The sequence below is a fragment of the Lactuca sativa genome, chromosome 4 (assembly GCF_002870075.4).
Source record: "Lactuca sativa cultivar Salinas chromosome 4, Lsat_Salinas_v11, whole genome shotgun sequence".
NCBI lineage: Eukaryota > Viridiplantae > Streptophyta > Magnoliopsida > Asterales > Asteraceae > Lactuca > Lactuca sativa.
In genome coordinates, this window is record NC_056626.2 from 156523325 (window position 1) to 156595413 (window position 72089).

General features: G+C 37.6%; 3 protein-coding genes across 3 annotated transcripts; 1 reads left to right on the forward strand and 2 right to left on the reverse strand.

Moving 5' to 3' along the window:
• Positions 1–18627: 18627 nt before the first annotated feature.
• On the forward strand, positions 18628–23130 carry LOC111915316 (protein STRUBBELIG-RECEPTOR FAMILY 7). Its single transcript, XM_023910982.3, has 14 exons — positions 18628–19227; positions 19629–19761; positions 19858–19929; positions 20019–20084; positions 20171–20242; positions 20327–20398; positions 20495–20566; positions 20642–20707; positions 20818–20880; positions 20957–21267; positions 21354–21915; positions 22161–22430; positions 22513–22669; positions 22781–23130. Exons 1-14 carry the CDS (start codon positions 19146–19148, stop codon positions 22919–22921), a joined length of 2139 nt encoding a protein of 712 aa, XP_023766750.1. The 5' UTR covers positions 18628–19145; the 3' UTR covers positions 22922–23130.
• A 1480-nt stretch (positions 23131–24610) lies between these two features.
• Positions 24611–27706, reverse strand: LOC111915317 (26S proteasome regulatory subunit 7 homolog A). Its single transcript, XM_023910983.3, has 10 exons — positions 27507–27706; positions 26606–26687; positions 26429–26520; positions 26254–26331; positions 26116–26177; positions 25884–26028; positions 25567–25785; positions 25302–25483; positions 25041–25216; positions 24611–24962 (listed from the first exon to the last, which is right to left on the reverse strand). Exons 1-10 carry the CDS (start codon positions 27591–27593, stop codon positions 24805–24807), a joined length of 1281 nt encoding a protein of 426 aa, XP_023766751.2. The 5' UTR covers positions 27594–27706; the 3' UTR covers positions 24611–24804.
• Positions 27707–28857: 1151 nt separating this feature from the next.
• LOC111915318 (O-fucosyltransferase 36) lies at positions 28858–31430 on the reverse strand. The gene is made up of 3 exons (XM_023910984.3): positions 29647–31430; positions 29305–29554; positions 28858–29218 (listed from the first exon to the last, which is right to left on the reverse strand). Exons 1-3 carry the CDS (start codon positions 30909–30911, stop codon positions 29042–29044), a joined length of 1692 nt encoding a protein of 563 aa, XP_023766752.1. The 5' UTR covers positions 30912–31430; the 3' UTR covers positions 28858–29041.
• Positions 31431–72089: the final 40659 nt, after the last annotated feature.

Here is a 72089-nt window from a genome sequence, read left to right on the forward strand (position 1 = left end):
CTAGGGTTACACCATGTAAACCCTAATGTGTCATGACTCTTCATTTCCATGACCCATGGGTTTGTAACTCCCATGGAGCATCCATGGAGTATCCTATGGGTAGAGCCCAACTTGATAATCCATGGAGCCTCTTAGCCCACTATACAAGATATGGATGATTTACATAATCAACCCATATATTTAATTAGTTATCCTTTGATCACTTAATTAATTCCAAATTAATTCTTTGATCAACTAATCAAATAATATTATTAATATATTAGAACTTATAATATATTAATAATCTCCAAGTGTTATTTCTCTCATTTAGTCTATCTAATTGCATGGTGCCATGCAACCCAAATGGACCATGCCGGGTCGGGTCAAGTACAAGCCCGAAATAGTTATGGACTTAGACACCTTATCCAACAATAACTCCACTAGCTCTACTCGTACTCAAAATATATCACCGAACTCTGCAGCTCTACCCAAATCCATCTCTACATAGTATTCCTGTTGGATACTCTTACTCAACACATACTCGAAAGTGCATCACAGATAACAACAACTCCTAGGCTAAGGCATCACAAATCAGGCCACTCTAGTCCTAAAATATGAAATACCTAGCCTATCTCTAGCATGCATAATATCTCATAACACAAAAGTAATGGTATTTTGGGAAATCACCGTTCGGGCTCTCGCTGATTGTACACACTGCTCCTTCCGCTTTCTCTTAGAAACTCTTACTTGTTTTAGAAAAATCATTTATTTTGAAAATTTTCCTCTTTTCCTCAGTTTGAGTCCAGATATACCCGAAGGTACATCCGAATCCCTCAAACCAAGGCTCTGATACCAACTTGTAACGATGTGAAAATTTAAAACAATTTTTCATTTTTAAAATGCATACTCTTCATAACATATCTTATAAAAATCTCTTTTATTTAGTTACAAAGTGAAAGACCCCAACTTTCGTATTTCTGAAAGACCCAAACTTTCATACTATTCCAACATTATTCTTAAGTTACTTCCTCAAAACATGCTACATGCATATTTATAAAACAATATTTTATATTGATAAAGTAATTACAAAAGATTGGATACCAACCGACTAAGTTTTATTACATTTTATATCTACCCAGGAATCTACTATTCATATACATACTTGAACATCTAAAATATAGAGAAATAGTATTAACTATTCTAAATCATTCAGCAATATAAAACTATATTGGATACTCATCACCTGCAATTGTTAAACATTGATAGGGATAAGCGATAACGCTTAGTGAATTCAATAAATAGATACAATATAATCTTATGCCTTATATATGACAGAAGCAAAAGGGAACTAGAACAACAATAGCATATCGTATCATATGTCAGGCTTTCAATATCAACTCAAGATTTGATTCAAAGATTTACGATCAATGAGACATAACGATTTCAATACTTGATATGCATCAATAAAGCTTTGTCCCAAATGGCACAGAAGACATATAATTTCTGATTAACATTTTGGTAGATTTCAGGCTTATACCCTGTCTAACCATTTGCCAATACCATAGAGGTCATTCTCTTACAGAGTCATGCTCTACATGGTCAGAGGCTACATAACATTCCTATATAACCTTCTGCTAATACCATAGAATAGAAGTCATTCTCTTACGAGACATGTTCTACATGGCCAGAGGCTACATACCAGTACCACCGTGAATCTAAGTCCTTTCACTAATCACATGGTCAAAGGTATAACTTTGCTATTAAAAATAGCGAATAAAAATAACACGGGAAAATAACTCAGAATAGTAACACTAAAAAGCACATAGCAAATATAACACATAACATACAATTGTTCCTATATATTGAACTCACCTTAAAATAATCGGGGGTTAAAATAGTAATTTGAGCAGCATATCGACTCCAAATATGGCTTTATTTGTTGAAAACCGGGAGAATTAGCTAAAAACCGGACTCTAAAAAGGTAGAGCTTCAAAACCAAAAAGATAAATTTTTCGGGCTTCACGGCACTTCGGGGCGTGTTTCGGGTGTTAAAATTGACACCGGGGCTTCGGGGGATGTCAAAATAGTCAAAATATGGAAAATGGGTGAAAAGTGCCAATTTTCTAAATTTTCTCGGAAGATCTCGCAACTCTCCCTTTTATAGGGCCGAGGTTCGGACCGGAGAGGTAGGTGGCAGCAGCAACAAAGACCATGCAATGCAAAGGCGAGGCTCGGATGCGAGGGTCGGAACAGCTGGCACGAGGTTCGGACGAGGTTGCACACGTGTCACTCCTCGGACGCGCCACGGCTTCGGAAGCAAGGAGTCACCGCGACACGCGTCGGACGCCTACTAGACCGAGATCGGACCCGGGAAGAACGCGACACATGGCTGCTGACTCACCGAAATTAGCCTTATCCTTGCGAGATTCCTCGGAAAATGAGCCCAAATCTTCTAAAATCCATAACTTTCGCATACGAGCTCTGTTTTTGACGTTCTTTATATGCACGTGTAACTAAAATTATGCTATACAACTTTCGTTTAGACTTTGTCGGCTAATTTTGACTGTAATTTTAATATTATTATTTTTAACAGACCGGGACAGGAAAATCTGTTAAAAATTCATAATTTCTTCATCCGACATCCGTTTTTGTCAGACTTTTTACCATTGTACTACTATTGACGAGATATTCAATTCTCGTTTAGGTTGTGTCGGCTAAAAATCACTCGATCTAAAATTCGAGTTTTTAGTTGTCTACTGCTAAGCTGAAACTTCGAAAAATCATAACTTCCTCATACGAAGTATGATTTTGGCGTTCTTTTTATCGAACTTCTCAGTTTAATGAATACTATGACTTTCATTTAGATTACTAAGGCTAAAAAGTAGTTTATCAAAAACTCACTTTTTACGTCATTCGATGCCGTGTCGGTGTTGTCGTGGATCTTCAATTGGTCATAACTTCTTCGTTGTAACTCGGATTTCGACGAGGTTTTCGCCTAAACTGTAACACCCCGAGATTTCAGGTGCATTTCTTTCACCCTTATTCTTTATCAATTGGTCATGTTTAGTCCTTGAATGGAGGGAACCTAGCAAGTGAGTACGCTGGGCGTACCAGAGGGGTACGCTGCGCGTACTCATGTGCTTAGTTTGGACGCGGAGTCGCCAAGGTACGCTGGGCGTACCCAGAGTTACGCCGGGCGTACCCGGCCCAGGTGCAAAAACCCTAATCCATCTTGTGCACTATTTAAAGGGTGATAAGGCTCATTTCTCAGCCTCCATATATCAGTGAGTGAAACCCTAAGAGAGAGCCTCCCATCGTCCTTAGTGTGTGTGAGTGTTGTTGGAGCTAATTGTGCTTTGGTGAGTTAGTGAAGAAGAAGGAAAGGAGCTCTTGGAAGCTAAAGCTTGAAGTGCCAATTTGGATCTGAGATCTGCAGAGAAAGGAGCTACACTTAGAGGAATAAAGTTCAAAACTTTCCTCTTCTTTTGGTTGTTGTTGCATGTGCCATTTCTAGGGTTAAAAATCCCAAAAGTGGAGACTTTATGAATGTAAGGTGCTCCATGGTCCGAGATCTATCCCTTTTCAGTGGTATTAGTGATTTAGAACCATAAAGTTTCCATCTTGGTTGATAGTTTGAGGTCATGCTTGAGTAATAAGCCTTCTAGAGTTAGAGGATGGAATATTATGGGAGTTGGTGGCTTGTTCAGCCATGCAAAGGCTTAAAGTCATCAACTTTATGGATTAAGAGGCTTAGATGTGGTCAGATCTAGAAATTGGACGTTGGTCTTAACTGTTTAAGACCTCAAGAGCTAAGGGGCTGAAGCTGGGGAGTACGCCGGGCATAATCCCAGTACGCGCCGCGTACTGGGTGGCGTTCCCCGATTCTGAGAGGCAGCCGGGTACGCTCAACGTACACATCTGGTACGTGCAGCGTAACCCGGAAAGTTGACTTTTGGTTGACTTTTAGGGTATGGTCTCTTGTGGGGCCTTTTAAGTTATGAGAGGGGTAAAATGGTCTTTTACCCTTCTGAGAGTGTCATAAGAGGACATAGTCTAGCCTTTGAGAGTTATATTAAATAGGGTATTTATTTCATATGATTAGGCGGAGGCTAGGCCAGCGTTTACCGAGTCAGAGATTTACCGAGATACCAGAGGTGAGTCTTCTCACTATACTTTACCTAGAGTGGTAACAGGGTTATATGTCAGTATATTTTAGAGCTATGTGCTAGTGTATCTGCATGCTATTTATGTATGATAATTGTTGTGATATGTGATATGCATGATTTAGAGTTTACAGAGCTAGGACCAGTGGGTCCATAGAGTTAGGACCTTTTGGTCCACAGAGTTAGGGCCAGAGGGCCCACAGAGAGTTGGGACTAGAGGGTCCCACTGAGATGCATTGACCAGAGGGTCAAACAGAGTTATAGCCTCGAGTGGCTGAAATGTGTTAGAGTGGTATTTTGAGGAACTCACTAAGCTTTATGCTTACAGCGTTACGTGTTATGTGTTTCAAGTACCAGTGATGACCGCGGGAAGGCGCCAGCATGATTCGTACACACACAAGGGATTTTATGTATTTCGATCTTGGGGGATGTTTTGTGAAACAAAGATATGATACAATGACATTTTATTAATAAATGTGTTTGGAAAATGTGTTTGAAAATGCGAAAAATTGTTTTAATTTTTACGGTGTTACATAAACACTTCTAACGAGATTCTCTACAACATCAAATAATAAAATTTTACTTATTTCAAATTTTATATTTTCGCTAAATTTTCATTATTTGGCTATTAATTGGAATCTCATAAGACTTCCAATATTTTATGAGTGATTCTAAACATAGTTTTACTTCATTTATAGTAAAAACTATCTGTTAGAACTCAACACTCAATTTTATTCACTTTTAATAATAACAATACACAATTTCAGAATGTGTATGTTACACAAAGCACAACTCCATTATTAATCCAGGATCCTCTTAACTCTTTCTCTGGTGTGTACAATCGAACCGGTGCCGTCCCGCGATCCAGATAAGAAAACCTGAAACACATAACACATAACACGGTAAGCACGAAGCTTAGTGAATTCCCCAAAATACCACATACAACACATATTAGCCACTCGAGGCTATAACTCTGTTTGACCCTCTAGTCAATGTATCTCAGTGGGACCCTCCAGTTCCATAACTCTGTGGACCCTCTAGTCCTAACTCTGTAAACTTTGAAACATACATAGCATAAATCACATAGAAATAATGCAGTGTATCACATCATATAAATAGCATATAAATACTCTGTCACATAACTCTAATTACCACTCTAGGTAAAGTATAGTGAGAAGACTCACCTCGGATGAAGAACAACTCCTATAATCACTGCTGCTACGCACCGGACTCTAACTCTGTGCCAAACCCACAATAATCTCAATTAGGAGCTAAGTCCAACCTCTCACTTATTGGGTCTATAGACAGACCACCTAACAGCCCATTAATGCCCTAAGCCCATTGGGCCCACCAAAGCCCAATAATAAATGGGCCCTCACATGGCCCACTTCCCAACCAAAAAGGCAAGTCCAAACCAAAGGCCCAAAGCACATACATACACTTCTCTAGTCCAAGACTCTATTACCTAAGGTCCAAACTCCTGGCCCAACACTCAAGGCCCAACATGATGCTTAGCCCCAAAACCTCCAGAAGGAGTTATGCGGGGCGTACCCCCCTGGTACGCTCAGCGTACCCAAACACTCAAGAAATTGATCGGGGACCTCAACCCAGTACGCGGGACGTACTGGAATTACGCGGAACATACCTTCAGACTTGCTTAATCCATTTTCTAGGTCTTAACCCGTTAAGACCTTAGCTCAACTCTTGGATCTGGACTTCTTAACATCTCTTAATCAATAAAGTTAACAACTTTAAGCTTTTGCATGGCTGATAAGGTCACAACACATAAAAACTCTTACTTTCTTAACCGAAAATGCTCATATGCATGGGTAGATTCACACGATCAAGGCCTTATTTTTATGGTTCTCCACCACTAGAAACACTTAAAAGGACATGTTATTAAGCTCTGGAGTGCATCAACTCATAAAGCCTCAAGCTTGGGACCAAAAACCCTAAAATGGACCCTAAAATGCACAAAACAAAAAGAGAGGGAAAGCTTGGAGCTTTATACCTTCAAATGGTGCCCTAGCCCCAAGAAAGCTCAGATCCATAGCCTGATCTTCAGCTTCACTCCCTTCCATGCTCCTTCTTAACTCCCAAAATCCCACAAGAACACAAACAAGCTCATCATGGCCATTTACAAGCTCAAGAACGGATATTAGGGTTTGAGAGGGTTTAATAACTGAGGAAGGTGGCCAGAAATTAGACCATCTCTTTATTTATATAGGGGCACTTCACTTAATTAGGGTTTCCTTCTGTGCCTAGTACGCCCAGCGTACCCCCCTTGTACGCCCAACGTACTAGGTGGCTCTTACTTAAGAAATAAGTGTATCTGTACGCTAAGCGTACGCATATGTACGCCCAGCGTACTTCGCTGCCAAAATCCTCACTTAGGGACTTATCTTGCCAACTCTCCCAAACTTCCATAGCATCTTCGAAATGACTCGAATTCCAAAATTCCCCATACCTACGGAAAGGTAATGAGATGCCCTACGCTTCTAGCAACTTGCCTCAACTCGAGACCTCCTAGCCCCCGACTCGCGGTCCATGAACCTTAATCATGGATAATCCGAAACGGATGTTACACCTCGACGGTCCTTGGTGGGAAGATTTTAAAAAATTCAAAATTTCAAATATTACACCATAATTTTCAAAACTTCAAAACTTTAAATTTTTAAATATTCAAAATTTCAAATATTATACCAAATGTTTCAAAATTTAAAAATTTTAATTTTTCAAATACGATATTTTCTTAGGATATATGAAGTTTTAAAATAGTTTTATTAGTAATTTATGGTCCCCGATTAATCCTCCGATTAATCGGCTTGACCCCAGTCGAACGCCGAACTACCGTCGAGCGATTTTTACAACCTTGGCAGCGATAAAGGAAACAACAATCCAATAGGTACTTTCATGACTCCTAGTGTACCTCAATTTCATAGTGTTGCTGAAAATGTTAATGTGAGGTATTCACATATTCACTATGTGGATCCTGAGAATTACAAGTATGTTGGTGATGATAATGTTGGTACATATCTTAATGACGTGGGTGGTCGTTGTGTCGATGTTCCCGAACAAGAAGTTAAAGTTATGAATAAGCGTGTAGTAGATAAAAGTAAAAAGAAAAAACTTATGATTCAGAAAGATCAAAATGTACATGGTTACCTGGATTATGTTGATGTTGCTGATGTAGCTTTAGATATAACCGACTTAAAAAGCAATTATGATGGAGATGAGTTGGGTGATAAAGTTAAAGTTAAGTTTCCCAATAAAAATTTTTACAGTATGCCCCCTGTACCAACATGTCCAGTTGATGTCAATGAAGATATCCCAACACAGATGGTAGATATCAATGTTCAAAAGATTGAATGTCTCACTGTATTTAAGAACAAAGAGCTTCTAAAATGGGCGATTGAGAAAAAATGTATTCGAGAAGGTTTTCAGATGAGGACAAGTAGATCGACCAAATCAAGGTATGAGGTTGTGTGTGTTGGGAGAAATTGTTCTTGGTTACTAAGAGAAAATGGAATAAAAAATTATGGCGGACTTTTCCAAGTGAAAAAATTTGTTGACATACACATATGTTCTTCAACAATTTTGCAACCTAATCATCGACAAACAAATAAATATGTTTTGGGTGAATATCTTGCTGATGTTTTGGCTGAAAATTATAGTAGAGTATATCGGGGACAAAATATTATTAATGATATGAATTCTCAATTGAATATCAATATCTCATACCATCAGGCTTGACGTGCAAATCAATATGCACTATTGTTGTTAAGGGGTACGAAAGAGGATTCTTTTACCAAACTTCCGGCTTATTTCCACAATTTGGTCAAACATAATCCAGGTACCGTGACACATATTCAAACAGATGGTGATGATCGTTTTGAGTTCTTGTACGTCGCACTTGGTTTCTCGATTAGTATTATTATATTTTATTATTATTTGTTTTGTTTTGGTGTATTTGAATAGATATATAATGTATTGTAGGTACCCGCTTTTGTTAATTTTTGTAAGCCGACCCTTGTAGTAAATGAAGCCCACCTAAAGGGCGAGTTCAAAGGTACCATGTTACTTGCAGTTACTAAGGACGGACAAAACCAAATATTACTGGTTGCATATGGTATATGCAAAAATGAGTGTACACATTCTTGGACATGGTTTTTTCAAAAACTACGTGACTGCATAGACAATATGGAGGAGCTTACAATTATATCTAATAGGTCTCCATCTATAGCGACATCTATTGCCAACATTTTTCCTCACGCCCATCACGGAATATGTGGTGTCCATTGTATTTCAACATAGTAGTTAGATACGGGAAGAGTAAGACAGTTAAAAGAATTTTTTGGGAGGCCTGTAGAGCGTATACAATTTATGGTTTTGATGCTGTCATGGACCTAATGAAAAAGACAAAAGAACCGGTATGAGAATATTAAAAGTTATAAATCCTTAAACTTGGTCTAGGGCACATTTTAGAGGGAACATATGCAATCTTATGTCGTTAACTTCTTCTACAAACACCTTAATAGGTTCTCGGTTCATAGACACCTGTTGCTTGAGTGCATGTAGTCTTTTCAACACCTCCACTAAGCTTGGTTTCCCAAATAGCATCAAAACTTCAACGTTACTAATAAATACTACTCTGTCTATCAAATACAACACAATTACCCAATAACACACAATATAGTTTGATTTTTTTTCAAAAACTAATTGAATAAATCCTAAATAAACAAAACTCACCCTTAATAAATGTTGATTAAAACACAAAATGAGTTAAGATCTTACCATATTTTCGAGATTGTTGAAGAAATCGTCCATGATAACTCTAAGGAAATCGCTAAGAGAGAGAGAGAGAGAGAGAGAGAGAGAGAGAGAGTTTCTCCAAGAAAGAGAGTGAAAAATGAAGAAAAAAACATTTTTATAGTGACTAACATGAAATCGCAGATGGGCATCACAAAATCGCAGATAGACTTTTCCACCTGTGAACGTATTAGTGCCTAAAGCACGGTTATGCTTTAGGCACTTGTACGTTCGTAGATGGGAAGGGCAAAATTATAAATGGACTTTTCCATCTGCGATTTTAGTAGCTAAATTTGTAATTTTGAACTTTTTAATTATTTTTCACAAAGTAATTAGTGTATTTTGCTAAATTTACAATTTTCTCTTAAATCTATTGCATATAGTTTATGCTACCTTTTTTGTAATTTTATTATAACGACTTTAACATATAAATCTTAATTCAATATAATGTTATACACAATAAGTCGTTTTCTAGACCAAGTATTTAAATAATGTATTAATGGTTACTAATTTTGAAAAAATGTTATTTAAATGATTATGTAAGTGGAGGTAGCTTGGGTGAAGCCGTGGCACGCACACCCCGTCATGAGATGGCACTTAGCTTGCAAATGCAGGATGAGGTTTGTGTGGGGTGCATGACATGTCCTCTTTTCAACACGTCTTCTATAACTAAACCTACGCGGCTACTCTCATACTATTTGTTAATTATCAAAATACTAAAATAGTTTAAGAAAAAAAGAATTAAATCCACAAGCTATAATAACTAGTAGATAGAAATGAAGTTGATTATAATCAAACTGCAAGTATTTCAAATCGTGAATGATGTTTATGATTGCATAAGCATGTATTAGGAGGATAAACGTGTTTTGGTAAATAGTAAACATAAGACTTTAAGAATAATTACTTATCTTTTTATTGATGAACTTTTTATTTGTTAATGAGATCCTAAAGAAACAACGAGTTTAATATACTTAAAGAGTAAAAAACACAAATATGACTAAGCATATTAAAACATTTTCTAAGAAATAATTTAAAAAACTTACATATTTTTTGGCAAATGACAAATAGTATGAGAGTAGCGGCGTAGGTTTAGTTATGATAGCTTGTGGGTTTAATTTTTTTTACATGCGCCAACCCATCTACGAAATGAGGAAAGAAATGTGTCTCCGGTGGTCCCCCATCTAAGTGTTTTTTTTATTTATTATTTTTATTTATTTTTTATTTATTTTTTTTAACACTCTAATTTTGCATATACCGATAAACAAAAAATAAAATGGAAGACGGATACAATCTGCATGTTACAATAAGTTTTTCTGCCTTTTAACTTAAATACCTACGAAAATGTCGTTTTCTAACATTTCTGTATATACCGTCTTTAAAAATATCAGATATGTAACATACTCATTTCTATAGAAGTGGACCAAAAAAAAAAATACAAACTCTAACTAAATTTCGAAATGACCTCCTCATAATTGGAACATATCCATATTAAACCTACTAAATTTTCCAACAATTCTCAGTACGAATAAAAATAGGTAAATCTAACTACCAACTACATAATACAACTTGCAGTTGTGAAAAAACATCAAATCTACTTGATTCTAATGTTAATGGGTATGGGTCCGTCAATGGGTGTTGAGATCTTTTGTGGCATGTCATACCGACGTTATAACACCATGAACACCGCCTCACCCTCATGTTATGGTAAGGGGTGTTTGGCGTTATAACATATTGAAACAAGATTATTCTTTTTTTTCTTCTCTCTCTCTCTCTCTCTTATTGGTTGCACATTCTCTCTCTCTCTCTCTCTCTCTCTCTCTCTCTCTCTCTCTCTCTCTCTCCGTAACACCCGTAATTTAGAAGGTTAGTTATGGAAATAAAACCTTATTTCTAAAGGTCAACTCGTCGAGTTTAAGGCTTAAACTTGACATGTTGGAAATATGTGGCACACACGTTTTGGAAGATCAGCTCGACGAGTTGGGGAGGCCCAACTAGACGAGTTGGCCCTGGAAGAGAAAACCCTAATATTTCGGTTATAACACCCTATTTAAAGGACTTAACTTCTAAGGCTGACCTCCTTACCAGCCTCCCTTGTCCAGAAGAAACCCTAGATCGTTTTTCCACTTGTTCCTTGAGTTTTGTGAGTTTTAGAGTGATTGTTATGAGATCTTTGAAGGAAGCATTGAAGAGAGAAACATCAAGCTTGGAGGAGTAATCTTGGATCCAGAAACCCTACATCAAAGGCTACATCTCGGAGGTATAAAGTCATAACCTTGACATGTAGCTTAATAGATCTCATCTCTTGTAGTTTTGGCTTGGTTTTGGGTCTTTGGCCGAGTTATCCAAGAAAAAGAGGATTCCAGGGGTTGTTAGGGCAGATATGACTCCGAAATGACCTCTTTGAAGCTTAAAGTTGCAAGCTTTATTGGTCCCTATGACCCATGCTTTCCATATGTTCATTATGAAGCCTAAAATGGACCTTAGAGAGCATTTCAATCATGTATGGTCGTAAATTTAGAAACTTTACGTGGTTTGTCCACCCTTAGACACCAGATCTGTGTTTTGGGACGTCGAGGTGAGAGTTTAAGGGCTTAATGGGTCAAGACCTTTCTTAAAGGACTTAGGGTTTGAGTTTGTAGCCTTATGGATGATCCTTGGGAGTAAAGTTGGAAACTTTATCCTCCTAGACATCTCTATGGATAGGGATCTGAGGTTTGGAGCCTTTGGATTCAAGAAAAAGGGCTTAATGCATTAAGTGGGTTGACAGATCGAAGAACTCGACGAGTTCATGGGTGGACTCAGTGAGTTGGGTTGGGGTTGCCCCAAGTTTGTTAAAAGGCAAAGGAAATCGACGAGTTGTAGGAAAACTCGACGAGTTGGATCGCAATATCGTGATTTTGACTTGGGAGTGGACTCGACGAGTTGAAGGAACAACTCGGCGAGTTGGGCACCTGGACCGTTAACTTTGGCATTGACTTTGACATTTGACCGATGCATTTAACTAAGTTTGTCTCAATGGGTGTTGGAGTAACCTAAAGTGTATTGGAGGAGAATATGGGCTTAGGATAAGACCAATAAAATAGTTTCATGTTAGAGTAACCCAAAAATCAAAATCATAAAGTGTGAGGAGTTGTACGATCACGCCTTCGCCTTCCCACGATCATCCAAAGTACCTGAAACCAAAACTGAAACTGTAAGCCCGAAGATTAGTGAGTTTCCCCAAAATACCCATACACACAACAATATACATATAATCACAAACAACATACTATGGGTCCAGTCAACCATCGGGTTGGAATACCCCAGGCCCTCAACCATCAAGTTAGAATGCCAACATACTATGGGTCCAGTCATCCTCGGGATGGAATACCCTAGGCCCTCAACCATCAGGTTGGAATGCCAACATACTATGAGTCCAACCATCCTCGAGATGGAATACTCACGGCCCACAACCATCGAGTTGGAATGCCAAGGTCTATTGGCTTTCGCACAAAGCAGATAAGCCTCAACCACCAATCAAACATGTGCACATATATCAGATAATAACATATGAGTCTATAGACAGACAAACCGATCTAGCCGATCATAACAGCATAATAACATCCTATCTACCAGGATACCGATCTAACAGATCATACTAGCATAACATCATCCTGTCTACCAGGATACTTATCTAAAAGATCGTAACAATATAACACCATCCTATCTACCAGGATACTGATCTAACAGATCATACTAGCATAACATATTAGGATAACAATCCAAAAGGGCCGACCTTGGTGCCTTAGACCCTTGAGTATAGTGAGGAAAATTCACCTCACAAATGCCGAACTGTAGTGATAAGGTCAAACTCTCGAATCATAGCCACGAACTCCACCACCTATATTCACCATAGGACCAGTTCCATAAATTCCCTATTTACTAAAATACCCCTAGAAGTCAAAATGGCCAAAGTCAAAGTCAACGGTCAAGGTCAACAGTCCATGTTGACCCGACTCGTCGAGTCTTTCCGGAACTCGAGAAACCGTGAAAACCCTAGTTGAATCGCCGAGTTTCCAACACAACTCGTCGAGTCCATGTGCGTCTAAAAGTCGGGAAAACCCTAACTGACTCGTCGAGTCATCTTGCTGACTCACTGAGTTCATGTAGAAACCAACAACGACCAATCTTCATCGGACTCGTCGAGTTAACCATGCAACTCGTCGAGTCCCCTCAGTCCATTTCTCATTCCAACGTTTTTAAGCTACCCCAGAGCTCCAAATTGTAGATCTAGCTTCCTAAGGCACAAACTCCACGTAAAATTGCAAACTTTACATGCATGCAAGGTCTTAAAGGCTTAGAACACCAAAACCAAGTCTATAATGAGATTTAGGGCATGATGAGAGGTCAATACAAGGTAAAGTTGATAGCTTTATGAATTTGGGACATAGAGGAGTCTAGATCTGAAGTTACAACTTCAGATCATGGCCAATACCCGAAATAACTCCATAATAACCTAGAAATAGCCCTAAACCTAGCATGAAGAGATCTAGCTTAGAGAAAAGTCAAGGTAACGACTTGTTACCTTCAAAATGATGCCAAGATGAAGTAGAGTCAGATCCACAAGCTCTTCTTTGCTCCAAGCTCCTTAGACTTCAAGCCTTCTTCACAAACACCATTTTCCAAGCTTTTTAACACACAAAAATGGAGTAAAATTGCGATTAGGGTTTTTTGAGCTCAATGGGGACGGTAAGGGAGGCTGCTGGAGGCTAATGACCCTTTAAATAGGGTGCAAAACCTTGTAAATTAGGGTTTTATTTTCCAGCTCCTACTCGTCGAGTCAGGGTCCTCCGACTCGTCGAGTAGGTCCAATAATCCACGCGGGCTAACCCGTCTCTACACGACGAGTTGGGCAATCAACTCGTCGAGTAGGTCCATGAACATGTATATAAAGCTTTAAAACTTATACCTGGGAGTTGGGGCGTTACAATTGTTTAATTTAATTTTATTTAATTTTTTGTTTTCTTATTTTAGCTTGGTACTTTGAAAGTACAATGCGTGAATAAGAAAACAACATTAACATAACACTTTAAACAAATTATATATATGATATAAAATTATGATTGTATGTCAGACAAATAAATTGAAGTTTGTTGCTATATCTCGCATTTAGGCCCTGATTGCGCTAGATGTAAGGAATAACAATGTACTTTCATTAGTTTGTGTAATGCATCTAACTTTCATTTTTACTCTAAATTCTGCTCTTGAGGCACTGTTTATTTAGTTTAGTTTAATTCAATTTGTTGTTTTCTTATTTAAGCATTGTACTTTGAATTACCATGCTTGAATAAGAAAAAACATATCATAATATTTTATACAAATTATATATAAGAAATAAAAGTATGATTTTATGTTAGACGAATAAATAGAAGAACATTCCTCTATTGCTCCTAATGGATTGTATACAAAAAAAATAAAATTTATATGAATGATATAACTATAATGGGGTAATGTTGTCATAGTACAATGCTATAATGAGAGCAAATGAAAGTAGGATTTTGTAAAAGAAAGTTAAATCAATACATTAAAGTAGGTTTTTTACATCGGTCAACTCGGCAACCAGATGGGTATAACACTAAAGTCAGTTATTAGAAACTTCTTTCTAGAAGCATCCTCAACGATATAATTAAACTCAAGGGCATTTTATAATTTCTTCAAATAGAGGGTCAGACATACCATTAAGAATGTGGACTATATAGATATAGTCTTCATTCTTCCACTTGCAACGGTGTTTATTCTGCTCCACAATTTCATCTTCTTGTGCTTCTGATGCAGGTAATCAGAACATGAACCACCTTCAGAGTAGCCAGCGGAAAGTGCATCTTCTTTTTCCAGCAGTCGTTTCCCTATAATTTCTCCAACTTGTCGAACTTGGAAGTCATCTCTTTCACCGATTCACTTATGATTTCAAAAAACCGAAACAAATATCATATTCGATTTTAAGGGTTTGGGAGGGGAAGACGACTTCTGAAATTAATGATTAACTTGGATCAGCTTGAAGGATCGTGAGAACACTTTCCGAATATGATATTTCGACCATATGTTTGGGTTACATGAAATCCAGATTATGATGATAATCTTTCAAGGAACAATCTTAAATCAAGGGATTGACAAAAGACCACAAACTATGGATTTATAGAATTCAAATTTTTCTGATTACCAAAGATCAACATTAAATGTTGATTTTATCCATAAATAATAGATTGTGGTTTCAAAGATAATTATAGAGAATATATTCTGAAAACAATATTTCCCATAATAATTTCCTTAACAGGAGGACACAACCCCCTTGACCCCTATCATTTGGTCGAACCAAGATCAAACTCGCTTTATACAACCTTACAACAAATCCTAGCTTGTAAAAAAAATAAGATTTAAACTTGGTAATAGTTAAATTTCATTATACTAAAATGACCAACTTCATTGGTAATACTTAAATTTCATTATACTAAAATGACCTCTAACAATAAAATCACCAATACTAAGCATTTAAGTCGGATCAAAAGTAGACTAAATTCCCATTTTAAGCAAGCTAAATGGAAATTTTAAAAGCAAAAAACTCTTGCAAAGGTGATATAAAGTCATACCTCTTATCAATAGGTATGGACATATACTTACGTCTATTCATGAATCAAGCATCGTAAAGTTGAGGTAGAGATCAATATAATTTCTTTTGGCTTTTTATCCGAAGTACATTGACAAATTAGCCTAACCGAAACATGTAACATGCAAATATTCAACCCATTTTATATAAATTTGGATCTATTTGACGGTGGAAAAAATTTAAAGTTATTAATCCGAATATGTTTATCTATTACGTATATGTGTTATGTGCATATATATTATTTTAAGAGCGATTTAATAGCTGTCCAAAGAATAAGACTAGTTCCAGGATAGATGTCGCCAATGTGGCATCATTGTATTTTGACCATCAACCTTCCAAACATTTTTCTAGACTATTTTCCAATTGTTTGGTATACCTGTAAAATAAAACAATATCATCGCACCCATTAATATATGATTAAAATCCTTCATCTTCGATTAAAATTAAGGGCAAGGGTTAGTGGTTAGGTGCAAATTTATATTTTAAGAAACTTGCATGTTCTATGTGTCAACAGGGATTGGGTGTTAGGCAATAAACAACATATGTCAAGTGCACCATGACCTATTTAGTTGGGGATAAGACATTTATATATTTGCTGATTTTCAATGATACTCGTGGGTGATTAGCCGAATCTATTTTTTATGGTGTGAGTGTGATACAAAACAATATAAAGACTAATTTTAGGGTCTTGTTTTTTTTGCTTGTCCTTTTGTGGTAATTTATAATAATTGATGACTAAGTGTGATAATTGCAAGTTCTAATACAATTTATAACCTGGCATTCTGTCAATGATAATATTTCGCCGGTAATTATTTATATGATATGTTAATATATATTTTTCCAATTTAAAACTACAAATAATCCATTATTTTAAATGTTCTAGGAGTTCTAATAGCCCTCCCATGCATATAAGTTCCAATAGAACGAAAATGGGAAATGACATAATAGAGTTTTCCAAGATGTGAGAATTGTCTTGATTTTTTGTATTTTCCGGATCAATATATGCTCCACCTAAATTTGATCATTAGGGAGAAATCAAGTAGCTTGTGGAGTGAACTAGACCAAACATCAACCAAAGTCTTTTTCTTTTTTTTTTTGTACGAAGAAAAATATAGAGTCGAATACCATTAAATTTTCAATAAACTTTAAACTCTTTGGAGTAAATTTCCATGCCATTATCAATCTTAACTTCTTAACTTTCTTTCATTATTATAATTTTCTATCGTTGTCTTATAGTCTTTACCGAAAATACATGAGATTTGTGTTCTAGGAAATGACATCAAACTTTTTGCGAGAAATTATCAATAATTTTCAACATGTAACTAACACCACACCACATATTTATTAAATGTTATTAGTCTAGCGGTAATGAGTGACTCTTTCAAATAAGAGGTTATGAGTTCAATTATCATTAAGATATAAATGGTATTTAAAAGTAATTTAATTTACCGTTTAAAAAAAACATCAAATGATTTATTTTGGGGGAGCCCCTACAAATCCAAATGTATATAATCAAGAATATCATTGGTAGTGTGTTTTCCAACGTTGAACTTTACATTTTTATGCTTGGCGAAGATGCAATATTCACAAAATTTTATTTTTTATTTTCTTTGTCATCATTTACACCATATTTGTTCAACTATGTTATTCCAATTTTACTCATATAGGCTAATTGGTAGTGCCACATTAAACTACATTTGTCTTTATATCTGTTTGTATACTTGCAAATCCAATGGGACGAGATTGAGTTTAGGATATGGTTTTATAATCAGGTATGAGATTGAGATCAAAAATACCCGTCCCAAGCCTGTAACATTGTCATCCCTAGAGAAAGTCCAAAACTACCATGCAAACGTAACTGAAAAAACATTGTATAAATAGGAAACCTAAAAGCAGATGCAACACCTGCTAATATAAAACTTTTGGAAAAGTTGCTTAAACATAAAATATATTCCAATGAAAATTAGGGCATCAAAGCATATTCAACTAGTGTATGCTCTAAACCTTCTTCCTATGATATGTGTCCAAGGTGTCATCACTCGACAATGTACAAACAATCACAAGGATATTCATATTGCGCCTTTGTATTTGAGTTATAGAATGAAGACATCGCCTTAATTTTCCTTGTTAAATCGATATCAATGCCAAAAAATATACACGTTGGAAGAGGAAGCACAATATATAAGTTACCAATTACATACCAAGTTACTCACAACCACATAGATGCTAAATAAACGATAACATGTATTATCCTGTCAAACTAATGAACCTAACATGCCATTTTAATAGCAAATCGTGAAAAAAAAAATCATTTTTTTTAACACCCATGTCTCCTAAGATGTTTGTACACATAACTTCTCATTTAAGAGAATCATTCATTACCAAACTCTTTGGTATTCCATCATCTCATTAACAATTTTATTTAAAGACATTGGACTTTTTTGGGTTGACGAAGTACTTTCAAATTAATTAAAAAATGGTATCAAATATAACAATTTCTCTGTAAAAGTTATAACTTATGATATGATACATAATTCAATAGAATGCTTGATTAAACGTAAAAAATTAACTTAAATGTAAAATTATATATTTACTAAAACCAATACAACCAATTTCATATAATAGTTACAACATAATAAAAATACAACTTGAATAATACTAATAAAAAGTTATAAAGTAAAACAAAACGTCATATTATTTCATCTTCACGTATGACATTTCCTTATCAACTGTAAAGTAATTTTTTGAACTCTAAAGAAAGCAATGGAATGCGATTTGTTAATTTGTTTGGTGTCTAACAAAAAAAAGTGCAGCAACTGTCGGTGTAGGGCTAGGGATTGTCAAACTTTCAATAGGAAAAGAAGAAAAGGGCAAGGGCAGATTCGTCCTTTCCCACCTGTCACAGTCAAACAAAACACCATTTTCTTTACAGGATTCCCGTGACCAAACTCAACCTCGGTTGTAACTTGTAAATTTTCCGACTACATAAATAAATTATAAATAAACCCCTTCACCAACCAATCAAACTCACCCAAAATTTCTTTCTCTTAAAATCAAATTCACCTTCAAAATCTTTATTTACGTTCAAGATATTGGGAACCCAAATAATTTCATATTCATTCAATTCTCAAGATTCCATTCCTATTTTCATTGTGTCAGTAATTTGGAGTTTATTTATTTATATATTAATACTGCTTCTGGTGGGTGACAGTAATAATAGATTATAGATAGAATGAAAGTATGTAATTATGTATAATATATATATTATATACCGTATCTAGATCAATAAAAAGTAGAGTATATTTCAATGGCTTTGGATTCTTGAAGGCGTAGAAAAGATCGTGCCTGCCAGCTTTTCCCAAGAATGAAGAATGGGTACCATAATCTTTTACTAGAAAATTAGTATCCCATCTTTTTTCTTCATTACTTCCTTTTTTTAAATCACTCACAAGAATACCAGAAAAAAGAAAGGGGAAAAAGGATAAAATCAAGCCTTCTTGAAGCTGCGAAAAGTTTGGTTTTTTCTGAAGGGAGACAAAAACACAGATGAGATGAGGGTGTCGACACCATTGTTGTTCATCTTTCTTGTTTTGGGTTCGAGCTCCATTAATGGCGACACAGATCCAAATGACGGTTTGTATTTTTCCTACCCAACTCCAGTTAAACTTTACTTTTTTGTATATTTCGACTCTGGGTTCATATCGGTTTTGATTGTTTTCAAGACATTGTACCAAAGTGTTTGATTTATTGTAACATCAGACATTTTAATCAAATGGTATTTCTTTATATATAAGGTATTTGATTAAGTAGTTCAAGATTTCTAGATCACCATCGCAGTTTTCGCAGATGTGTGATTGCTAAAAAGAGAATATTTTTTAAAGCTTTATCATTTATGATGCTTTATTGCCACTTTGCTATATGGATGTATGATATCATTGTTCACTATGTTGTTTAGAATTTGAAATTTTTTGAAATACGAGTTTGGTTTATTTCATGTTCATCTTCTAATTTTATCTTGACTTTATTAATTGCAGCTTCTGCTCTGAGAGTTATGTATCAGAGCTTAAATTCTCCAGGACAGTTGACCAAATGGACCGCAAATGGCGGCGATCCTTGTGGAGATCATTGGAAAGGTGTTACCTGTTCAGGTTCAAGAGTCACAGAAATGTAAATGCTAAATTTCAATCCCCAAATCTGAATATTTTTTTTATATATTTTTTGTTTTGCAAATCTTTTAACTTTTTTTGAGGTTTTCTTTTTCAGAGACTTATCAGGTCTCGGGTTATCTGGTGGAATTGGATACCAGCTTACAAGTTTAACATCATTAAACAGCTTGTAAGTGCCATTTCATTTAAAAAAAAATAAATGTTAATGATTTTTTTTTAGAAAAATCTGATATATTGTGTTTTTATGTGGGATTGCAGTGATATAAGCAACAATAATCTTGGCAACCAGATACCTTATAACCTTCCTCCAAATTTGCAGAGATTGTATGCTCTTATTTACATTTTTACCCTTTCAAATTTTCATCTTTAACTTTTGTTTCAATCCTCATGGTTCCCTTCTTGTAATGCAGAAATATTGCTGGATGTGGTTTTAGTGGCAGCCTTCCATATTCTATATCACTAATGAAGCCTCTAAAATACTTGTTAGTGGGAAAAATCTATAATCTTTTTCCCTCTTATATAGTTGTGGATATATTAATAATATTTTCATTCTTATTTTTAACCAGAAATGCTGCTCACAATCAACTTAATGGTGAATTGACTGACATGTTCGGAAATCTTCCATCTTTATCTACACTGTAAAGCTTCAAGATCCCAAGTTCTATCCTTTTTTTTATTTTATATTTTCATGACTATTATTTATCTAAAGATTTTAACAATTTGTTATTCTTCAGGGATTTATCTTTCAATACTCTTACGGGTAATCTTCCTCAGAGCTTCAGCTCTTTATCTAGTGCAAACGATATGTAAGATTAAACAGTTTTTCATGTTGGATTTTGTTATGAAATTTATTATATCCTCATCTTCTTATTTTGATTCAGGTATTTGCAAAACAACCAGTTTACAGGAACTATTGATGTTCTTGCTGATCTTCCTCTTAAGAACCTGTGAGTAATGAATATTATCCTCTATTAATTAATATCATAATCTGGTTTTCGTAGAGCATTGATTTGACTTTTTTTTTTTTTTTTTTTTTTTTTTTTTTTTTTTATATCAGGAATGTTGCGAATAACAAATTCTCCGGTTGGGTTCCTAGTCGTTTGAAAAACATAAATCTACAGTAAGCATCTGATCATGAATGGCATATCTGTAATAAAATCGAATTCGAATGTTTAATTTATAAATTTGTATAACAGAAAAGACGGAAACTCATGGAACTCAGGGAATGCACCCCCACCTCCACCTGGTTCACCTGCATCTGGAAGTGGGAATCGGAATCGCCAACCGAGTGGAAACGGAAACCCGTCTACAAGCAACTCCGGTAATGGCGGAAAGAAATCCGGTGTCAGTGGTGGCGCCATAGCCGGAATCGTGATTTCCATTCTGGTCGTTGGTGCTGTTATTGCATTCTTTTTGGTAAAGAAAAGATCCCGAAAGTCACGTACTGACATTGAAAAAACCGAAAACCAGCCTTTTGCTCCTCTTGTACAGCCACAAGGAGTTCAAGGTACACCACAGACGACACTCTCCAAAGTTTTAACTAACACTTTCTACACTCTATCATCTTCTGATACTTTTTTTATCCCATTATAGAACTGAAGTCTGTTCAAGCTTCCTCAACAGCCAACACAAAAGCATTCGAAATCCCATCAACCATAAACCTAAAACCACCACCAATGGAACGCCACAAATCATTTGATGATGATGATTACACTGCAACTGCAAAACCTGTGGTTCCTAAAAAAGTAAGCATAGCTCCAACGAATGCAACATCCTATTCAATAGCAGATCTTCAAATAGCTACAGATAGCTTTAGTGCTGATAACCTTGTGGGAGAGGGGTCTACTGGACGTGTTTTTCGTGCTCAGTTTGAAGATGGAAAAGTTGTTGCTGTGAAGAAGATAAATTCATCTGCTTTACCTGGTCGTTTATCGGAAGATTTTATTGATATAGTTTCAGATGTATCAAGGTTACGTCATCCAAATGTGACAGAGCTTGTTGGGTATTGCACTGAACATGGGCAGCATCTTCTAGTATACGAGTTTCTTAAAAATGGTTCTTTGTATGATTTTCTGCATCTCTCAGATGAATACAGCAAACCGTTAACATGGAATAGCCGTGTCAAGATTGCTTTAGGGGCAGCACGAGCATTGGAGTAAGTTTTTATGTACAAAAATTTTACTAATGCCTTTCTTACTGTTGGGAAAATAGTCTTAAAGAATATACGTGGAAAACTCCAAAACCGAAGAAAAACCACGGGCATCCAGATAGACATATTCACTATATAACAAATTGTTACAATCACATTGGACTCCTTTTTCACAATCTAACAGTGTGGGATGAATTCCTAGTTTGATATTATTTAAACAAAACTCAACACTGACATGATTTTCTCCACAGATATCTACATGAAGTATGCTCGCCATCCATTGTTCATAAAAATATAAAATCAGGCAACATTTTATTGGACTCAGAGCTCAATCCTCACCTCTCAGACTGTGGTTTAGCAAGCCTTGTTCCAAATGCAGACCAGGAATTGGACAACAATGGTGGTTCTGGATACAGTGCACCAGAGGTTTCCATGTCTGGTCAGTACACCATCAAAAGTGATGTCTATGGTTTTGGTGTCACCATGTTGGAACTGCTCACTGGAAGAAAACCATTTGATAGGTAAACTTATCAATAATAATAATGATACACTTTTTTTTTGTGTGTGTGTATAATTATATATGATGGTATTTGATTTGCACAGTTCAAGGACAAGATCTGAACAGTCTTTGGTGCGATGGGCAACACCTCAGCTACATGACATTGATGCTCTTGCAAAGATGGTTGATCCTGCACTCAAAGGATTGTATCCGGTTAAATCCCTCTCTAGGTTTGCAGATGTGATTGCTTTATGTGTACAGGTAATTTATTTATTTTTTGATAAATATTTGTAACTTTTATGTCAAGTTTAAGAGATGATGCATTATATAAGATTTAGACTGATGGTGTTTGATTGTGGATTGATGTGACAGCCTGAGCCGGAGTTTAGGCCGCCAATGTCTGAAGTGGTTCAGGCGTTGGTTCGACTTGTTCAGAGGGCAAACATGAGCAAGAGGACTGTTGGTAATGATCGATCTGATAATAGCCAGGATGCTCAGGAGTTTGAGGGTTAATTGAAGATGTGCAAATGAGATTGAGATTTAATTATGGAGAGGACAATTCTTGGGGAAATGGAGTTTGCTCATTTGTCTTTGTTGTTGTATCTCTTGTGTCTACTGTGTCGGTTTCTTTTAATTATATTGTGTTGTTGGATTTCATGGGATTCTTTGTAAAATAGTGAAACGAATTGTTTATATACCACCAAGTTAACTTCATCCGTAAATTTGAGTTGTTTGTTTGTTTTGTTTCTAAACCCTGTGGTTATGTTGGATGAATATTCACATCAATAACGTGCAATATAGAAATCTTTTTGGATGTTATTCTTAATCCAAGTGTCCCGTATAGGCTTCAACCATCTATGTTCTCGTTCAATGTTTTTCTTTGAATTATATTATTTTACCGGCTATTTCTTTGTTCTTCTTGAGTTACACAATCAAGAACCTTGTCATTGATTTGGATATGCTTTAGGGTCTGGTCTCTTTATTTTTCTTGTTCATCTTCTCTTCTTCGGTCGGAAGTGGTCAACATAAACTCATTTCTTTCTTGATGTTAAAAAGACAAAAAAAAAATCACAATGGGTTAATTTCATAAAAGACCTTACATTTTATATTTTTTTTCCTAATTTTTTTTTTACCCCATAACCAAACAGAACAAATATAATGTATAAATACTAAGATAACAATGTCCAACAAACACAAACAATATGGAAACAAACAACAATAACGAGACAAGAGATTTAATATGGTTCTACAACCGAACAGAATGTGTACATCTAAAAGGTGAGATGATATCATGTATGTTACACAATCATATTGGGATTACTACACTTACAAAGTGTACAATTGATGATCAAAAGCAAGAAAAATCATCAAAAATTGTGTAGGAGAGAGAAAGAAGAACTGACCTAAAATGATTAAAATCTGATTTTTTTAAAGAAAAAAATATATCTAGAGAAAATGACGGTTTGTTATTTCAGTTGGTCATTCGGTAAAAAATCGTCACTTCAAGTGATGACCAAGTGACAATTCTTGTTTGTTTCACAAAATCCAAATCATGACCACTTCAAGTGGCCAGCAAATTGCGATTTGATGTTGTAGAGAATTTCTTCTATGATCTTCAAACCGGTTGTGTGTCAAAAATCACAACAATAGGCAAAACTAGAACAAGACTTATCAAAATGATAAAATCACTAGATTGTCATTGTCCTATAATGTTGCAAATATTTACAAGTTTTTTAGTATATAATAATTATTAATGAAATATTTTTTTTAGTACATAATAATTATTAATGAAATATCCTTGGTCAAAATTAAGCAGGCCCCTTCTTTTTCATCTCACTTCGTCGTCTCCTCCGCATCTTCTTTACCACTCGATAGTAAGCCTTTATCGTCGGAAGTGTTGTGGGCATTTGATTTTGTGTCGATTCACTAAAATCTTCCTGATATGATCCAACAATGATCTAAATAAGAACTCGAAATCTTAAATAAACCGTGTTTGTGGTAATGTCTTAGATAGCTTACCAATTTACAATTTGATTTTTGACATTGTTTAAAAGATGGAGTAAAGATCGTGATTTTTGAGGACACTTTCGTCAAGCCTTGGACATTATTAAACTTTATTTATCTTTAATCAAGAAAAAAAATAGCCATTTAGATTTCAAGCAATCAAAGGGGTATATGAATATCCATCAAGACAAGATTCACTAAGCAAACACAAATATAACATTAATCAACAGTTTGTAGTTTGTTCGTTCCCATCTCGCCTTAAAAAATGTTCAACTAACCACAACATAGGCAATATGAAAAACACAAGACACAATCCAACATCTCAACAACCTTAAAAAACATATAACAAGTTCATGTCCATGTCTTTGGTTTCCTGCAGTCAAATCAGTAAGTTAGTTGTACACCATGTACTTGGGTGTGGCACTAAACTTCTGATACCCCTTAATCACTTTATTAACCGCATCAAGAAAATCCTTCTCAGTCACTGTCTTCCTTCTTGCTCTAATTGCATACATTCCAGCCTCAGTACACACACTCCTTATATCAGCACCTAAATCACAAAACCAATCCCTCAACTTTAACTAATTAACTCAAATCACCCCCCAAAAGAAAAAAAAAAAAAAAATACCCGTAGAATTCGGGCAAAGACGAGCCAAAAGCTCAAACCGAACATCCCTTTCACAGTTCATAGTCCGTGTATGAATCTTGAAAATCTGTGTCCTACTTTCCATATCCGGAAGCCCAAACTCCACTTTCCTATCCAGTCTCCCAGGTCGCAAAAGCGCAGGGTCCAATGTGTCAGGTCTGAAAGTATTCAACCAAATATGAGGAAAAACAAACTTACAGGGTGTAAATTGTAAATATTGACTATATATATATATATATATACCTATTTGTAGCCATGAGAACTTTAATGTTACCACGAGCATCAAATCCATCGAGCTGATTCACAATTTCAAGCATGGTTCTTTGAACCTCATTGTCCCCACCTGCCCCATCATCAAATCTAGCACCACCAATTGCATCCACTTCATCAAAGAAAACAATGCAAGCCTTTTTGGATCTTGCCATCTGTCAAATCACAAGAGAGAGTTAATTAAAAAAGGGTGTGTTTGGTAACAAATTTGAAAAGTATAGGGACTGTAAATGTAAACCTGGAATAATTCGCGAACCATGCGAGCACCTTCACCAACATACTTTTGAACAAGTTCACTTCCAATTACACGAATAAAACACGCATCAGTTCTATTAGCAACTGCTCTTGCTAAAAGTGTTTTCCCAGTTCCAGGTGGGCCATAGCAGAGGACACCTTTTGGAGGGTCAATTCCAAGTTTTACAAATTTCTCGGGGTGGAGCATGGGTAACTCAACAACCTATAAATCATAAATTATTATTAAAGTAAAGATTTTTGGTTTGTATTTAATATGCATAATGGGAATGTATACTATAAACAGTTATAAACATAACATACCTCTCTCATTTTCTCAATTTGTTCTTTACATCCACCAACATCATTGTATGTGACATCTGGCTTTTCTTCCACTGTCATCATTGTTACACTGGGGTCAATCTTGGGAGGTAAAGGAATCTGAATCTGGTATTTGTTTCTGTCAACACTGCAAGAAAAATAGAGATCAAAATCAAAATATGAAAGAAAAAAAAAAGAATTAAGAAATTGGATGAATATTGAATAATGATGTTACCCAACACGCATGCCTTCTTCAATATCAGTGGGTGAAACTTTGTCTCCCAATCCAACAACAAACTGCAGATTTATAGAAACATAATGTTTGTAATTTCTGTTTGTAATATTTGTTTAAGAAGTTGTATAAAGTACACACCTTTGCGATTTGTTTGACATTGATAACGTATTTGGCATCTTCAGTGTTGGGGTTGATAATCTTTGTGCATCTTGCTACCTGGTTGCAACAAGATAATAAGGGTTATTGTTATTAAGTGAAAAGAGAGGATAAGAAAATGTAAAGTTTTTTTTAATGATTTTTATAGTAGGTGAACCTGAAGAGGTTGTTCCTCTTGCATCATTTGTTTATCAGAAACAAGATCCCATTGGCTAGGTGCAGCTAAACCAGTGTCAGACTCCTTAATACCTACCAAAGTTAAAGGAGAAACAAATTCAGGATAAATCTTGATATAAAGCTCAGTTGTATCAGAAATGAGTTATAATAAACATACCACATAGATCATTGATCCTTTTGGACATTTCTTTCACATCCTTCTCTGCTTTCTTGATGCTATTGGAATAAGGCCCGAGTCCCTGTATTTACATTCCTCATTGAAGTCAGTTAAGTATCCTTGGATATTTTTAATTTTTAATCAATAAATAAATGAAATCCATGGGGAAAAGTGCATGCATTGCATGCTATTGAGCTCTAGTGAAAAACTTGCTCCTGTCAATGGACAAGGCTTTATAAAGGAGCCATCTTGTATAAAAGTCATTGCAAAGACTTGTTTTTATGTTTAAAACTTCAAACACAGTATTTACCACAATAGGGAGACCACAATGCACCAATAACTATTAGATCAGTGCCCTTAAATTCTAGTCAGAAAATCAATGTCAAACTAATTTGAATAAACTTTGGACAATGGTACATGAATCCCAAATCCCAACAACCGAAGCCAAAATCAAACCACAAGGGGACTCAACACAAACAAAATGTTCATTCTGTTTACCCATTAACTTAATTCTTACAGAATTAAAACAAAATCTATAACTTATGTAACAATTTACAGCAAAAATATTACAAAAGCCGTGCTTCTATCCACATGAAAACGGGTTAAAAACAAAGGCAGCCTTAACTAGAGCTTATGTTCATCTAATTGCTAGCACTAATGTCAGATAAGCAATCCCTCAAAGAACTAACTCTTCGTCCCATCAACAATGATTTGGATACAGTGAAAATTAAAGATTATCTACTTTGAGCATTTGGGTAAAGAAGTTCTAAGTCCCTGAATCTATAACAGCAGAATTTCGTGAAATAGTATTGCTAGATAAGTAATAAAACTATTGAGGAACTGCATAAATAGCATCGAAGAGCAACTAGGTCAAATTTGACAGAAATGAGATTTTACTCACATAAGTTTTGAGCAGAGCGATGTCGTCTTCATCAAGAGGTCGAGGGTTCTTCTCGTCCTTGATCTCATCTTCTATGTCAGTCGGCATCCCTTCTTTTCTTCTCGCTTCTCGCCGGAAAGAGTGTCTGTTTTTCCAATCTCAGGTGGAACAAATACTTGTCTTGAGAAACAAATAAACTCAGAGACAGAGAGGGGCTTGATTTGAAGTTTGAGCATTGTGTATTCTTATTTATAATTAGAAACGTTACATGAATACCCCCTTGGATTTTGTTATTTCTCATTCTGATCCCTCAAGTCATTAACTCCTGTTTCTAATATGGATTAAGTACTCCATATCCATCCTAAAACAAATGTAGCTATTATTTCATATAAATTCAAGAACTCTTGTTTGTTTTTTTTATTTTTATTTTTATATATATAAATTAAAATGGTGAGTTTAATGCTTTTGGAAAAGATTCATTTGAGTCTAGATTTCTAATGTCTTTGACATTGCATTTGAGGTTGTACTGCTAAAAAATCAAAATCATTTGTAAGAAATGTTTATTAGTTTGTTATAAATTATGAATTGATACCGCTAATAAGTTTTTTTTAATGGTATTAATGTATTGACTGAAATAAATATTTTTTAATAGGTTAGTTCACTTATTTGAAAATGCATATAGTATTATAGGTGGAAACTACATTATATTTTACCATTGTTTTAACCCCAAAAAGTCATATGAGTTGTAGCATTGTTTTTCTTTTTCATTACCAAGCAACAAACATACAAATTTATCATTTTTTCTTTATTGGTCAATTTTACTTATCAGCTTATTGTGTTTTGTTACCGCGTAAACTAATTTAAACATTTTTTTTTTTCTGAATTTCATTTTAATACCGCATAAACTAAATCCCAAACACCCCCTAAAATGTTGTATGTTATTCCGAAAAATACATTGAATATGCAGTTTTGAGTTTGGACTTTAGGAGAAAAAAATAAGCAATTTTCACTTGCATGTTCTTGAGTGGAAAGAAATGACAATAAAATTGTACTATGTCTTAATTTTTTTCCTTTCTTCTTGAGTCAATAAGAACGGAAAAAAAGTGATGAATTTCCAATTAAATCCTTAGATTCATAAAGATTTGTTTAATATTGGAGAAAAATGTAAATAATGTTATTGAAGAGTAAACACCACCTTTTATCCACCTTAAGACATACGTCCCTACAGCTTTTTTCAGCAAAATGAAAGTACTAATTCCATGATATAGAAGTTGAAAATGAAAATGCTATAAAAAGGAAAAATGAAAGTACAACACTATAATAAGAAAAAAGAAAAAGAAAGTACATTGCTATTTCTTTTATTTAGCCCAAATTTAAAAAGAAGCTCTTGAACTTGATTTAAACCCAAACAAGGTTGCACCACAAAAACACTCAACCAAGCTCCACTCCAAATTGAATCAAAAAATGAACAAGTGTACACCAAATAACAAGTTCTCTAAATCTAACACTATCCTCATCATATCTTACAATATAAGTAACTTTTACTAAAATACCCTTCATTCATCTCCTGCAATAAAATTTGGCAATTCACCCTCACACAAATACTCATCACATACAGAGGCTGTCCCCCACCCTCTTCTTAACCGAATAATATCCTCTGTAAATGTCGACCCTGGTGCTCCAATGAACACACCAGACAATGCAGAAATAGTCTTATCAAGCATCGCCTCCACCTGAAAACCATCAAATATTTCACCCCATCTGTAATATGTAATCAACCTTCATATAAAGAGAAAACAGTTGATAAACATATACTAACCTGAGGATCTCCATCAAGTTTTTTTCTATACAATAAAGCATCCCATTTTTCAGCTGAATTACGAGGTGGACGTGTAATAAGCGGCACAGTTTTCCCATTTAATGTAACAAGTGATTGCAATAAACCAGTTTCACTCTCTGCAGCATCTGTAGATAAATATATTACTGGTATATTGGCTCTTTCAACAAGCCGTGTAATACATTCAGCAGCTTGAGGAATTGGGAAAAAACAGCTTGGATTCTTCGCATTGCTGAAAAGACAGTTATACTGTTATTGTTATACAACATTTATGCAAACCAATAATCAATATGAATATATTTTGAGTTTTGATATACTACATACCAAAATTTCAAGAACCCATGTCGCCTGAAGTGAAGTGCAATGAATTTATCTCCTAAAAATGTTTGGATGAAGCGTTGAGCAGTTAACAAGATAACTCGGCTGGGTTCGATTAATGTCTGACAGATGTGAGCAATAGGGCCACCTGGTTGCATCACCCATTCTTTCTCCACATCAGCAAAGAACACGTCTCCAATGGCAAGAACATCATCGTTGGTGGAGAACTTTTCGATTACTTCTTGTTTGGTTCTGTCTGTTGGCTTCTTTACATCCTCAGTCCATACTGTTTTAAGCTCGCTCATGGAGACGCCTATGGCTTTTAGCTTCTTTACATGCTCATCGTCAACGTAACAAGGTTGGGGTGATGAGAAGTAACAGAGGACTTTGTCTATGTGCATATGGTTTTTCTTGCGATCGGAAAACTCTTCGAATGTGATTACAACTTCTTTTCCTAAGCATTTGTTGATGTGATCGATGTCTAGCACTCTGTTAAACTCGTAATCGACTTTGGAACTGGGGATGATTAAGATACGGTTGAGTACAGCAGCGAAGAACATGTGTTTCTCTAAGCAAATCAAGTGGTTGGACATTTGGCCTGATGTGCAAATGGCGAACAGATACTTATCTTGTTTGGGCTTCCACTCGATTGTTCTTCTTTGTGATAATCTCTGATCGACTTTCCGGCAAGTAGTTAAACCGGAAAGAGTAGGGTCTGTAACATTATGGTCATTGGAATCTAACCAATTCCCAAACTGATGAGACGACAATAACGCTTGCTGAATTTTCTTATTCAATGAAATCTGATCAATAAGAGCAGATCTAAGATCTTGGATTGAGTTCGAGGAAGTGGAAACGGAAGTGGAGTTCAAATTGGGCATTGAAGTACGGTTCCATAAATCAATTAGGCCTGATTGCTGCTGTTTTAACAAGTATAAAGCTCGTAATTCGGACTCACGCATCAAATTAGAAGCAACCGCACCGGTTTGGAAAGAATCGGAAGAGGGATTTGTGCGGAATAGGGATTTGAAATCGGCGGTGAAATAAATGAAGATGATGAGGAGAGGGAGAGTAATAGCGAAGATGTACCTTTTATTGAAGATTAAATTGCGAACATTGTTAGATTGAGAGGAGTGACGGGGGCTCTTGAACTGGTGGTGATCGTCTTCGTCGATCTGGAAGGTGGAAGGGCGTGGAGATTTAGGAATTGTGTCATTTTGATGAATTAAATGACGGCGATCTTCTTCGTCGTCGGAAGATTCTCTATCCATTATTGCTGTAACGAGTGTAAGCTGCTGAGACTGATTAGTGAGTAGTAGTGTCACAGTGGTGGTGGGTGGCCGGCGAAGGAGGAGGAGGGAGGTGAAAGGTGGTTAATAGTGTGAGATCCGGTTGAGTTGTTACGCAACATCATTGCTAGAAAGGGTGTAAATCAAGAAATTTATTAGGTAATTTCTTCTCTGGCATCCAACCAACCAAACCGTTGCTATCTCGTATTCATAGCATCTTCAAAAAAATAAAAAATAAAAAATAAAAAATCTATAATTTTATTCCATATACAGGGCCGGTAGCCAGGGCAAGCTGCGTCTCCGGCGAGGCGGCGACCACCTTAGATTCTTGGGATTTCCGTTTGCGAATTACGAGTGGAATTGAAGTATTTCAAAAATAATTGGAATCAGATTATCATTTTGCGTGAACAATTGAAATAGATCACCGACTGTGGTTATGGTTTGGTTTGAAATTTTTAAAAGTTGGAATCCGATGAAATTTGCCGATTGATAAGACTGGTAGGTGTATTGAGAAAAGGATAAAAAAATGGCGTTATAAGAAGTGATGGTGGTAACGGAAACAACATGCATGCTAATAACGTCTAATAACAAAAACGACGGACGGTGTTTGCGTGTTATAACACCTAATAATGTCCTTTGATGCGTTGCCCATACCCACCCCTCTAATGATATGTATCACCGATAGAGATGAAAGTGGGTCTAAATCTGGTCCGATTGGACTCGGACCTGGAAATCCAGAAAACCAGAATTGACGGATTATAAGATCCGAGAACCGGACCGATATAAAAGAATTGGTTTCGGGGTATCAGGTTGGATAAAGTGGTTATGAAACTGGTTGAAACCGAAAATTACAAATTGGACCGGTTTTATGTATTAGACCCGGATGGACCCGGAAATATAAATGCAACAAATTACATATTAGCTTCTCATAAAAAATAGAAAAATAAATACATGTTAGCTTCTCCTGCAAAGTGTGAAATAATAAATACATAAGCATAACATGTAATGAAAAGGAAAAAAATAGATTTTTTTGGCAACAAGCTACGGATTCACAACATTTTTTGGAGCTGCAATCTGTATCGACAACAAAATGAATGCAATTTATATTATATTTTTCTTGACGGCAATCAGTAATTAATTTTTATAAGAAAATATTGTTGCTTCATGCTCGGTTGAAACAAAATAAAAAAAATGGCAAGTTTTTTTTTGAGGGCGGTTTTCCTCGATTTGTGAAGGCAAAAAGAGAAAAAAATGGCTAAAAGCTCTCGTAATATAACAACAGAAAATGTTTTTTTTCGTTGCACACTCTCAATTCATGGGTAATTTTTTTCATTTAGCAATTGTTTGGGACTGAAATATAATGTTTTCCTTAAAACATTATTGTTATTTGTCATCAGTTATACAATTGTTTTGCAAGAGACGGAGACATTGCAATATACTTTATATTTTGCTTGTGAAGGAAGGTGACATAGGAGATTGATGTAAGGAATAAAAATTGATATGTAATAAAAAAAACTCTCTACATTCGGAATCTTTATTAGCATAAACCCAGTTCCGGCCCAATTATCCGGTTCCACTTCTTTTACCCATTTCCGGTTCCTTTGCTCGGTTTACCCAGACTCGATAGAACCATACCTGAAATACTCGAAACCCAAATAAAACTATTATTAAAACCCAAACCGGTTTAGTATATTCCGGTTCAACCGATTTCGGTTTTCCGATTTTAAATCTCATCCCTAATTACTAGTATAGAGCCCATGTGCAATTGTGTTTTGTATAAATATGGCATATTTACTTATTTATTATTGTATTTTTCTGTTGGATTTTGGGTTAATAAGAACAAAATATTTATACGATTTTATGTCGCTTTATAATTTATGTAAATTTAGGGTTTTTATTATATACTAGTTTATAACCCGTGAGAACCACAGTTACAAAATTAATTAAATTTTCATAGTAAAACTCAAAAGTATTAATCAATTATTTTAAATAAATTATTAATTAAGAGATTTTTTCGTTATATAAAATTATAATCTTTGATTTAAATAAATATGTGTCTTTATAACATGTATTAATTTTATTTTAAATTTTATTCTAAAGTTATTAATTTAGTGTAATTAAAGTGAGAAATTTAAAATTTGAATTTTGAAATAGAGAATCAATAGGTTGACAAGTGGTATGTCATTAATTAAGAGACCTAATAGGGTGACATATGACAAAATGAGAATAAACTTATTCTTTTATTACAACAGGAATTGGTTTAGCGTTTTTTATAGATTATCTCAATACATAATTACAAAGGGTAAGTTATATACTCTACATGATTGATGTGGTAACGCTATTCAAATATGGTTTCAGTAGCATGGAAGGTATTTTTGGTGTTTTTATTTACTTTTAAATACGAATGAGTATGGGATATAACAGTATCGAATCAGTGCCGACTCAAAAATCCCGAATATCGAAATAGATGAAAAACGATGTTGAGTACTATACTAACTAACATTACTGATACCGGGAATGATATCAATTTTCGGTACTAACATTGGTACAGATGGTACCGAATCCCAAATTTCATGATTTTAGAGTATTGTATACCGTCTTATGTGTTTAAATTCGGTACCAGTACGAGATTGAGATTTAGTACTAAATGCTCATCCCAACTTTTAAAGTTATTGACTTAGTCATGTTAGCTGTTGCAAGTATTGGGTAGCTTCCGATTAGTGAATAGTTATTTCATGCATTTTCGATTTCCATGTAAGCCATATATGACCCATGTTATTTGCATTATCTTCTGATTTGAACGAAGTCGTAGTTCTTCTTCAAAACTACCATGTTACATTCTTACTGGATGTTAAAAGTTATGAAGCGTAGTTTGGTAGCATATTAATGTCTCTTAATAAAAGGTAGTGTTTAATAGTCGCTTAATATATACTTTTATTAGGAAAAAGGCATCATACTGTATCAAATCTCATTGTAAATCTGAATAAATAAAAAAAAGTCACGCTTGCCCCAACCTAAACATGCCCCTTTTCTCTCTTGCCTAGCAGACGATGCTCGTCACTCCTCCACATCATTCCTCTCTAGTTTTACAACTCTAGTAGTTGCCACCCTCTAACGTTAACATTACATAATATAACTATGGTGCCTCTTTAGGTATGTAATTTGTTCTTCATTTTTGCCTATTTATTTTGATTTTTACTAACATCATAATGAAGTTGAAAAGCTCTCCTCCAAAGCTGAGTAACAACCGAGTTTCGATTGTGATATTCATTCTTTGATTATTAGTTGTTAGGTACAGGGAATGGTTGAAGCATTTAATGAAGCACGGTGGAATTATTTGCAAGGAAATCTAAGTTTTTCTTAGGGCACAACACGACTAGTAAGGGTCGTGAAGCGACTTCGTTGTATGCGCATAATCCTTAGGCCTCGGAATTTGTTTATATTTAAGAGCATTAACCATAAAGTTTCATCATTTTTAGCCTCCATGTTTCTTATAACGCCTCTAATGAAAACCATAGCCTCTCTTGATGTAGTTGAAGCTTATCATTTCTCTTAAACTGATTTTGGTGCTCATTTTGTGTTGTTTTGGTGATCTTGAGTGTTGGGAGCATACAAGCTTGGGAAAGGAAGCTTTATTCTTGAAAAAATCATCCCTCTCTATACCTTTGGACATTGGTAAACTCTAACACACTCTTCTTGAGTTCAACATAATGAGAGAAAAGAAAGGTAATGGGTGGAAGTGAGAAGAAAGTAAAAGAAATTGGTGTTCCAAAGTTTCATTAAATGGGAGAAGTGGAAGGAAATGGAAGGATCACTTTCCTTGCGATTTGGAAGGATATAGAGAGAAAGAACAAAATGTTTAATTTTCCTTTCACTTCTTTCCAACCCGGGAACACAAAAAACAATTTTTTTTCCTTTCATTTCTCTTTTTTTCTCTCCTTACTTTCTTTTCACTTCTTTTCTTTTCTTTGCTAAAACTCAAGTTCTAGGCATAAAGATCTAAGCTTTATTATGTTTCCTTCATAGATCTAGAAATTGATATAGTTTTCTTTTTATCTTTTTAGTGAGTTTTGGTCCCTTTGAGGTTTTCTCTTGGAGTTTGAATGTAACAGCCCGGAATTCTAGGTATCATTATATTTATAATTTTGGGTGTTTTAAGAGGGGACTCGGCGAGTTGGAGCTCAGACTCGCCGAGTAGGATCGCGGATCTGGTCGCGGGTTCGCGACTGGACTCGACGAGTCCGGATATGGACTCGGCGAGTCCGCGCTGTTTAGCGAAACCCTAACTGTCCAAGTTTGGGACGTATATAAGGGGCCTTATGGCCGTCATTGTTCACCCTAGTCCTCTGAGAGAAACCCTAATTCGATTGTGAGCATCTGGAGCAAGGTAGAAGGCCATTATTGGTTTTGGAAGTATTATCTTGCAAGGAGGAGGAGGCTTGGTTAAGGGAACAACAAGAGAAGCCACATTCTGAGGATTTGGGGACACAGAGCACGTTATTCAGGTAATATTTCGAGTTGCATTTTTCTATGTTGATGTGTATACGAATTTAGGGTTTATTGAACCCTTTTGTGGCTAGATTGAGTGTTTCCTTAGTCCCCCAAGCGATTGGAACCCTATATTGGGACCCTTGGAAGTCCAGAATGTCCCATGCCTGAGCTTTTCGGGAATCAATGGAGGTTTTGGATTGGAATCCTTATGCCTTAGGTCAAAATGTAAATTATGAGTCATGGGGTGTATTATGAGCACCGAAATGAGGACTTTACGTGATGAATCAGTTTAGGAAGGCCAGACCTATGAATGGTCGGAGCAGATCTGACCTTAGAAAGCAGTTTGAGCGGTTGCATGGCATGGACTCGCCGAGTCCGATGAACAGACTCGGCGAGTTGAGTCTGGGTGGCCCCGCGATTCTTCCAGGAGGAACTCGTCGAGTCAAGGGGGATACTTGACGTGTAGAAAGGGAATCTTAGAGAATTGGTGAGGACGTCTAGACTCGCCGAGTCGCCCTAGCGCTCGCCGAGTCCGGTCAAAGTTGACTGTTGACCATTGACCAGAGTGGACCGGTGTTGACTTCTTGGGGATAGTCAACATTAGAGATATAAAGTGTTAACTAGGGACATATGATGTTATAGGAGGATTGTAGCTCGGCGGATCGAGCACGAGAGACTTCGGGATTTGCTAGCTTTCGATATTCACAAGGTGAGTCTTCTCACTATACTGTACCCGGAAGGGTTTTGACTGTGTGACCGGAAGGTCGGATATGATATGTGATATATGTGTTATATGTGATAAGTTAATTGTTATACGTGCTATGTATGTTATGTGGGCCGGAAGGTATTATGTTAAGGGCCGGAAGGCGATTATGTTATGGGCCGGAAGGCGTTGTGTTGTGAACCGGAAGGTTGGCGTGGGTAGGACCGGAAGGTTTACCCAGCAGGGACGGAAGTCCCCTGAGACACATGGACCGGAAGGTCAGGGCCTGGAAAGGCGTATGTGCGTAAGTTGTATATTGGGGAACTCACTAAGCATTTATGCTTACAGTTGTTATGTATGTGTTTCAGGTACTAGCGAGGACCGTGGGAAGGCGCCGGCATGATCTGTACACACTGATAGATGTTTTGTGATCTTGGGATTCATATGATTTGTATTCTGACATGACACTTGGAATGTTTATGCCATATTTTGAATGAAAATACTTTATTTTGAAATGAAAATTTTGTTTGAAAATTTACGTTGTTACAATTGGTATCAGAGCCCAGGTTTGAGGGATTCGGGTACACCTTCGGGCGTAACTGAATTCAAACCGAGGATTTGAGGAAAACTTTTAAAATAAAGGCATGAACTTTTGTAAATGATTTTGTGGTAAACAAGAAAGAAGCAGTGTGTACGATCAGTCAGCGCCCGAACGGTAAAGATCCCCAAAATACCTTACAATGTTATGTTAAGAGATAAGATATGATATGAATTGTTATGCATGCTAGAAGACTAGGTATTCATGATAGGACTAGAGTGGCCTGATTTGTGATGCCTTAGTCTATGGAGGATTGCCGATATGAGATGCTTTGATAGCGTGCGGGTAGATAGTGCATAACCAAAGTAGAGTGCTCACTATCCGGGGTTTGGGGAGGAAGACTTGGGATGAATGCTGATGCGGTGTGGTCGGTAGTATTGGGCCCGTACTACCGAAGACACCGGGTCAGTGGGAGACCCAAGTAAGAATCCCTGGATATCGGAGACTGAGTAAGGTTGCGTTATCGAGTGCGATTATACTCGACGGAGTCTCTGATAGTTTTATATTGTATTTCAGAGACATCATGGTTAGACCACGCCACGAAGCGAGTACGAGTGGTGTGAGTGACGAGGAGATTCGTCAGATGATTCATGAGGAGGTGGCTGCAGCGATCCGGGCTGAGATTCCGGAGATGTTTGGGTCTATTAAGACCACCTTGATGGAGACTTTTGATGAGCGGTACACCGCATTGACCGAGGTTGCAGCCACTGCAGCTACCGCAGCTGTGGCCGCTGCCAGGCCACAGGGGGGTGACTCGTTGCTGTTTCGGGAATTCAGCAACACGAAGCCACCTGAGTTTGATGGGACGCAGGATCCGATTGCTGCGATGAGGTGGATCGCTGATATTGAGGGGTGCTTCTACACTTGTTCATGTCCGAAGCATCTGAGGGTACAGTTCGCTTTGAACCAGCTCCGTCTGGGAGCGAAGGATTGGTGGAAGTTCGTGACGGCGAACTTCACTTTGGCAGAGGTTTCAGCAGTGACATGGGAGGGGTTTACCTCTATGTTCAGAGACGAGTACATTCCCCCGGTGGAGAGGGAACGATTGGTTCAGGAGTTCTTGACCCTCAAGCAGGGTACTGATTCGGTTGCGGTGATCACGCGGAAGTTTCATGAGAGGGCGATGTTCTGCCCCGAGCTGGTGTCCACAGAGCAGGCTCGGATGAGCCGGTACTTGGGTGTTTTGAGGAGGGATATCTGGGAGTTTGTGTCAAACTCCACCTATCATACCTTTGCTGAGCTTCAGGCGAATGCCAGGAAGCGCGAGATCGAGTTGGAGACCCAGGCCAGGGAGGAGGCCGAGTCTCGGCGGGTGGACCGGCGGCCGGCTCAGTCTCAGCCGGCAGCCAAGCGGACTAAGTCCGCCGATTCGAGGACGGGAGGTCCGAAGGGCCGCACTTGCGGAAAGTGCGGCAAGGGTCATGAGGGGGCATGTCGATCTGGTGCTTGCTACAAGTGTGGCAAGGAGGGGCACATCGCTAGGGATTGCCCCAAGGGGTTTACGGTTTGCTTTCATTGCAACCAGACAGGCCATCGGAAGGCCGAGTGCCCTCAACTTCTTCAGGGATCTGCACCTACTGCCAGGGCTACTGAGACTCGACCGGTGAAGGCCGAGGCCCCGAGGGCTCGTGGGAGAGCCTTTCAGTTGACTGCGGAGGAGGTCCGCGCTGCGCCTGATGTTGTGGCAGGTATGCCTTATTTCACGTATTTATTTTGATGTCGAGATGTTATGCTTCTGTTATGATATGCGTAGGTACTTTCCTTGTGAACTCTGTGCCTGCTTTAGTGTTATTTGACTCGGGTGCGAGTAGGTCCTTTGTATCTTTGGCTTTTAGTCAGCATATCAGCGTTAGTCGTGAGTTGTTGAGTCGGCCTCTGAGAGTTTCTATAGCTGACGAGAGAGTGATTTGTGCCACGGAGGTTCTCCGGGGATGTGTGTTAGAGATTTTCGGGGTTGAGTTTCCGATTGATCTGATTCCTATTGCGATGGGTGATGTTTGTGTCATTGTGGGCATGGACTGGTTGAGCCGATTCGGCGCCGTCATCGATTGTGAGTGCCAGCTGGTGACTATACGAGACCCTAGTGGGGGAGTTCTTTCGATGTACGGCGAGGGTACCCGTTCGGGATTAGCTTTTTGTTCGGCCGCTAGGGCGAGGCAGTGTCTACAACAGGGCTGTAAGGGTTTTATGGTGTATGTGATGGATACGCGGGAGGTCTCCGAGAGACCGAGATCAGTGGAGGAGGTCCCAGTGGTGCGTGAGTTTCCAGATGTTTTCCCCGAGGAGCTGCCGGGAGTACCTCCTGTGAGGCAAGTAGAGTTTGGTATCGATCTGGTTCCGGGGGCCGCACCTATCGCTAAGGTGCCTTATCGTCTTGCACCTCCAGAGATAAGAGTTGTCCTCGCAGCTTCAGGAGTTGCTGGGGAATGGATTCATTCGGTCGAGCAGCTCGCCATGGGGAGCACCTATTCTGTTCGTCAAGAAGAAGGATGGTTCACACCGGATGTGCATTGATTACCGGGAGTTGAACAAGTTGATGGTCAAGAACCGTTACCCGTTACCGAGGATCGATGACTTATTCGATCAGTTGCAGGGAGTATCTTGGTTTTCCAAGATCGATCTGAGATCGGGGTACCATCAGGTGAGAGTGCGGGATGAGGACGTCCAGAAGACAGCGTTTAGGACGCGATATGGACATTATGAGTTTGTGGTGATGCCTTTCGGGCTCACCAATGCCCCGGCTGTGTTCATGGATCTCATGAACAGGGTATGCAGGCCGATGTTGGATCGGTCAGTGATTGTATTTATCGATGATATTCTAGTGTATTCGAGATCTAGAGAGCAGCATGAGGAACATTTGAGGGAGGTCCTTGGAGTTTTGAGATCGGAGAAGCTTTATGCAAAGTTCTCCAAGTGTGACTTCTGGTTGCGGGAGGTCCAATTCCTAGGACACGTCGTTAATCAGGAAGGGATATTGGTCGATCCGGCCAAGGTTGAGGCGGTGATGAGTTGGGAGGTGCCGAAGTCACCCTCTGAGATCAGGAGCTTCCTTGGGTTGGCAGGGTATTATCGGAGATTTATTAAGGATTTCTCCAAGATCTCAGTGCCGCTCACCAGATTGACCCGTAAGGGTGTTGTATTCTCATGGGGACCCGAGCAGCATACCTCCTTTGAGACACTTCGCCAAAGGTTGTGCGAAGCCCCGGTATTAGCTCTCCCGGAAGGGATGGAGGATTTTGTAGTATATTGCGATGCATCGATTTCGGGGCTGGGTGCAGTGTTGATGCAGAGGGGTCATGTGATAGCTTATGCGTCGAGACAGCTGAAGCCTCATGAGGCGGGATATCCCACGCATGATTTAGAGTTGGGGGCAGTAGTGTTCGCTCTCAAGATTTGGCGTCACTACTTGTATGAGGTTCGATGTACGATATACACGGACCATAAGAGCTTGAAGTATTTGATGGATCAGCCCAACCTAAATATACGTCAGACGAGGTGGTTGGATGTGGTCAAGGATTATGATTGTGAGATCCTGTACCACCCAGGCAAGGCTAATGTGGTAGCAGATGCATTGAGCCGCAGGGCGGAGAGCACTCCACTGCGAGATGTATGTTTGAGATTGACTGTGATAGCTCCAGTATTGGATGCTATTCGTGGGGCACAGGCTGAGGCTGTGCGACCAGAGATGCAGAAGAGAGAGCGGGTCGTTGGTTTGGTTTCAGAGTTCGTTACGGATGGACGAGGGCTTATGACGTTTCAGGGTCGGATTTGGGTACCGTTCGTGGGTGGTACGCGTATTACTTTGATGGAAGAGGCTCATCGATCGAAATTCTCGATCCATCCCGGGGCTACGAAGATGTATTTGGATTTGAGGAAAGAGTATTGGTGGCCCTGTATGAAGAGGGACGTCGCATGGTTCGTTGAGAGGTGCTTGACCTGCCGTAGGGTTAAGGCCAAGCACTAGAGACCGTATGGCAAGTTGTAGCCATTGGAGGTTCCCGAGTGGAAGTGGGAACAGATCACTATGGATTTCATCACCAAATTGCCGAGGACTACCAGAGGAGTCGATGCAATTTGGGTGATTGTGGATAGGTTGACGAAGAGCGCTCACTTCCTTGCCATCAGTGAGAGTTCTTCAGCGGAGAAGTTGGCGGAGATATATGTGAGAGAAGTGGTATCTCGACATGGGGTGCTGATCTCGATTGTTTCAAACCGTGATGTGCGCTTCACTTCCAGATTCTGGAAGAAATTCCACGAGGAGCTGGGTACTAAATTGCATTTTAGTACCGCATACCATCCCCAGACAGACGGTCAGAGCGAGCGGACGATTCAGACGCTGGAGGACATGCTTCGAGCGTGTGTGTTAGATTTCGGGGGTAGCTGGGATGCGTATTTACCCTTGGCAGAGTTTTCCTACAACAACAACCATCACTCGAGCATTGGTATGCCACCCTTTGAGCTGTTGTATGGTAGGAGGTGTCGGACCCCCATTTGCTGGGGAGAGGTGGGACAGAGAGTGATGGGCAGTACAGAGATCGTGCTTCAGACGACAGAGCAGATTTAGCAGGTTAGACAGAGGTTACTGACCGCCCAGAGCCGACAGAAGAGTTATGCAGACAGACGCCGGTCCGAGCTTGAGTTTCAGGTCGGCGACTTCGTACTCCTGAAGGTCTCTCCTTGGAAAGGAGTGATTCGATTCAGGAAGAGGGGCAAGTTGGGGCCCCGGTATATTGGGCCTTTTCGTGTGATTGCGAGGGTAGGCCGGGTGGCCTACCGTTTGGAGTTGCCAACGGAATTGAGACAGCTCCACGACACTTTTCATGTGTCGCAACTGAGAAAGTGTATAGCCGATGAGTCGGCAGTGGTTCCATTAGAGGACATTCAGGTGGATGCGAGCCTGAATTATGCCGAGAGACCAGTGGCCATCAGAGATCGGAAGATCAAGGTTTTAAGGAATAAGGAAATACCTCTAGTGTTAGTTCAGTGGTAGCACCGGAAGGGATCGAAAATGACCTGGGAGCCGGAGCGTGAGATGCGGGAGCAGCATCCGGAGTTATTTTTAGAGTGAGACTTCGAGGGCGAAGTCTAGTCCTAGTGGGGGAGAGTTGTAACAGCCTGGAATTCCAGGTATCATTATATTTATAATTTTGGGTGTTTTAAGAGGGGACTTGGCGAGTTGGAGCTCAGACTCGCCAAGTAGGATCGCGGATCTGGTCGCGGGTTCGCGACTGGACTCGACGAGTCCGGATATGGACTCGGCGAGTCCGCGCTGTTTAGCGAAACCCTAACCGTCCAAGTTTGGGACGTATATAAGGGGCCTTATGGCCGTCATTGTTCACCCTAGTCCTCTGAGAGAAACCCTAATTCGATTGTGAGCATCTGGAGCAAGGTAGAAGGCCATTATTGGTTTTGGAAGTATTATCTTGCAAGGAGGAGGAGGCTTGGTTAAGGGAACAACAAGAGAAGCCACATTCTGAGGATTTGGGGACACAGAGCACGTTATTCAGGTAATATTTCGAGTTGCATTTTTCTATGTTGATGTGTATACGAATTTAGGGTTTATTGAACCCTTTTGTGGCTAGATTGAGTGTTTCCTTAGTCCCCCAAGCGATTGGAACCCTATATTGGGACCCTTGGAAGTCCAGAATGTCCCATGCCTGAGCTTTTCGGGAATCAATGGAGGTTTTGGATTGGAATCCTTATGCCTTAGGTCAAAATGTAAATTATGAGTCATGGGGTGTATTATGAGCACCGAAATGAGGACTTTACGTGATGAATCAGTTTAGGAAGGCCAGACCTATGAATGGTCGGAGCAGATCTGACCTTAGAAAGCAGTTTGAGCGGTTGCATGGCATGGACTCGCCGAGTCCGATGAACAGACTCGGCGAGTAGCTTGAAGATTAACTGGGACTCGCCGAGTTGTTCTTCAGACTCGGCGAATTGAGTTGGGGTGGCCCCGCGATTCTTCCAGGAGGAACTCGTCGAGTCAAGGGTGATACTCGACGTGTAGAAAGGGAATCTTAGAGAATTGGTGAGGACGTCTAGACTCGCCGAGTCGCCCTAGCGCTCGCCGAGTCCGGTCAAAGTTGACCGTTGACCGTTGACCAGAGTGGACCGGTGTTGACTTCTTGGGGATAGTCAACATTAGAGATATAAAGTGTTAACTAGGGACATATGATGTTATAGGAGGATTGTAGCTCAGCGGATCGAGCACGAGAGACTTCGGGATTTGCTAGCTTTCGATATTCACAAGGTGAGTCTTCTCACTATACTGTACCCGGAAGGGTTTTGACTGTGTGACCGAAAGGTCGGATATGATATGTGATATATGTGCTATATGTGATAAGTTAATTGTTATACGTGCTATGTATGTTATGTGGGCCGGAAGGCATTATGTTAAAGGCCGGAAGGCGATTATGTTATGGGCCGGAAGGCGTTGTGTTGTGAACCGGAAGGTTGGCATGGGTAGGACCGGAAGGTTTACCCAACAGGGACGGAAGTCCCCTAAGACACATGGACCGGAAGGTCAGGGCCTGGAAAGGCGTATGTGCGTAAGTTGTATATTGGGGAACTCACTAAGCATTTATGCTTACAGTTGTTATGTATGTGTTTTAGGTACTAGCGAGGACCGTGGGAAGGCGCCGACATGATCTGTACACACTGATAGATGTTTTGTGATCTTGGGATTCATATGATTTGTATTCTGACATGACACTTGGAATGTTTATGCCATATTTTGAATGAAAATACTTTATTTTGAAATGAAAATTTTGTTTGAAAATTTACGTTGTTACATTGAAGAACTCAAAAGCTCATGAAGAGTGTTTGAGATCAGATCTGAGCTTTTGATGGAGTAAAGAGTGCATACAAGAGCTCTCTTTGCTCCATGCAAGAAGAAAAGTGTATATTGGACATTTTATGATCTAGAGTTTGAGATCTCACTTGATTAGTCATTGGAACAGATAAAGTTGGAAACTTTATCCATTTAGTTGTTTGGGAGTTTCAGATATGATATTTGGAGCTACCGATTTTAAGGATTATATGCTTACGTCTAGTGAGTTTTCTCAATATAATATGTGTTACAATATGTATCCTCTTGTATGATAGGATGTAGTGGTATTATAGTATATTGATTAGGTAAGTAGGATAGTATAGTCTTTTGCATTTGATTGTTGGGTTGATTGATTGTATGTATCATATGTTGACATATTATGTTTGATGGTTGACGTCAGACCAATTATTAGCTGAGAGCCTAGATACTTAGTAGGGTTTGAGGCAGATCAACATGCAGTGAGAGCCAAGATACTCAGGGTTGATTGTAACGTCCCAATATTCACAATAAATTTTCATTTTTGAAACATGCCAACCAATCGAATATCATCTCTTCAAACTAAGATAATTAGAGTAATTTATAGTATCAAAACATCAAAGTAAACAAAACATCAAAATAGATAATGCGGAAATGTCTAGAGAATGTGATGAAATTAAGTCAGGCTATTCCCTTTGCTACTCGAAGTACCTGAAACATTTTAACTTAAACCGGTAAGCACGAAGCTTAATGAGTTTCCCAAAATACCACATACCATACATATATTTGCCATGGGCTACCCCGATGGTCTTTTCCCTTAAATGCCATGGGCTACCCCCATGGTCTTACATCCAAGTGCTATAGGCTACCCTTATGGTGTAACAACCGGTTATTTCAAGTCAATAAAAGTCAAAGCAGTTAATAAAAGTCAAACACATCAAATTATAAATCAAATAATTAAATAGCTAAAGATTTAATTTCAAGAATTAGTGATTTATACCCCACTTAAAGGGTTTTCGGTATTTGGAATCAAATTCCAAACCAAAAATCGAAAACACCAATTGAGAAACAATTGGAACCGAAATCAAGGGCAACACCGAAATCATCCTGCGAGGACCCACCTTCCGATCGAAATCAGCTCCACCGAAAACCTTCGGACCACAAACCACTTGGACCGAGAACTCACTTACACCGAAAGTTCTTGGTTGAATCATGAGGCCGAAGCCAAGGTTCTCGGTTGAATGTATAGGCCGAAATCTCACTTTTAATCGGCAGCACACATTTCAATTAGATAAAATACACTTCCCTATGCACATGTCAAATCATTTTATCCCTAATATATATATATATATATATATATATATATATATATATATATATATATATATATATATATATATATATATACATATCAACCGAAATCACCTTCTCACAATCCCATTTTCACTTCACAGATTCGTTACTTTTTCTCTCAAAACTCATAAACACATCTTCACATCTTCATAATTCTCAAGAACAACCTTCATATTTTCAAAGTTTGCCCAGAACATCCTCAAACATTCAAACCATTTCCTAGGAACTCCTTTACACCTTGTAAGTATTTTATACATAAACTAGTGTTATTTAACACATTTTATACATAAACTAGTGTTATTTAACACTTTAAATAATTAGTTACCAAATTTACACATGTATTACATATTTTAAACAAAAAATTAGGAGACGATTATATACACGTTCAAACACGAAGAACATCGCCACCCTCTTCGTTATCAAACCGCGAATATATACTCTAGGTGAGTTCATACCCCTACATTTTCACGATTTTTCATTGTTTTAGGGGAGAATACAAGTAAAACACAAGAAATCTTGTGTTAATATCTAATTATTGCAAATTATTTCAACTGTAATTTTTACCTATATATATATATATATATATATATATATATATATATATATATATATATATATATATATATATATATATTCTACAAGCTTAGAATTGATGATTTCTACAAGGTTAGAATTGATGATTTCACCTTAACTCTTGTTCTTTGTTTGGTTGTGGGCTTAGGGTAGAATCATTTATTCGTCTGTCTTTTCAATCTTATATATATATATATATATATATATATATATATATATATATATATATATATATATATATATATATAAGTATAAAAGTTACTTCAACACGTTAAACAAAAAGAATATTTTCGCAACCTATTTTATTATCGTTTTTACAAAAACGATAGATTTCACGAAATATCTTTATCTTAGATTTACAATTATAAACATACATAGTGGTGAAAAATACAAAGGTTTTCATTTTAGTAGAAAATACACTTTAAACTATAATGCGTATAGTTTATGGAACATACATATCATTTTACTAGTCAGGAATGCAATACAAAAATAATTATATAAAAATATAATTATTTACACTACGATTACACTAAAAAATGAGACATACATACAGTTTATTCATTACAAAATGGATTTTCATTATTCTACACGTAACCGTCAATATAGTTTTGTTAGACACACTTCAAGTACTTATTTAAGTACCAACAAAAGTCCTGAATTATAATCAGAGTCTCTTGGAGGGAGAGCGTGACACTTGTGTATAGATCTATACGGGACTGACAATCTCGTGCCTAAATTGTTAGCTACAGTTAGACCGGCAGGTCTAGGGTGACAAATGTCGTACCCTTTCCGACGTCTGAAGAACGTCGAATCAGGTCATCTTAGGTCATCAAGCATGATTATAATAACTCAAAATTTGGTATTAACAATACGATTAGTGTACTAATACATAAATAAATTCAAGTAATTTTATTTAATAATAAAATTACAATACAATATTTTACAGTACAACTAGTGGATTCCTGGCGCATACATTCACAGAGTTTCATACAAGTATAGTTACATTATACTATTTTTCTTATACAGAAACTTACATTTCTGGAAACATTCATTTTATGGTTTTATGTGAATTAAAACTACATTATACTATTTCAGAGAACAATAACATTTACACATTTTGGTCTTAAGGTATTAAGACTATAATTCATTTACAACAAAAATATTGGATTTTCTGGAAGAACATACTTACATTTTCAAGGAACAAATGATAATTTTCTAATACAAAAATGCTTATGAACTCACCAACGTAATTATTGACACTCTTTTCAAAACCAATTGTATTCTCAGGGAATAAGTAGACAGGTATCCACACAGGTTTTGAGAAGACGGAGCATCATAGAGTCACGTCTTTTATTTTGCTATATACTTTTGGTGTCAAGTATACAATGATTTGAATACAGATGTAAAAACTATACTTTATCAATATGATGGTTGTTTTGCTTTGATTAATATTATTCAATTGTTGTGATACTGTACATGACGTCATCCACCCCCAAATGTTTCCGCCGTTCTGATTTGGGGGTGTGGCAGATTGGTATCAGAGTATTGTTTATAGTGAACTAAGTATATCAAACCACATAAGATATACAACTATAAACACAACGGGGCTAAAACACTCTGACCAAGAAGTATACTTTTAAAATATGATAATACTTTTATAAAAGTATATATACATACATATATACCAGAAACAATATCATAGTAAGAACCTGTAACATCCCAAAATTCGTACCAAAATTTTCTTTAAATCATTACCAAAACCATATTTATAAAAACATATCATAAGTCATAACTTGAATTCAGAGTATCATTTCCAAAACATATTTTCATTATCAGAGTAAAACATCCCAGGCAGACTAATCAATTGTGTGTGCCATGCGATCACCCCGAGCTCTTCCCTCCGCTACCGGAAGTACCTGAAACCAAAACTAAAAACCGTAAGCACGAAGCTTAATGAGTTCCCCAACCTACCACATACCCAGCACAAACACATACAACATATATTGGGCCACGCCCGCTACTTCGGGCCTTGCCCGATACAACGACCCTGCCGCTCCAGGCACCGCCTGGCTTCGAGCCCCGCTCGGATACATATCTGTTTCACTTAGGCCTCGCTTGTCACTGGGCCTCGCCCACTAACGTATACTAACACATAACCATATCACAACACATAAGCTAAACATTACTACTGAATCCTGTTCTAAGGCCTCGCCCTTGTCCTGCTACTGTTGAGTCATGGAACCCCATCCACACTCCTACTGATAGTGAGATACGGGCCCAGCCCACACTCACTATTTCCCTAACTTGGGCCTCGCCCCTGCTCTGCTACTAATGAGATATGGAATCCCGTCCACACTCTGCTGTTGGTGAGATACGGGACCTCGCCCGTACTCACCTCCCTACTAGGCTCATACAAGTATCACACAGACAACAAGTATTCTCTATCATGCTGATGTGTGTAAAACCAACTAGTTTTAATCCTACTAACTTAGACACAAAATAAACACACGAAAGGCAGTGTACCTATCGATTAGTAATATAGTTCAAGCAAGTAGGGTATCGAACACAGGGAACGGTAAACAATTAAAATAAATGCTAATATTATCTAAATAAAACAAATAACAAAATGGAGGTTTTCTCTAGTTTTACAAGATTAGAAACTTAATTAGAATAACCAACACACAAATTAACTAACTAGCAACTGAAACAATTAATTACCAACTAAATTCAATAGTAAAGAGGACTTCTGTTTAGGTACGACTCATTTGTTCCCATGGATGATTTTAATGTATCAGATTAATTCTTCATTGGCTACCGATTAAGATAATTAGGTTCACGTTCGCTATTCCTAATTCTTAGAAAACAAATTAACTCAAGCAATGGCCAGTTGTCTAAATTAACGGGTTTCCTAGATTATTGATTCGGGTTAAGTAAGACTTGTAATGGTTAATTAAATTGACCCTTCAATTAACCTATTGCTGATGTTCATCAAACAATCTCACACATTAACTTACCTATCTTCTAGTTAATTCTAGTTTCACATTCGTTATTCCTAGACATACAACTATGTGGTCACAATAAATCATATGAAATTAATAACTAAGAGATGTTCATACAACTTAATTACTAATTTATTAACAGAAGAATAGTTATTGTCAACACATAAGGTTCTTTAACAAGCTTAACTAAACATAATTACCAATTAAAATTAATCCTACTCAAATAATCAATCCATGTTCACAAAATTGTCTACCCTAACAGAAGAATAAGTTTTTAGCTCATGATTGCAGTAAACATAAACTCAAAAACAAAATCAAAGTATGTAAACATGATTCAAATCAAAAAGTTACTAAGAATAAACCAAAATTGTCTTGATTCTCTTCACAATTGAATGTAGGGTTGATTCTTCAGTCCCTCACGACCTAGCAGCACTTCTAATCGTTTCTCAGCCTCCTAGGGTTTCTCCCCATCCTATGATATCGATCTGAAAGTCCCTTTATATAGATTTTCACAAAACAGAGGCTACTCGGCGAGTCCAGTGACCTACTCGCCGAGTACATCACTTAAAACCCGTGTACGGCAAGTCAGCGCGTCCAGAATCGCGAAAGTTCGATACAACTCGCCGAGTAATCGAGACTACTCGCCGAGTACGTTTCGAATCAGCATTTTCTCAAAACAAGAAAGTCGTCCGAAACTGTGTCTACTTTTCAGAACATTTTGAATCTTGTCAATCGGAGTTACGGTTTATGAGATATGGCCAAAACACTGACGAGGGGTCAAGCTGTCCAGCAACATCCTTCTTTCTTCAAAATCCAAGATCCAAGCTTCCAATTGCTAGTTCCACTTCCTTTTCCATCCGAGCATGTCTTTGTTACTGAAAATGAAATATTTAAGCTAATTAAGCACCTTTTGTTCATTAAATGAGATAAAAACAACATAAAGTATTAAGATAAGGCATGAATTATATAACTAAATATGCTCATATCACATGCAAACCATTCATGGGCACCCGCCCGCTATCAATGGACCTTGGTCCCAAATATCGTACTAGCATACAGTGCCTAGGGCTAACCCCCGGGTCTTCCTACTCGTAACTTCATGGGCCGACATTGTGGCCGTAGACCCATTCACACAAAAAGAAACTCACCTGGTACTGCTGAACTTGCTGGTAACCCCTCTGGATGCTGACCGACAAATCCCTGAACCGCTGCTCCACTAGCTCCCCGAGCTACCAATATCAAAACATATATCACTTAGCTTAACTGTTCTCCAAAAGTCAACTAAGTCAACTCTGGTCAAAGTCAACCTTCCAGGTCAACCCTACTCGCTGGGTCTGCCTACTGACTCGCCGAGTTCAATTTCTCAGAATCCTTTCATTTGCGACTCGACTCGCCGAGTCAGCCCCTGACTCGCCGAGTCTACCGATTTTCGAGTCCTGACCTGTCCAACTCACTGAGTCCCCACTCAACTCACTGATCCGGGTCCTAACTTGAAGGGTTTGGGGTTTCGCGACTTGACTCGCCGAGTCCAAGAACAGACTCGCCGAGTCCCAGGCAATCTTCAACAGACTCGCCGAGTTGTTCTTCCAACTCGCCGAGTTCCTGCCCAACTTCATCCAACTCGCGAGTCTACCCATGTGACTCACCGAGTCGCTCCAGTTCTTAATCCATCCAGTAGCTTTTCGAGCCATGCAGGGGCCCCAAACCATAGATCCATACTTCCAAAGTCCATCCCTCACGTAAAGGTGCAACCTTTACGTGTAGTTAAGGAGATCTACGCCCAAAACACTCCAAACTCGGGTTTAAGACAACCATGTTTCACCTACACCCCCAAGACTGATACTTTATGACTCTCTAGGCCAGAATACACTTAGATCTGAAGTAGCAACTTCAGATTTGGCCTTAAACTCGAAATGGTTCAAGGACATGGCATAAAAGCCCCAAATCTCATAACAAAAGGGAAAACTAGATGAAGAAGGGTGAAAATAACGACTTAATACCTTCAATAACTCTGAAAGGTGACTCAAACTCTGGATCTAAATCCAATCCTTGAAGCCCCAAAGATTCCTTCCTTCCTTCTTCCTTCAAATCACCCAAAGATGGCAAGAGACTTGAATATGCAACAATGGAGGCTGAGGGTTTTAGTTTCTGGATGAGAGAGGCTCCAAGGAACCCTAATGGAGATAATAAGACGCTTAAATAGTGCCCAAAGTCCTGGATTTAGGGTTTCCCTCTTCAGACCGGACTCGCCGAGTCCTCTTTGCCGACTCACCGAGTCGGCTACTTAATCGATCCCCCAGATCCCGCTCCGACTCGCCGAGTTCCTCACTGGACTCGACGAGTTGACCCTTTGACTTAGGGTTTTCCTTTCCTTTCTTGGTCTTTCTGATTATGGGTGTTATAGAACCACATAAAAGTATTTAGATAAGTTGGGCACTACGGTTAAGCTTAGATAGTTATGTAATCATATCTAGAATAAATATAGCCTGATCAACTATATTTATTTGAGATACGACCAACATGTGTTTGGGAATGATCGTGGTGTTGCAACAAGTCTAAAACTCACCAACTCAAAATACAAAGGAACTTTAGAAGCAAACATAAAGTTAAAATACTATAGGAGTATTTTATTACAGTATAGCACTAGAACAACAATATTTAGGCCTCGATAGTTATATAAACTAATAGTCGAGATGGGCCCTCTGACCAGAATCAATTATGTGAAAACAAAAGGACCGTTACTGGTAGATCTATAATTGCTAAGTATATACATTAGGGTTATATATATAGTTAAGATTTTATAGACTTAGAATTTGTGGTTTCGCTTTACTTCCTGTTCCTTATTTGGTTGTGGTCTTAGAGTAGGATCACTTATTCGAAAGTCTATTCGATATTGATTATATACAACTTGTATACACTATGTGATTATAGGAGGACCCAGTATGAGTCACACTATGCAAATTCATTAGAAGTGTTGCTATAAATTTCATAAATTGAAATTGCGATTGTTTACTTATTTTAGTAGACTTCTATTGTAAATCGCCTATAGAACACTATAAGAGTCAGGATATGATGCGTTTAGAACTAAGATATATTGTAACATCCCGTTATTTTCTACTTTGTAAAAAGTCAACCTTAGTCAACAAAAGTCAATATGTCGACTAAAGGTCAAACTTATTTATTTAATCATCTTAATAAGGTTAGATTAATAAGTCCTAAGTGTAAAGATTTGTGTGAAAGGTGTTGTGTGTTTGAGAAGTGAAAGCATTTCCAAACCGAGGACCTTCATCCGAGCCAAAAACCCTCGTTTCTTTTTCTTCTTCTTTCTTTTCTTCAGACCGCAAACCAAAAGAGGGCCGTAAACTGTTTGCAGCCACAAACGATTCGAAGTCGCAAACCCTTCGCAACCGCAAACCCTTAGATCTTATCTCCTCGGGAAATGTTTACAGCCGAAAACTCTTATATATATATATATATATATATATATATATATATATATATATAAGAAGTCCAAAATTTTCCCTCATTCTTACATTTCTAGCCGAAAACACACACTTTGCTCTCAAGAATCCAACCGAAAACTCCCTCCTCTCTCCTCAAGAACATGCAAAACTTCTTCTTTTCTTGAATTTCATGCAAAATTATCTTGAATTCAACTTAGAATATCGCAAGTATCATACCTTGATCTTGTAATCAATTCATAAACAACTTCCAATATTCATATCCTTGGGCCGAAAACACTTGAATCTCCTTAGTTTCACCAAGAATACCAAGAACACACACTTGAAGGTGGCCGAAAACCCAAGAACATCAAGATCTTCTAGCCGTAAACTCCAAACAGCCTTCTAATTGATGGGTTTTAGCCATAAGAACATCCTATGTGCTCATACAAACCCTAATGCTTGGATCTAGGTTTCTCTATTGTACATGCAAGTTATCCAAGACTATAAACCTTAGATCTAGCATATGATAATCAATATAACATATAAATTAGTGTTTAGATCATACCTTGATTGTTATGTAGCAATAACAATCTCAAATCCTCCTTGTAATGACTTTAGAAAGCTTAGAGTCACAAATGTCACTCCACTAATGGTTCACAAACACCAAGAGCAAGAGGATGAAGAGGAGAAGAGAAGGAGGCTGCCCAAAAAGTGTGGAAACCCTAGAAGACAAGTTCACCACGTTTTTGGGGCATAAGGGTTCTTTAAATAGTGAGGCTATTAGGGTTATCAAACTAGGAAACCCTAATTTGGATGCTTAAGCCCTAAGCAACCCATGGGCTCCTTCCTTAAACGCCTTAGGCCGATTTCTAATGGGTTTCCCCATAGAATTCGTCCACTACTTTAATATGGAGTCCATTAGCTCAATATTCAACTATCATACAACTGACAGTTCTAGTCCCTTAGTTTAATTAATCTCTTTTAGCCACAAACTTAATTCTTATTAATTCTTGACTAATATTAATTAACCAATATGATTTCTCCTTTAATATATTATTCTCATAATATATTAATAAATCATATTTAATCCCTTCTCTCCATAATTCATCCTATCAAGTTGCTTCGGTGAAGGCAACCCAAAAGGACCATGCACCATCGGGTCAAGTACATACCAAAATAGTTATGGACTTAGACACTAATCCAACAGTCTCCCACTTGGATAACTCTAATAACTATTCTACGTATGACTTCAGATCCTGATCTGCAATCGTAGCTTTCCAAAGCCACTGTCAACTCTGATCTTATCAAATACGCGTGTCCTTAAGATAAGGGATCATATATTCCTGCATTCTAGATATTGTATAGACTGAGACATGGATCTAAATCATTCTCTCTGTCTATGTGCTGTTTCCCGAATTCAGATTTATGACGACTGACAACAGACTACAGTTTGAACACATCAAATTAGTCCCGACTTGGCCAAGCACTTAGGTGCCATCACTAAATCATCAAGGGGCCCACAAATATCGCTTTTATCCTACTTTGAATAAAAGGAACGGATAAAATTTGACTCAATGCTCGCTTGCACTTACTTACCGAATCACACACAACAATATGTTTTATAACACCAAGTTACTGCTGTGTTTACATATTATCAATGTGCAACCGACTCGCAAGATACAACTCACACATCTCGGTTTCAAGAATATAAGATATTATCGTCTCACCAATCACTCGTGATAAAATCCATGAAGTGATCCAAGTGAGCGTGGGTTTAATCCAATGCTCAAATCATATTCTTAAGCACTCATGAACGTTGCAACAAACATTTGCTTATGTCTAATGCTGTTTAGACAATCCACACACCAATTCACGATAGTGTTCATTCATATCTACTTCCAACATATGAACGACTGTGGCCCATTTGAATAATTTGACTGTTCTCAACCAATTAAATTATTCAGGAAGTCAAAACATGCAAAGTGAAACACAAGAATAATACTAATCCCATATGACCTCAAACCTTTGAGTATAAATAAAACACCTTTTATTTATCACCATATTGATTACTCATTATTTGTTGTTTCGGGTAATCAACTTCTTACTTTGAATTATTACAACACTTGTCCCATGCTCTTAGCATGCACACAATGTTTACCTATGGTTCTTACTTTGTGAAATAGATCAAATGAACACATTTCCAATCATACTCATTTCATAACTCCTAATCCTTTTTCATAAGTGAAAGAATATCAAATTCTTGCCACTTATAGAATCTGTTAGATTTTAACATTTTATGCAATGATGCTTTCGTAATGTCACTGCACTAAAGTCACAATGACTATTGCCAATGAAGTTACAAAGTCCTCTATCGGAGATTGTTACAAGACAATTACATAGATGTGATGTCTCTCACTTAAAGTACATTCATTTGAACATCATTTTGCATAAAAGTTTCTAATCTAGACATAGATTCTCAATATCTAATTCCCAATATGGAAACCTTTCTGTACTTACCATATGACAACTCATTCTCAATAGAATCTTTTCTATTCATAATAACGTCGATATGGTCCATCCAATACTATACTTCCAACTACTCACAAACGACCAATCCTCGGCGAACTTTGGATTGTCCTTTGATAGTTGTTTAATTATCTTAGTCAAACCGATTCTTGTCATTTTCCCTCTAAATGCGCTAGACATTTGGAAAATTTTAGAATGGTCAAATATTATAGCATTTGCAATCGATCCTAAACCCGAAGCGTATGGGACACGATGTATAATGTCTTACATAAAGATTTGATACTTTATCAATCTTCTGCCATAATATTTTATGTGCTACGTTCTCAGAATTCGAACTATGAAGAAGAATGTCGTAATCATAATCGAAATTTGAGAACACACTATGTATCATTGACTAAATTTATTAACATTCCACAACCTAAGCCTTTAGATTTGAAATGAAGCATAATATTCTCTCCCTTAATTATAGCAAAACAACTATTCAACCCTTACAACTTTGCAAAGTATGACTCTTGTTTTCTATAATTAATATTGCTAACTTGCAATACTTTCCTTAATAATCATACAGTCATAACATTTATGCTCCCACTATCACGATGATTATTACAAACATAACACTTATGCTCCCACTAGCTTTGACATGTATTCAGAAACAGCTTAACTTTCAGAAAAACAATGCCTATTGAATTTCTTTAAGTTCATATTTCTAATACCCAATGCTTTGATAATCTTTTATCAAGGCTTCTTAAACGTATACACCTTTGCCTTAGATAGTTTATATGTGTGTCTTAAACAATTTAGACTAATTGCCAACTCTCATAATTCGAATCATGGAAAGGGATACCGTAACCATAATCGAATTCGAGAATACAATTTTCACAATCACTATCTTCTTAATATCTTCCTTAGTGAAAGCATTTTCTCACAGTCATTTTCATGAAGCAGAGAATCTTATGACACTTAGATTTTTAATGGTGTATTTGTTTCTATCCATGTGAATTTGTCAAAAACCAAAGTTTGCGACAAATCCAAACTCATATGGACCGAACCTTCTCAATCTTGATTTCTTGCCTTATGGTAACACGGCTGCCCACCATGTCTTCCAAGTAGTTAAGCACCTCACCCTTTCCTATCAATGTACTTTTCATTGATCAAGGTCCTTGACTTTTATGCATTCAAATGAGAACTCATAGGGCTCACATGCATAATTAACTCAATTGGAACGACACAGAAACAAAATAACGTCAACACGATAGGTTATAAACCTCAACTCGTGCGCTAGTGATGATCGATAAGGTTTATTCTTGATTTGTTCTTGAAACCTTTCAAGACCATTAAGACTCCCACTGACTCCTTGACATATAAGATTCTCTTGTCAATAAACATTTCTTGACAAACAAATATTCAAGAGTTAGTGTAGCCTTTATCAAGAGAAAAAAATTAATAAAATTGGTCCTAGTTGGTCTTTGTCTTATCCAAGACGTCACAACTTTCCAATTTCAAATGTGCGAGAGTAGGAAAGCCTTTTTCCAAATTCTACATTTGATGAATGTTATAAACCTTTTAAGACTTGTCACTCAATATTACAATCTTAACTCTAAGACTTGTTTTGGAATGAAGTATGATTGACTTCTTGATTTAACCATTTCTTCAATTCTTGATTCCTCTTCTTATACATACACTTGTACTAAGACTTATTTTAGAGGATCAATTAAGATATGGTTCTTAATCATTAAGATATATCATAAAGCATAAAAGGTACTCTCCCTTCTTCTTAGAATAGAGAAACTTTTATCTTTCTGCCTACTTGATTCTTTTATTCGTTCTCCTATTGATTTAAACCCTTTTCAATCAATTCATAATTACACTTAATCTTATACGTATAATCATATTTACTAATCCTTTAGTAAATCATGACGAATATCTTTGTTACCCTTTGTGGTGGACTTGATCAACACACAACTTTGTGTACTCGATCTTCTAGTCCTTCAGTTGACACTTTGTCAACGAATTAGTCTAATTTCCAAATATAAAATTTCTCATTCATTGTGCAACCAAGTTGCATGATTCCAAGTTTCTGTCCAATTGAAACTTGGGAGATGAGAAACTCTCCCTATTTGGTAAATTCGTGACATTTCCACTATTAACATAATTAAGAATCTTATCCATTCGTTGTAGAAATATGCAAACATCAATTTTTTTCATAACGATTTCATTGTAAGGAAATAAATAAATAAATAAATAAGTCAAATCAAAAATTTATTTTATTCATAAAAACAGCGGAAAACATTTGTCCTTACAATGCAAAATTAACTGAAAAACTATGTAGTCAAATACTCCTAACAATTCTATCATAACTTTCTAAGCTCAAAATCTAATCTTCAATTCCATGCGATCGAGATCCATTTCTTTGTGATTAGATTCATCTTGCTCTTCCATCAAGCTTCCTCTCTTTTCACTGATCCTGCAAAAAATTCAAATGCAATCTTATCATGTTATGTATTAAGAATCAACGAATATGAACTTAACGGAGTTAGATAGTGGATTTTACCTGAAGCACAGCCATACTCTTTGACTCTCCCATATTCTGGACTCTTCAGGCTCTTAGGGCAGACTTGTATCCAACGCCCTTTCTCTTGGCAGCAAACGCAGGTCGATTCTCCTAGAACGTCCTCGGAAGCATGGTTGGTTGACTTTCCCAACAAATATGCTCCATTGCTTTGCCAAATCATTTCTGATTTAGCAGCAATGAGAATGTAAGTTAGGTCAATGAGGTTTTCGTCATGATCCATCATATAATACTTTCTTTTGAACTCGTTATACGATTCAGGAAGTGACTGCAGAACCCATTTCACAGCCAACTTATTAGGGAATGACGCACCCAACAATATCAACCTATCGATGTGTGATTTTATTCCTAGAACGTGGGCACACACGAGTTTACCATCTTCATGTTTCATTTCCAATAGGGCTTTAGTGACATTGAACCTTTCAATACTTCGATCTTGTGGGTTAGGGAGAATAAAGGGAGGAGGAGGAGGAAGTGAAGCATGATTTCTTGTTCCTCGATCGAATCGTGGAATATCATCTTCATGTGGAATGCTTGTTCCACGGGATTTGGGAAGACCATAGTTGTCGTACATTGACATCTACAAAACGGGAGAAAAGAAACTTTAAGTTAGTTGATAGATTGAGTCCTTAATAAATCACCCAAATGAGATATTAAGGCTAGGACCCAACACAATACGCTACAATCTAGAAAAGGGATGTCGTAATCTAGTTGCAGAATATTTGAAGGTAAGTGAATGACGATTCACTAATTTCCACCATGAAAAACGAAAAAGAAATTTTAAGTTTTAAATCTATGAAAACTCCTAGATACTTTGAGATTCATTGAACATTTCAATGGCATGTTTAAATCTCAATATGCCCCTCTAGTTTGTGACTGGGATACCGAGGATCATAAAGCGGGTGTGAATAACCATGCAAACTTACATGGTGCCCTCACATGTTACAGTCACCTATTCGATGTGCCAGTTAACCACACACGCTCCACCGAACTATGACAAACATTGAGTCACCCTTTGATACCTTTGCTTAGAACCATTTAGTGTGCCGGTAAACCACACACGCTCCACTAACGTCTTCGCAAGGGCACAAAGTGTAATTTCATGGAATTACATCAATTCACTTTTGCCTAAAGTAACTAAGATTGGGAATTTGTAAAACATTTAGCTACTTTTTTACTTCATTATACTTATAATGGAAGGTTTTGTCCTATCCTACCCGTTCGGCTAATGACCCTCCACTAGTGAAGAGTGCGGTGGGTAAGAGTGGATACCCATGCAATCGCCATTTTATAGGCAATTTCCTTAAACACCCCTTTTAGATCAGCTTCGTGAATGAGGCCTACTAACGGTAAGATTGACTTTTACTCATATATATATATATATATATATATATATATATATATATATATTCATATATATATAATGTTAGACTTTTAATATTATATATAGTATAGAGTGTATTTTACACTTTTAAAATATTAGGTGGTCAAATTTAACAATTATACTTTTAATTCAATTAATTTGTAAACCAAAACTTTTATGGATTTATTAAACCTCTTTTAATTATACACCTTAATTAATTAATAAAACCATAAGGGTGTGATATGAACTTTTCAAAACATCACTAGGGTTTTAGAATTGAACATTCCTAAATTAAACCTTTAATCAACTTTTAAATTCCAAAACTTGAGGGCAAGTTTTGAAACATTTAAAAACATTAGGGTTTAGAATTTAAATATACATCAAGATTAAACTTTTAATCAAAATTTAAATTCCAAAACTTGAGGGCAAGTTTTGAAACCTTTTTCAAAACATTAGGGTTTCAACTATTTAAATTTCAAAACAAAAACTTTTTGAGTTCAAATTTAAACTATATAACTTAAAGGGGAAAATTGAAACTTTTCATAACACAAGGATCAAATAACAAATAATATAAATTAAACAATTAATTTCATCATTATCTATATTTGACCTAATTTCAATTTCTTGCAAAATAAGTTATCCAATTAATACAAATAATCCAACTTTAATCATATAAGGAAGTTATTATCTAATCAATTGGTAATTATCTTTTGTTTAATCAAGGATATACTCATAAATATGTATAAAATCGGATTTTAATGATCTAAAACAGGTAAGACAAGTATCCATGAGAAAAACAACAAGAAATCCCGAAATCCCCTCTTTCTGACGCTCGAACTCGCCGAGTACCACACTGGACTCGCCGAGTTGAGGCCTACTTGCTGAGTACACTGTGGTACTCGCCGAGTTCATCAGGCAGGTTGGCCAAAGACGATTTTGTAGCTTGAATAAACACACAAGGCATCAATACAATAGAAACCAATCAAGGCTCTGATACCACTGATGGGTTTTAGCCATAAGAACATCCTATGTGCTCATACAAACCCTAATGCTTAGATCTAGGTTTCTCTATTGTACATGCAAGTTATCCAAGACTATAAACCCTAGATCTAGCATATGATAATCAATATAACATACAAATTAGGGTTCAGATCATACCTTGATTGTTATGTAGCAATAACAATCTCAAATCCTCCTTGTAATGACTTTAGAAAGCTTAGAGTCACAAATGTCACTCCTCTAATGGTTCACAAACACCAAGAGCAAGAGGATGAAGAGGAGAAGAGAAGGAGGCTGCCCAAAACGTGTGGAAACCCTAGAAGACAAGTTCACCACGTTTTTGGGGCATAAGGGTTCTTTAAATAGTGAGGTTATTAGGGTTATCAAACTAGAAAACCCTAATTTGGATGCTTAAGCCCTAAGCAACCCATGGGCTCCTTCCTTAAAGGCCTTAGGACGATTTCTAATGGGTTTCCCCATAGAATTCGTCCACCCCTTTAATATGGAGTCCATTAGCTCAATATTCAACTATCATACAATTGACAGTTCTAGTCCCTTAGTTTAATTAATCTCTTTTAGCCACAAACTTAATTCTTATTAATTCTTGACTAATATTAATTTACCAATATGATTTCTCCTTTAATATATTATTCTCATATTATATTAATAAATCATATTTAATCCTTTCTCTCCATAATTCATCCTATCAAGTTGCTTTGGTGAAGGCAACCCAAAAGGACCATGCACCATCGGGTCAAGTACATACCAAAATAGTTATGGACTTAGACACTAATCCAACACTAATTTGCTTCTAACACTCTTATTTGTAAGTTAAACTTACAAATTAGTCAAATTCTTTATCACTCTTATGTTTATATACACTAATTGTTTACATATATATTACATAAAATGCTTATAGGACTCGTTTTGTCTTGGGATCCAACTTGTGGAAAATATCCTAAATCGAACCTTCAATCAAATCACTCACAAAAGGTGAGTTCATACCCCTACATTTTTATGATTTTTAACTATTTTAGGGGGGGGGGGGGGAATACAAGTGAAACACAATAAAAATTATGTTAATATCTAAAATGTTTTTAAATTGTTATAATTAGCAAAATTACATATTTATATATATGTGTAAATTATATAATTTGGATTCAGAAGATTTAGAATATGTAATTTGACCCCATTTCTTGTTCCTTGTTTGGTTGTGGTCTTGGAGTAAAGTTATTTATTCAAAGGTCTAATTAATCACAATTATATAAATATTATATTTATATAAATATAAAATGGTTTTTCAAACTGTTTAGTACTATTTGAGTACAAGCAGTGGACTTCATGGAACAACAATATTACAGATTCTTACAAAAGTTAACAAAGGTTTTCACTACAATAAAACAAACATTTAAACTTTAATAGGTATAGTTTAGGGAACTCATGATTGGTTTCAAGGTTCAGAGTACATAACAGAAAACAAACAGAGTACATAACGAAAAACAAGCGAACGTTTTTCAGAAAACAAACAGAGTACTTTACTGAAAACAAACATATAAACTATATTTTATATAGTTTATGAAACTTACTTACAGTGTATTTATTACAAAGTAACTTTTCATTATTCTATGCGTAATCATCAATATAGCATTTATGACACAACCTTCATGTACTTTTCTAAGTACACACCAAGTCCTGAAATTATAACCAGAGTCGCTTTGAGGTAGAGCGCACACTTGTATATAGATATATATGGGACTGACAATCCTACACCTGAACTGCTAGCTATAGTTAGACAGACATGCCTGGGGTGACAAATGTCCTACCAATTGCGACATCTGAAGAAGGTCGTGTTCAGCCGATCATAGGTCATCTAGTATTGTTATAATAACTCACAATTTGGTATTGAACAAAATGATTAGTGTATGAATAAGTAAAACTTCACATAGTTTTATTTAATTATAAAAATATAAAACATTATTTTACAAGTATAAGTACATAATACTATTTCAGTACAGAGAAAACATACTTTTCATGGTTTTATGTGAACTAAACTACATTTTAGTACTTTAGAGTACAAAAACTTTCAAACGATTTGCTTACAGTATAAAACAGCAGAAAATATAGGATTTTCTGGGAAAAACATGTTTACATTATCAAAGAACAAGAAAACATATTTCAGTTACAAACATACTTATGAACTCACCAACTTAATTGTTGACACCTTTTCAAAACTACTTCTATTCTCAGGGAATCAGTAGACAGGTACACCTGGATTTTTGAGAAGACGGAGCTCTATAAACTCATGTCTTTTAAACTTGTACTTTTGGTGTCATATATACTATGTTTTGAATACATATGTAAAATTTATAACTTTGTAAATACAATGGTTGTTCTTGTACTTTGTTTACTATTATTTATTGTTGTGATACTGTACATGACATCCTCCGCCCCCGAACATTTCCGCCGTTCCAGTTTGGGGGTGTGACATATATCTTGTTCAATATTATCCTACTCATGACCACTTTAGAGGACTTATCATTACTTCATCTTTAAACCTTATGAACGAAAGATTCCACCACGTAAATCGAATAGACGTTTCAACAACGCACCACCAACTCCACCACCGCCACCACCATAATACGACCCTCTTATTTTCCAAGCTGCTGTAATAGCCGCCATGGCAGCTGCCATAACTCAAATCAATGCAAGTGGTGCTAGTGGGTCGGGTAGGTGTCAACAATTCTAACCACGGAGAGAGCCACGGACACCCAAAGGAGTGTTCCTACAAAGATTTCACTAATGACAAACCCAAATCCTTCAATGGAAGTGGGGGAGTCATCGCCTTAACATAGTGGTTTGAGAAAACAGAGTCAGTTTTTGAAATTTGTACATGCCCAGAAGGGAGCAAAGTAAAATTTGTTGCATGTACCTTATCTGACAGGGCCCTTACATGGTGGAAGGGCCATGTAAAGTCATTGACCCTCACAGTAGCTAATTCTATGGGCTGGGAGAACTTAAAGACCATATTGATGGAGGAATATTGCCTGAGGGACGAGGTACAAAAGCTAGAGCAAGAGCTCTAGAGCCTGACCATGAAAGACTCTAACATTGCAACTTACACTGCCAGGTTTAGCGACCTAGCAGTACTGTGTCCCGGGATGGTTACCCCGAAGAGTAAGAAAGTAGAGAGATACATCTGGGGACTATCTCCCTAGATCCAAGGAAACGTGATAGATGCAAACCCACTTAATTTTGACAGTGCCAAGCGTCTGGCACAAACACACGTGGATCATGGAGTCCGCCAAGGATTCATGACAATCATTCCCGAACAACCCAAAGAAGGTGGCAAAAAAAAAAGAAATTTTGGAACAAAAGGAAGGGCCAGTCGTCACAAGATCCCATAAAGATGCAATAAATTGTGGCAGTTCATGCTGCTACTGTTCCCGCTACTATTCCTGTTAGTCCAGCACCCCCCAATCGATATGTTGGAACCCTTCCAAAGTGTAACAAGTGCAACTTCCACACACCAGAGTTTTTCGAGAAATGCACTGCAAAAACTGCAATAGGAATGGGCACACCACCCATTTCGATAAGGCACTGACACAACCAATCACCTAGGTCCCCGGTGTTGGAGTAAGCCATGCTTTTTACAGTTGTGGTGAAACTGGACTTTCAAGAGAGATTGTCCAAAAGCAAGGAATGCTGGCGAGGTGGGAAGAGTGTTGGCAATAGGTCACGAAGAAGCAATAGAAGATTCTACTATGGTCACTAGTACGTTTCTCCTCAATAACTCATATGCATGCATACTCTTTGATAATGGTGCGGAGAGGAGTTTCGTGAGCCACAAATTTAAACACATACTCAAACAAAAACCCCAATCACTAAATGACATGTTCACCATAGAAATGGAAAACGGAAAGACAGAGAGCACTAACGACATATACATAGGATGTACCCTCAATCTAAACAACTATTCTTTCCAAATCGACCTTATGTCGATATCAATAAAAAGCTTCGACGTTATCATTGACATGGATTGGTTGAGTCCTCACCGTGCTGATATTCTATGTTACAAAAAGGCCATCCGCCTTAATCTTCCAAGTGGCAAAACCCTCGTCATTTATGGCGACAATCCTGGTACGGACCTTCGAATCATTTCTTGCGTTAAAGCTCAAAAAGATCTACGCAAGGAATACCATGCCTTCTTAGCCCACGTAGTGGATGAGAAACAGGAAGTAAAAGACATCGAGAGCATTCCCGAAGTATGTAATTTTCCTGAGATATTTCTCGAAGATCTTCCAGGAGTTCCACCAGAATGCCAAGTCGAGTTCAGAATCGACTTGATTCCTGGAGCTACCCCTGTAGTAAAATCACCATACCGTCTAGCACTGGAAGAAATGAAGGAATTATCCAGCCAACTAAATGAATTGTTAAACAAAGGATTCATTAGACCAGGCTTCTTGCCTTGGGGAGCACTTGTCTTGTTCGTCAAAAAGAAGGACGGATCATTCCGTATGTGCATAGACTACCAGGAATTAAACAAACTCACTATCAAAAACCGATATCCTTTACCTCGAATCGATGATGTCTTTGATGAACTTCAAGGAGCAAGTTTCTTCTCGAAGATTGACCTAAGATCAGGATACCATCAACTACGAGTCTAGGAGGAAGATATTCCTAAGACCGCATTCAGAACTTGCTACGGTCACTATGAATTCGTAGTAATGCCCTTCGGTTTAACGGATGCACCTACAGTATTCATGGACCATATGAACTGTGTGTGTCGACCTTACTTAGACAACTTCATAATAGTTTTCATCGATGACATACTAGTCTACTCCCGAAGTAAGGAAGAACACAGCCAACACTTACGACAAGTCTTGGAAACATTAAGGGAAGAGAATTTGTATGTGAAGTTCTCAAAGTGCGAATTATGGATTCGAAAGGTGGACTTCCTGGGTCACGTGGTCAGTGAGGAAGGGATACATGTAGATCCCTACAAAATCAAAGATTCGTCAATTTCTAGGCCTCGCTGGCTACTACATAAGGTTCATTCAAAAATTGTCTAAGATTGCAAAGCCACTCACCACCTTGACTCAGAAGGGTGTAACCTTCAATTGGGAGGAGAAACAAGAAACTGCTTTCCAAACACTAAAGCGAGCCCTCTGCAGCGCCCCGATTTTGTCCCTCCCATAGGGGACGAAAGATTTTGTAGTTTTTTGTGATGCGTCTAAGAAAGGGCTAGGCTACATTCTTATGTAGCGAGGAAATGTCATATCATATGCCTCGAGATAGCTTTAAAACCACGAGGTCAACTATACCACGAGCGACCTTGAACTGGGAGCAGTGGTTTTTGCTCTGAAGATCTGGAGGCATTACCTTTATGGTATGAAATGCACAGTCTTCACAGATCACAAAAGGCTCCAGCACATCTTCGATAAAAAAGAACTCAACACGAGGCAACGACAATGGGTGGAACTACTCAATGATTACGAATGTGAAATTCGCTATCATCCAGGCAAAGCCAATGTAGTAGCAAATTCCCTTAGTCGAAAAAGAGTACTCGAGCCGCTGAGTAAAGTCGTTAACTATGACCATCCATTCACAGTTGTCCATGCAGATCAAAGAGGCTCAGTTGGAAGTCATGGAACCCGAGAATATGGCAGGTGAAGCCTTACGAGGGATGGATAAAAACTTAGAAGTCAAGGGTGACGAAGTTCATTATCTCATGAATCAGATCTGGACACTGAAATTCGATGGTTACAGGGAAGTTGTCATGAACGAAGCACACAAGACTCAATACTCCATTCATCCCGGTTCAAATAAGATGTACTTGGACCTCAAGAAACTTTATCGGTGGCCAAACATGAAAGCTAAAATTGCTACCTATGTGGGCAAGTGCCTGACTTGCGCCAAAGTCAAGGTAGAATACCAGAAGCCTTCGGGTTTACTACAATAACCAAAAATACCCGAATGGAAGTGGGAGCGGATAACTATTTATTTCATAACCAAATTGCCCAAGACCACGGGTGGTCATGACACCATTTGGATAATCGTCGACAAATAACCAAATATGCGCACTTCCTACCAATAAAAGAAATCGACAAGATGAAGAAGTTAACCAGGACGTACATCAAGGAGATCGTACAATTGCATGGTGTGCCAATATCCATTATCTCTGATAGAGATAGTAGATTTACCTCACGGTTTTAGCAATCACTGCAAAAGTCCTTGGGAACCAAACTCGACATGAGTACAGCGTACCACCTACAGGCCGACGGGCTGAGTGAGATAACTATTCAAACATTAGAAGACATGTTGAAATCTTGTGTAATTGACTTTGGTAAAGCATAGGATACCCATTTACTAGTCGTCGAGTTCTCATACAACAACAATTATCACACTAGCATAAAAGTTGCTCCATTTGAAGCCCTCTATCGCCGTAAGTGCAGATCACCTCTGTGCTAGGGTAAAGTGGGTGACACGCAACTAGAAAAGGGACAAGTTACTAAAAACACTCTCACCAGCCCCAAATTCATACGAGAAACTACAGAGAAGATCATTCAAATTCCTGAACTGTAACGCCCATAGATCCGGGCTAGTCAATTTAGAGATAATAGGGGGCGAAAACGACTTTTTGAAAAAAGATTATTTAGAATAAATAATCTTAACCAAGTTTTAGAATACATCTCAAGGGTTCCGTACATATAAGTAACGTTGAAATTCGAGTTATAACGAAGAAGTTATGGTCCGTCGAAGTTTTACGGCAAAACCGGCACGACACCGGGAGACGTAAATAGTGAATTTACAATGTATGACTTTTTAGCCTTAGAAATCTAAATAGAATTTGTAGTATACATTAAACTGAGAACATACAAAAAAAAATAACGCCCAAATCTGACTTCGTATGAGGAAGTTATGAATTTTCTAAGATTTGGCTTAACAGTGCACAGCCCGAAACTCGAATTTTAGATCGAGCGGTTTTTGGCCTACGCGACCTAAATGAGAATTGAAGATCTCATTAATAGGAATTCAACGTTAAAAAGACGGACGAAAACAGAGTCCGTATGTAGAAGTTATGAATTTTACGCGGACATTTAGCAGTATAATCTCCTCGTACTGTTAAATTTAAGATCGGTCGAGAATTAGCCGACGGAGTCAATATGAAAGTTGTAGATCTTATTTTTACCTACACGTGGATATAAAGAACGTCAAAAACGGAGGTCGTATGTGAAAGTTACGGATTTTAAAAGTCGGAAGTGTGTTGTGCGAAAATGGGTGATGTGGCACAATCTTGGTCATTGCTTTCTCCCCAAGTCTTGCCACTAGATGGTGACATGTGGCACAAAGTTCAGCCGTTTTCACCCTATAAATAGAACCTCTCCCACCCTCATTTTCTTCAAACCTTTCCCATTCTTTCTTCTTTTTACTCTCTCTTCAGAACCCCTCTCTAACCCCGAAACCCCCCGAAAAGCCTAGGGAACCTCCCTAGAACGAGGCGGAAGCCTCGAAGTGCTCGACAGCTCCGAGAAGAAGAGCTTTTCCGCATGGGAATGCTGCTCCAAGCAAAGCACAGTTTTCTATAAAACCCGCTGTAAGTGATCTACGCCTACCCTATTTTTAATATAGCTTTTATTTAATTATAGTAACGTTATTAAGAACTTATAATAAGTAATTGAGTTATTATTATGGGTTATATAAGTATTGTTTAACTCTTATATAATAGTAATAATAGCTAGACTATTAATTAGTCTCGGTGAGTAATAGACTAAACTCTAGTGGTAATAATACTAGGTTTCGTCGAAGGAAATTATTTTTAAGAAGCGAAGCGGTGTTTGAGTTAGGAATCACCACCTTTTCAAGTGAGTGCATGGTCCCTTTCATCTTACACATAGATATGAAGTATTTTATATAAATTACGTGCTATGTGTGCATATTATCTATATACTTGCTATCTATGCTGGATGAACGATTTTATACAAGTTTTATATGATTTAAAATTTATATGTATTTATATCTACATAATATGTTGGGTAAAACATGATGGGTTTTGAGCATTCTAACACTTCCTAAGTGTACATGCAACCCTAATAACCTTGGATCTATGTTTGTCTAATTATCATGCAAAGTTGAATTCCAAGGTTATATTCCTATCTAGCATACATGGGGAACAATTTTAACTTGAATCATAGATAGAATAACTTACCTTGTTGTTGCTTGTGTTCCTTGAAACCTTGTGAGCCTAGCACCCCAAGTGTGATGCCTCAAATGCTTCACACAACACCAAATGCTCTTGGAAAAACTCTTGAGATAATACACACTTCTCAAAATCGGCCAAGCCCTCTAGTTTCTTAGTGTTCAACTTGTGTAGCCAATTTTGTGGAGAATGGGTCTCTTATATAGTGTTGACACATCTAGGGTTACACCATGTAAACCCTAATGTGTCATGACTCTTCATTTCCATGACCCATGGGTTTGTAACTCCCATGGAGCATCCATGGAGCATCCTATGGGTAGAACCCAACTTGATAATCCATGGAGCCTCTTAGCCCACTATATAAGATATAGATGATTTACATAATCAACCCATATATTTAATTAGTTATCCTTTGACCACTTAATTAATTCCAAATTAATTCTTTGATCAACTAATCAAATAATATTATTAATATATTAGAACTTATAATATATTAATAATCTCCAAGTGTTATTTCTCTCATTTAGTCTATCCAATTGCATGGTGCCATGCAACCCAAATGGACCATGCCGGGTCGGGTCAAGTACAAGCCCGAAATAGTTATGGACTTAGACACCTTATCCAACAGTCTCCCACTTGGATAAGTCTAATAACTATATCTCTAGTACTTCAGGAACTGACCGGCAATCGTAGCTCTTTCAAGGTCTCTCGGAACTGAGAAGATGATGGTACGCCATTTAAGATAAGTGATCATATAATTCTCCGTTCTAGATATCAGCCGGACAAATACATGGAACATAATCTTGCTTATTGTCCAGCATTTGTTTCCCGATTTCCGATTTGTTTGACATAGAACTTAATTGAACACATCAACTTAGTTCTGACCGGGCCCGGTACATGGGTCAAAACAAAATCATCGAGGGGCCCAGATATCAGCTTCTAATCCAAGAAGGAACAGAGAAACTTCGACTCATATGTTTGTTCTACCACTCATTGAATTACACACAAAAGTACGTTTTATAACATCGAGTTACCAATGCGGTTTCGTACAGTCAATGCATAACCAATTTGTAAGTAACAAATCATATCTCTAGGTTTGAAGACTTATATGATATTACCGTCTCACGATCACTCGAGATAGAATTCCATGAAGTGATTCCAGTGAGCGTGGGTTGAGTCCAATGCTCAGAACTTATGAGCACTCATGATTGTTGTAGCCTTGTCCAAGACCTCTACAACCAAACATGACAGTCTTGATTCATATCTACTTCCAACATATGATCGACTGTGGAGGTTTGAATAATATGTTATACCAAAAAAAATTATTCTGGAAGTCAAAACATGCAAAAGAAATATAGTAAACGATCGACAAGAGATAGTAACACTTTACTCATAAATAAAATACTTTTTATTCATCATCAAATGTCAATTACACTTTACAAATTTCGAGACTATCTAACTACTAAATCTAATATCATCCTTCAGCCCTATGCTCCGAGCATGCTGGAGATGCTTAACCCGAGACAGTCCTTTTGTGAGGGGATCTGCTGGATTCTCATCTGATGATACCCTCTTTGCCACGAGGTGTCCTTCTTCGATCCGATGTCTAATGAAATGGTATTTTCTGTCGATGTGTCTGGATCTCCCATGATCCCTTGGTTCCTTGGCTAAGGCAACAGCACTTTCACTATCACAGAAAATTTCCATTGGCTCTTTAATAGCTGGTACAACTCCAAGGTCTCCAATGAAGTTCTTCAGCCATATAGCCTCCTTTGCTGCTTCGCTAGCTGCAATATACTCTGATTCACAAGTAGAATCTGCCACTGTCTCTTGCTTGGAACTCTTCCAAGAAATTGCTCCTCCGTTTAGGGTAAAGACCCAGCGCGACTGAGAGCGGAAATTATCCCTATCAGTCTGGAAGCTAGCATCACTATACCCTACAACTCTCAAGTCGTCACTCCCACCGAGGGTAAGAACCCAGTCCTTAGTCCTCCGTAGGTACTTGAGGATATTCTTTACCGCAGTCCAGTGTGCCTTGCCAGGGTTCGCCTGATACCTGCTAACCATGCTCAAGGCAAACGCTACATCGGATCGAGTACACGTCATAGCATACATGATCGATCCTACAGCCGAAGCGTAAGGTGTTCGACTCATTTCTGCTATCTCAGCCTCAGTGCTAGGGCTTTGTGTCTTACTCAATCTGGTGTTACTCTGGATGGGTAACTCTCCTTTCTTGGAATCCTGCATGCTGAATCTCTTCAGCACCTTATCCAAGTAGGTACTCTGACTAAGTCCAATTAGTCTTTTACTCCGATCTCTCAAGATCCTTATCCCTAGAATATAGGCAGCTTCACCAAGGTCCTTCATAGCGAAACACTTCCCAAGCCAGGATTTTACTTCCTGCAGGGTTGGAATGTCGTTTCCTATGAGTAGTATGTCATCCACATACAATACCAAAAAGCTAACTATACTCCCACTAGCCTTGACATAAACACAAGATTCATCTTCACTCCTAGAAAAGCCAAATTCCTTGACCTTTTCATCAAAGCAAAGATTCCATCTGCGAGGTGCTTGCTTCAATCCATAAATGGATTTCTCAAGCTTACACACTCTATTAGGGTACTCGTTGCTGACAAAACCCTCTGGCTGACTCATGTAAACATCTTCAGCCAACTTCCCATTAAGGAAAGCGGTTTTGACATCCATCTGCCATATTTCATAATCATGAAATGCAGCTATGGCTAACAGAACCCGAATAGACTTAATCTTGGCTACTGGAGAAAAGGTCTCATCATAATCCACTCCAGGAATTTGAGAGAAGCCCTTTGCAACCAGTCTAGCCTTATAAGTGTGCACTTTACCATCCATGTCGGTCTTCTTCTTGAAGACCCATTTGCACCCTACTGTCTTACGACCTGGTACATTTTCAACCAAGTTCCAAACTTGATTGTCATACATGGATTGTATCTCGCTATACATAGCCTCTTTCCATTTAGCAGACTCGGGGCCTGCCATGGCTTCCTCGTAGCTGTTAGGGTCATCTTGACTTACTAGTGTCCCATCACTAATAAGTGTCTCACCTTCTGCAGTAATATGGAAACCATAGTAATGCTCAGGTGCACTCCTAACTCTCGTGGAACGTCTCAGAGGTACAGATTTGTCAATTTGCTCAACAGGAGTTTCCTCCTCAAGTTGAGGGCTAGAGTTTGAAGTTCCTTCACCGCTTGATTCTTGAATTTCTTCAAGATCAATTTGCCTCCCACTGTCTCCTTGGCTTATAAACTCTCTTTCTTGAAAGACTCCTCTTCTTGCTACAAAAACCACATTGTCACTAGGTCTGTAGAAGAGGTAACCAAAGGATCGCTGTGGGTAACCGATGGAAATACACCTCTCGCTTCGAGGTTCGAGCTTATCATGAGTCTCGCGTCTCACGAAAGCCTCGCAACCCCAAATCTTGATGTGGTCTAGTTTAGGTACTTTACCAGTCCACATCTCGTGAGGAGTTTTGGCAACTTTCTTTGTAGGGACTAGATTAAGAATATGGGCGGCAGTCTCTAAGGCATACCCCCAGAATGAGATTGGTAGCGAAGCTCGACTCATCATGGAACGAACCATATCCAACAAGGTTCGATTACGCCTCTCAGCCACACCATTCAACTGTGGTGTCCTGGGAGGTGTCAATTGTGAGACTATCCCACATTCCCTTAGATAGTCGAGGAACTCTGAACTAAGATACTCACCACCACGATCGGATCGAAGCATCTTAATGTTCCTGCCCAATTGATTCTCGACTTCCTGTTTAAATTCCTTAAACCTCTCGAAAGTCTCTAACTTATGCTTGATCAAGTAGACATATCCATATCTACTATAATCATCAGTAAAAGTCAAATAATAACGATTAGCATCCCTTGTGGCATGTTTGAATGGTCCACACACATCCGTGTGTATAAGGTCCAACAAACCTTCACCCCTCTCACACGAACCTGTGAAGGGTGACTTTGTCATTTTTCCAAGTAAGCATGATTCGCAACTATCATCTGACTTTAGGTCAAACGACTCCAAGACTCCATCCTTTTGGAGTTGGCCTATGCGTTTCTTGCTTATATGTCCAAGACGACAGTGCCATAAAGATGCTTTATCCAAGTTATTATTAGTAGAATCAATGCACAAAACATTATTTCCTAAGTTATCTACAACAGATACAGCTTCATACACACCATCACAAGGTAATGCTTTAAAATAAAGAACATTATTAAAGAAAGCATCAATAGAACCAACTTCATTATTAAATGAAAAGGTAAACCCTTGTTTGTACAAAGCATGAAAGGAAATAATATTTCTTGCCATTCCTGGCGAATAACAACACTTATTCAAATATAAACTAAACGAACTACTTAGCGATAAAGTATAAACTCCAATCTTGGTAACATGTATAGCTTTCCTATTCCCCATGATCAAGTTTATCCTTCCTTGCTCCACATCCTCACTTCTTCTTAGTCCCTGCAAGTCACAACAAATATGAATACCACAACCGGTAT

Coding starts and splice junctions, on each gene's coding strand:
- LOC111915316 (XM_023910982.3), top strand. CDS start 19,146: ATGAGGGTGTCGACACCATTGTTGTTCATCTTTCTTGTTTTGGGTTCG. Junction 20,881..20,956: donor TTGAAAAACATAAATCTACA/GTAAGCATCTGA, acceptor TTTGTATAACAG/AAAAGACGGAAACTCATGGA. Junction 22,670..22,780: donor TGATTGCTTTATGTGTACAG/GTAATTTATTTA, acceptor TTGATGTGACAG/CCTGAGCCGGAGTTTAGGCC.
- LOC111915317 (XM_023910983.3), bottom strand. CDS start 27,593: ATGCCGACTGACATAGAAGATGAGATCAAGGACGAGAAGAACCCTCGA. Junction 26,029..26,115: donor GAAGAAGGCATGCGTGTTGG/GTAACATCATTA, acceptor TTTTTCTTGCAG/TGTTGACAGAAACAAATACC. Junction 24,963..25,040: donor TCTTTGCCCGAATTCTACGG/GTATTTTTTTTT, acceptor TTTGTGATTTAG/GTGCTGATATAAGGAGTGTG.
- LOC111915318 (XM_023910984.3), bottom strand. CDS start 30,911: ATGGATAGAGAATCTTCCGACGACGAAGAAGATCGCCGTCATTTAATT. Junction 29,555..29,646: donor CATGGGTTCTTGAAATTTTG/GTATGTAGTATA, acceptor CTGTCTTTTCAG/CAATGCGAAGAATCCAAGCT. Junction 29,219..29,304: donor AACTTGATGGAGATCCTCAG/GTTAGTATATGT, acceptor GATGGTTTTCAG/GTGGAGGCGATGCTTGATAA.